A 72,089-nucleotide genomic window follows, 5' to 3' on the forward strand; every position below is an offset into this window, starting at 1 on the left:
CTACAGAACAGGAATTTTCCTGAAATTAAGGGCAGTAATTAAGGGCAGTTAAAAAAAAAAAAAAATCAGGCTGTCCTTCTACAACAGGGGTTCTCACCCTCAGCAGCCCTGACATTTTGGATCATAGAGTCTTTGATGTGTGTGGGCGGGAGATGGGAGGCAGGGTTTGTCCCATGCATTGTTTAGAAGCATTCCTGGCCTCTACCTGCTAGATGCCAGGAGTACTTGCCAAGTGATGACAACCAAAAATGTTTTCAGACCTTACCAAATATCCTCTCGAGACAAATCACCCCATTGATATTTGTTGAGAACTGTGTTCCAGCTCCTTAAAGACATCCTTTAATTGTCTTTACTACAATATGCCTAGGACCAGAGTTTTTCCTTGACTATACAACAATTACACATTTAAGAAGATGATGGACATTTTAAGAACAAAGTAAACTCTTCCTATTTTCTAGGAACTCTTGTAGCCAGCTTCTGAATTTCTATATGATTATAAAAGAGAGAGAAAAATAATTCACTGTGTTTCAGTTACCATAAGTATTTTCTTCAGAAGAGTCTAAAAGAAAGACTTCCCCCTTCCCCGGAATCAGACCTGTGCAGACCTTGTTAACACCACTCATCTACAATGCTATAAGGGACCTCAGGATTAAAGTCTACACCCAGGAAAATACTCGTTAGTGATTTTATTTTTAGTTTTAAACAGGAAAAAATGGTGCTTCCCTTATTCATGAAATCAGATATTTTTTAAGAAGGTCATATTTAAGAGAGTCATAGTAGTGGTGGCAATCAGATATGTACATATAAAGATGTGTGTGTATATATATATATAGAAATATAAATATATATATAAAGCATTTAAACAATGCTTAAGTACAATTCAAATATTAACTCAGTTATTTATTCCTCACAATAAGCCTATAAAGTACTACTATTATTCCATTTTACAAATGAGCAAACTGAAACAGAAGTGACCAGCCTGTGGTGCCAGGATTCAAACCTGGGCATTCTGGCTGTAGAATCAGTGTGCAATCAGTCTTCCACTCAGCCAGTCACTGTGCTATGCTTCTATTCAATAAAAAATATCCATTCTTGGCAGATGATGGTAAATAAGAATATTGAAGCTGCAACTGAACATAGCCTGAGTGGTGGGTTCCCTGGGCCAGTCCAGTTTGTAGGGATTCTGACTACACCAGAGAATCAGGAGCCCACTTGCCTGGAATGGCCCTCTGCTATCACCCAGCTGTTCTTTGATTGATTTATTATAGACAGATGCTCATTTCTAGCTCCTTTTTACCTTCAGCAGGACAGAAGTCTTTTCCAGATGTATGCAATTTATTTCTGAGTAGCGGGAATAGCTAAAGGACAGATAATTTCTTCCAAGGATCAAGCCTTGGGATTCTAGGTATAAGCATGAAGACAGTAACATACTTCAGTCTGTTATAGATAGATAATTTTCCTATGGTTCCCTCATTTCCTGGTGTGCTTTCTGGGCTGGATTAAATATTCTCCTGTTTTATTAAAAAATAAACTATTTCAAGCATCATGGAAAAATGCTTTGTATGTATTATCTTATTTAATCTTCATGAGAACTGCAAGAGATAAGTATTGTTATTTTCCAAGTATTTGCAGATGAGGAATTTAAAGCTCAAGAAATTAAGCTCCTTGTCTAGTCACACATCTAGAAAACGGTGGAACTCAAGACTCAATCAAATCCAGGTCTCTATCGCTCCAAAACCATTGAACAATTATGCATCTTAATTTTTCTCTAAATTTAAGAAGTTTGACTAGATTGTCTTTAAGACCTTGTGCAGCTACAGATGTTTGCACATCTATATTCTAGAATGTTTTTTTCCTAAAATTTTAAGCTCAATTTTAGGATTGTTTTAAAAAGTAATTCATTTAAACATAATTTTATAGATAAAGCCATGGTATTAGCCTATATTCCATTGGACATTAACGTCTAATATTTTCTTATAGCTATCATATTTTATCTTATTGATGTCAAAAGGAAAACTGCAATGAAGTGAACACACAATTAGGCAGAAAAGGAGAAAATATCTAAAATACTGATTAACTCAGTTTATATGAGAAATAGTACAGAGAAATGAGGCATAATAAACCTGAGAGTGGGTTTGCCAAATTTCAGTTACAACAGTATATGGATTTCTTTTATTTCCTTGTGATTGTTATTGATTAGGAGTAATGTGAGATGGTTTTAGTTCATAAAATATCTGTACTACTACTGCTTATGTTAGTAATAACAGAGATAATAGTGAGAGATTTGTGGAATTATATAGATTTAATATTCCATGCTTGAAGAATATACTTAATATTTTGTAACTTTCAGGTTATTATATAAAAGGAATTTACCATCAGCCCAAATTATCACTAATCTGAATTATTGAATGTTCACTAGAAAGACAGAGGGTTTATAGGACCAGAAAAGTGAAGGTTCAGGATATTATAATATGATGAATAGTTTAAAAAGAGAATGCTTAAGCCAAAGAGAATCTTTAGCCTGCCCAAAAGCAACTTGTTGACATAGGTATTCAAAGAAAGAGGTGAGGAGCACTGGCTTTGGCTGCAAGCAATAAGGGGGAGCATAGTTGGTGGAGGATTTAAAAATGATAATAAAACTGACAAAACGTTGGTCCTAACTTTTATTATCACTGTATGCTGGCAATTCTAAATAATGTCAATAAGAAAATACTCTTCCCTGAAGAGAAATCCCTGTTAGTCTAAATTCTAAACAGTTCTTGTTCCTGCTGAAACATATATATATATATGTATATATTTTAAGACAGTATACTTTAAAAAACATTGAATACTACTCAAAATTATTTATGAAATTTCTAGCCATATCATTGTCCTGAAAAATGTAGTCTCAAGTATACATGATCATTTTGAAAATAATTTCTCAAGTGTTCAAAATCATTGGATATTGCATCTGGTACAGTTAGTGTCCCTAATCCCTGTGACAGTAATTTTACATGAGTAATGATAGCACAGTAATCGTAAAACTAATAAACAAAAATTGAGTTACTTCAGATCTGTCATTCTATATGACAATTTGAAGCTTTTATTTGCCTTTAAACATTTTGGACATTTGAAAGCTGCTAGAAAAAATGTAAAGGAACAAAAGCCTGAACAGCATTTTGATTTCTGGAATTTAACATGACATTGGATTTTTATAAATCTCTGCCAAACTCATCCTTGTGTTTTACACATTTCCTAAGTATTTGTGTATTTGAGGCTTCAAGCAGAAGAACTTCTCAAAATTGAAATTAATGAAGTGTGTTCTTTTATCCCTGTGAGTGATAGGTTGGCATATCTATATACATTTTCTATTGAATTTATGTATGTGAAGAACATCAATTTTGACAGAGATAATGAAAGATTTGCAAATGTCAAAACCCCAAAACAGAAGCCATGTAGTTTTTATTCATTAATGAAACAGACTAATATATAGATACAAGTTTTTCTTCCTTAGTCAAAGCATAAAATCAGGTTAGGTGCAGTGGCTCACACCTGTAATCTCAGGACTTTGAAAGGCAAAGGGAGGAAAATCGCTTGAACCTAGAAGTTGGAGAACAGCCTGGGCAACATTTGTGAGATTCTGTTTCTCCAAAAAAGAAAAAAAAATTAGCTGGGCATGGTGGCACACACATGTACTCCTGACTATTTAGGAGGCTGAGGTGGGAGGATCAGTTGAGTCCAGGAGGTCAAAGCTACAGTTAGCTATGATTACACAAGTGCACTTCAACCTGAGTTACAGAGTGAGACCTCATGTCAAAAATAAATAAATAAATATAAATAAATAAAAAGCATGCATTCATATAGCTATAAAAGTACCAGTCAAATACTCCTTTTTCTTCTTGATGCTGTAGTATTTTAATGTATATGTAATTCCTCATATGAAGTTCAATAAAAGAAGCTTTTCACTGGGTATGTTTCTTCTCTGGCTATTTTTTCACATCCTGATTGCTACTAAAAATAGTTGTGTCATATAAAGTCAGGGATATTAAAAATGATCCATTCTGAGTGTTAAATATACGAGAAAAGCCACTACTGGAGAAAAAATAAGATAACATAATATATTTTGGAGATAAATTTGATTCAAAGTTTGCAACCTATATTGAATATACAGAAGATATGGGTACCCTATGAAAAGAGCATTTCCTTTCCCTGGATGAGGCTGTGATCACTTTGGTGAATCAGTATCAGGGAATCAATACACGGACAAAATATTGGACTAAATGGCCTTCTAACTCTGCTTCAACTCCTAAGGCAGTATTTTTTCTTCTCAAGGAAGAAAAAAGTATAATTGTGGGTCCAATACAAAAGGGGTATACCTCTGGTCAGGTAAATCTTGCTAACTCTTTTTCTTTTAGTTTCATAAAACAAGATACATTTCTCAGAAGGACTCTAATAAGCCTTATATATACCCAAGGGCATCTAGAAAGTAAGGTTGCAGTTTTATTGCATGATGCTTAATTCAATGCATCAACTTGCATGAGGCAACTCTATTAAAAACTATTTCTGGGTCTGTTGATGAGGGTGTTTCTGATAGTGACAGGAGACAGACAAATTCCTAAGCAGACAGGATGGGTCCCCTGTAAAACCCAACTGTATTAGTCAGTTTTCACACTGCTGATAAAGACATACCTGAGACTGGGTAATTTATAAAGGAAAGAGGTTTAATGGAATCACAGTTCTACATGGCTGGAGAGGCCTCACAATCATGGCAGAAGGCAAAAGTTATGTCTTACATGGCAGCAGGCAAGGAAGAAGAATGAGATCCAAGTGAAAGGGGAAACTGCTTATAAACCATCAGATCTCATAAGACTTATTCACTACTATGAGAACAGTACGGGGGGGAACAGCCCCCATAATTCAATTATCTCCCAACAGGTTCCTCCCACAAGACATGGGAATTATGGGAACTACAATTCAAGATGAGATTTGGGTGGGGGCACAGTCAAATTATATCATTCTGCCTCTAGCCCCTCCCAAATCTCATGTCCTCACATTTTAAAACCAATCATGCCTTCCTAACAGTCCCCCAAAGCTTAACTCATTTCAACATTAACTCAAAAGTCCATAGTCCAAATCTCATCTGAGACAAAACAAGTTCTTTCTGCCTATGAGCCTATAAAATAAAAGCAAGCTAGTTACTTCTTAGATACAACGGGGGTACAAGCATTGGATAAATACACTCATTATGAATGGGAGAAATTGGCAAAACTGAAGGGGCTAAAGTCTCCACACAAGTCCTAAATCTAGCAGGGCAGTCAAATCTTAAAGCTCCAAAATGATTTTTTTTTAACTCCATGTCTCATATCCAGGCCACACGGATGTAAGACGTGAGTTCCCATGGTCTTGGATAACTCCACCCCTGTGGCTTTGCAGGGTACAGTCTCCCTCCTGGCTGCTTTCACAGGCTGGTTTTCAGTGTCTGTGGATGTTTCAGGTGCACAGTGCAAGCTGTGGGTGGATCTGCCATTCTGGGGTCTGGAGAATGGTGTCCCTCTTCTCACATCCCCACCAGGCAGTACCTTAGTGAGGACTCTTTGTTGGGGTTTTGACCCCACATTTTCCTTCCTCATTGCCCTAGCAGAAAATGACCCCACATTTTCCTTCCTCGGGGCCCTCATTGCTGAGGGCCCTGCCGCTGCAGCAAACTTCTACCTGAACATCCAGGCATTTCCACACATCCTCTGAAATCTAGGCCGAGGTTCCCAAACATCAATTCTTGACTTCTGTGCACCCGCAGGGTCAACACCAAGTGGAAGCTGCCAAGTCTTGGGGCTTTCACCCTCTGAAGTCATGGCCCAAGTTGTGCTTTGACCCCTTTCAGCCATGGTTAGAGTGGCTGGGGTGCAGGGCACCAAGTCTCTAGGCTGCACACAGCATGGGGGTCCTGGGCCCGGCCCACAAAACCATATTTTCCTTCTAGGCCTCCAGGCCTGTGATTGGATGAGGTATCTGGCATGCCAAGGTCTCTGGCATGCCCTGGAGACATTTTCACCACTGTCTTGGTGAATAACATTTGTTATTTACGCAAATTTCTGCAGATGGCTTGAATTTCTCCCCAGAAAATTGGATTTTCTTTTCTACTGCATCACCAGGCTACAAATTTTCCAAACTTTATGCTCGGTTTCCCTTTTAAAATGGAATGCTTTTAACAGCACCCAAGTCACCCCTTGAATGCTTTGCTGCTTAGAAATTCCTTCTGCCAGATATGTTAAATCATCAACCTCAAGTTCAAAGTTCCACAGATCTCTAGGGGAGGCTCAAAATGCCACCACAGTCTCTTTGCTTAAACATAACAAGTGAACTTTACTCCAGTTTCCAACAAGTTCCTCAGTTCCGTCTGATATCACCTCAGTCAGGATTTCATTAGAATTCATTATCAGCATTTTACTCAAAGTCATTCAAAAAGTCTCTACGAAGTTCCAAACTTTCCCACATTTTCCTATCTTCTTCTGAGCCCTCCAAACTGTTCCAATCTGTTACCCAGTTCCAAAGTTGCTTTCACATTTTTGGGTATCTTGACAGCAGCACCCTATTCCCCGTACCAGTTTACTTTATTAGACCATTTTCATGCTACCAATAAAGACATACCTGGCATTGGGTAATTTATAAAGGAAAAAGGTTTAATGGACTGACAGTTCTACATAGCTGGGGAGGCCTCACAATCATGGTGGAAGGCAAAAGTCATGTCTTACATGGTGGCAGGCAAGAGAGAATGAGAGTCAAACAAAATGGAGAACCTCCTATAAAACCGTCAGATCTCATGAGACTTATTCACTACTACAAGAACAGTATGGGGGAAAGTGTTCCCATGATTCAATTTTCTCCCACTGGTTCCCTCCCACAACACTTGGGAATTATAGGAGCTACAATTTAAGATGAGATTTGGGTGAGGGCACAGCCAAACCATATAACTGACCTTAAGCCAAAGACAGCCTGAAGCCTGAAAACCAAGCTGCCAGTTCCAGGTGGAGTCCATGGTCAGAGTGAGAACGGCCTCGATGCCTTTTAGCCAATTGAATGGTATTTCTCTAGGCCCTCCCATGGACCAATCAGCATGCACTCTCTCATTCAGAGCCCATAAAAACCCTGGACTCAGTCTCACAGATGGGTATGATTTGGGCCCCCTCTCACACACAGAGTACTACCCACTTTGGGCTCCCTTTCGTGTTGAGAGCTTTTCTGTGGCTCAACAAAATTCTTCTCTCCCCTGCTTACTCTCTGGTGTCCACGCACCTCATTCTTCTCAGTCCGTTACAAGAACCCTGGACAGGCAGAATGGTGGGTGCAGAAAGAGCTATAACACCTGCTCCTGCTTGTTGAACTACGGGAGCAAAAAGACCGTTGGATACCACACGCCCCTGTCCACCAAACTTAGGGCAGTGGGGAGAGCTCTGACATGCCCCCGTCTGCTGAGCTGCACGCAGCAGGGAGAACTGTAACACGCCCCCATTCTCCTAGCTGCAGGCATGAAGAAGTGAAGCAGTTTGACGCCATTCCCTCTTGGTTAGTTGGCTGAACTTCAAGAGCTGCAACATTTCGTGAGAGCTCAGATCTCAGCATTCCCCCGGCGAGAGCTGTAACACCCCTTGGGACTCTGCAGTTGCTGGAATTTCTGAGTTTTTAGGTGCCATCACACCCGCCCTCATCTAGACTCTGGTGCCCAACGTGAAAACCTGCCGTGGCATGTCTAGTCCAGCTGTGGGCTGAGTGCAGAGTCCCTGTGCACCTGTGGGATTTGGGGCAGGGTGTGAGCCAAGTGCAGCCTGCCAGGCTGAGTGGGTGGAGTGAGCCCGGTGGGCCGAGCAAGGCTGCAGGCAAAGGTCAGGGTGGCCACAGAGATTTCCCGCTGACAAAGCAGCACCGAACGAATCCTGTAACATTTCAGATGAGATCAGCATCTGAATTAGTGGGTTCAGTAAAGCAGATTGTCCCTGGCTCCCAGTGTGGGCAGGCATCGTGCAATCCATTAGGAGTCTGAATAAAACAAAAGGAAGAGGAGGAGCTTGCACCCTTCCCCCCTTCTTTACTGCTTGAGCTGCAACATCTCATCTCCTCTTACCTGTCCTCAAACAGGGATTTACATCATCACCTACCCCGGTTCTCAGGCCTTCAAATTCACACTGAATTACGTTACTGGCTTTCCTCGATCACTGGCTTGCAGACAGCAAATCCCAGGACTTTTCAGCCTCCCATAACCACATGAACCAATTCCTCATTATACCTCTCTCTCCCCTACCCTCTCACTCTCAGTCTCTTTCTCTTCTCTTGGTTCTTTTTTTCTGAAGAACTTACATAATATACGTTGTAACCCAAAGTAATGGAGGAAACACCAAAATCTGTTTGATTGGACCTCACATCAACAGCTTCCACCACACAGTTGTTGCTTTTGCTTTGGTTTTTCTATTACATGTTGCTATTCTTATTCCATGGAGGTTTTTGCAAATATCAATTTAGTTACAACAGTTTATCACCTACTATCTCTGATTTTGATTTTAGCATTTGCTAAAACAATTATATGACACAAAGAATGTAATGTAAAGCCTGAAATTAAGGTCCAATACTATATGCTACCTTGATATGTGGTGAAATTGGCCTAACATCTTTTTCCTCACTCTGCTCCCTCAGATAAGGTCCCCTCACCAAACAACCCTGTTTATCAAGGGGATCAGGCACACCTCCTTCTTCTTCTTCTTGAGTAGTGGATTTTAGTTTCCTGACAGCCTGTGAGAAATTACTCAAACAGGCCAATCACATCCTCCTGAAGGAATCAGGGGGCACTTCACCCCCTTTATACTATAAGCTTGACTCCGCAGCTCCTGGTTGTTAGCTCTGTTCTCAAGGACAACCATCATGAGGCCCTGGGTATCAAGCAGGTTCCTCGTTCTCAGGCTGTGAGTGTAAGAGACTAATAAATTGCTATCTCATCTGCCCAGTGATGGGTGTTCTGTGTTCAACCATTCCCATAACTCTGGGGAGGGAATCCTTTCCCCACCAATGGAGCGAATAGGAAGTGATTAAACAAAAAGAAAACATGGCAGCATTAAACATAAATTTCTCTGTTTTATTGAACTGTTGTGTCACAGACAAGTCAGTCTATTCATAATTGGCCTTTTTTTTTAGAAATTGAAAATTACTCAAAATATGCCAAGATATCTTCTTAGGCTTTACAAAAACGACTCTGTTATTTTGAAAGTTGTACCTGTTTTCTCCTTAAAAACAGAAAAGATAAAGAAAATATGCATTCTTTAGTATTATAAAAAGCCACATTTGGATTACGCAATAAAAGTAAATGTGTCTATTCATTTTCTCACTTTTTCAACATTTTTATTTTTGTGTGTCAACTAAATATTAAGACTTTCTTATATATTTATATTATTTCTCTAAAATTTTATTCTATACCACTAATACATTATTCTCATTATTATATTGGAAATGGGCTCATACATAATCCACAACATATCTTCCATAAGTATTTAGGTTTTTTAAAAAATTATTTTTAAAAACAGTAAATAGTTGTTAATATAAACCTAGATATAGGTATACATATCTAAGTGTGTGTGTGTGTGTATGAGTGTGTGTGTGTTTGTGTGTTATATCTTAAATGGTTCTAATTTTTTTTAATTGTCAGTTTTTTTGGGGGGGATGCAAATAATTCCCAACTCTTATTTTTCTACAATAGCAATAAGTCTCACATAAAAAGACAACACTTTATAAACTTTGTGAGTCAATCTGTGTTCTATACTGAGTGTTACTTATTTTATTATGTGTGACATGATCAGAGGCACAATAATTTGTGGCACCTCGGTCATGTGCAATAACCATTTCACATCAAAAAGCAAACAACCAATCTGACTTTTACTATTACACGGTTCATATGAAATGTGGTTACTTAGACCTGAAGCAGCAAGCAAGCATGAAATGCAATATTATTTAACACTAGATGTAAAAATTATTTGGGGGAGAAAAAGAAAAAGAAAATTTTAATAGAAGAGACAGTGAAAATTGCTAGAAAGAAAAATCCTGGAAGAAATAAAACCTCTGACAAGTTGAATTTGTTGAAGGCTTAGGTCCTGCTGATGATTGCCTGCGATCTTGGTACATGCAATTGAGCAAATAGTAATTAATAAACTGAAGAGTATAACTCTTCTGATAATTCTGTTTTCTTCAAAGAAAGTGGGGAAGCTTTGATGTGAGAGGATCTCTTTTATTAGGAGGGAGACTTGAGAATCTATACACAAGCACTGTATTTTGATCAAGTTTCTCTAAGGGCCATAAATACCTCCTGACATGCAAGTTAAAGCAGTTTGAAATTGCATAAAATCCTTGAGGAGAGTAAGGTTTACTATTACCTAACTCTTTGAAGAAATACACAAGACAGAGAATTAGAATTAGAGGATTGATTAGAGAACTTCTGAAACTTTGTAAAGAAATGAAAGGAAGACAATGGGCAAAAGCTTTTCTTTTCTCTCTAATGTTTGTAAAGTGTATGAAATATAACCAAGATATAACTTCTTCCATTCTGGAAGGATTGGGTGAAAGGTAGAGGACCATACATATCTGAAGTGAAAGTAAGCGTATTCAAATAATTTTCTGCATGAGTTATTTTTAAAATGGCAGTTCAATAATTACAAAAGAAGTTAAGAGTTGTTTCTACTGTAAAAGTTGCCATTTCTGAAGTAAATAATTTTTGATTACTGTCATTGTTTCATGACTGATAAATAAGCTAGATGAGTATGTATTTAAGTTTGAAGCTGCCTCCAAACCCGTAATTCCTTCAATAAATAAGGCACAGATATAGGCTTATGCTAAACTTGGAATTGCATTGTTTGCTACTACACCGCATAATATATTTAATTCAACAAATATTTATTGCACAACTTCTACTCTCAAAATGCACTTATGTTTGATAAAGACTGTAGTTTACATTTGGAATGGAACACAAAAATAATTACAATTAAAAATTTGAAATGTTCTTGGCCAAATTAATTTATGTGGATTAACACAGGAGGAAAACAATAAGAGTATAATAGAGGAATTCCTTAAACTTCAGGAAGGGTAGTGCGTTTGGGCAGCGATTTGAGGATTATCTACGATAGGCACAATCTTGTTCCGGGTGAGTTAGGCATGGGTAGAGGGACGGGTGAAGGGAGGTCAAGCTAGTGAGCATGGTGGCGGTCTAGTTTGACAAGAGGACGGGATTCTTGTAAGATATGGGGAAAAGTAAGTATTGAAGAAGTACCTTAAGTGGCAGATGATGAATGCCAGGTTGGGATTTTATATTAATCTGTAAAGCAAAAGAACCCCACTGAGAGCTTGAGTAGAGAGTGATTATGTTAAGTGCTAATGCACTGAGGATTTTAGTTTTTTACTCAACTTTTCCTACTGGAGGACCTCTGTCTCATCTAGAATTGTATTTGTTGGTGTGTCTGTGTGTGATTGTGTGTGGGTGTGCAATGGTTTCAGGTTGAAACTTAAGAATATTCTAAATTAGATTATTCCACTCAGGACTTCTGATGGATATCTTAGACTTAAAAACTGATCTTTTGAAATTCTTTCCTGAAAAGATATTGATTTTTGTTACTTAAGGTGCTCAGCTCATTCATCAAGCTACTTTGAACAACTTAAAATATAAAGTATTTAATTTGTATTTACACTATATTAAATTACTTTAGAATACATATAAAAATATAAAAGACAATATTTTGCTTGTTACTCATGTTATTATTAATATTATTACTCTGTCATCTACTTTGCCATTATATTAGAATGTATTTAGGTTTTTCTAGTTTCTATATAGGCATAGTTTATCTTTTTACATTTTAATTCACACAAGACATTAATAATGTTAGAGACTGTCCGTGCCCCAAACAATAGAGGATAAAGAATTTTTCCCCAGTTTTCTCCCTGAAGGCCCTTTATTTGCTCTAGATTAAGCAATTTCAATCTCCACATGGTCTCTCTGTCCCTAAAAACAGATCTCTAGAAATGATTTTTCAGTTTTCACGTATTTGTTGCTTTGGTAACTCAACATTTGAAACCAGAAACCTCTTGTTATCTCATTTAATGAACTAGGAAATTAACAGTCAAAAAAGACTCAATGGTTAGAGAGGATTATTGATTTGTTTTGATGAGCAATGTTTAGTAGAAATAGTATGCTTTGGGTGAACTTTCAAATTTTCTAGTAGCCACATTATTAAAAAAAAACAGGTAAAAATCATTGTAATAATACATTTTGTTTAATCTAATATACCTGAAATATTTTCATTCAACCTGTATTTGATAATAAAATTATTAATGAGATACATTTTCTTGTTCATACTAAGTGTTTGCAATCAGGTCTGTATTTTAAACTGCACATCCTAACTCAAAGCAGTTCTCCAAAATCAGGTGCGGCTCATGACTACCATCTCAGACAGTGTGACTCTAGACCATTGTTACCTATTCCTAGTGGATTAAAATTCATGTAATCAGTGAAGTATCAGTGATTTTCATTATATAAATGAGGAAGTTACTAATTTAATATTCCTGACTTTAAATCTACATGATTGGATAGTTATACTGAAGGAAAACTTTGCTGTAATCCTTCTACAGATTCAAGTCCTATGAAAATCCAGACAATTGTGAACCTTTTGTTCCACAATACGTGGATACATCATTAAGTTACTGGAATGCTATTTTTTCTGGTCTCTTTGTAGAAAAAAAGACACAAATTATTCACCTACCATCTTGGAAGATTGGTGTTTGTGCTTCATCACTTTAGACAAAGAGAAGCCAGTTGTCTTAGGGACAATTCATAGGAGAGGAGCTAAGAAATGTCATACTCTGGATACTTCACGTTTTATTCGGCTTGGACTGCTACAGCAAAATACAATAGATGGAGTGACTTAACAGAAATTTTTCTCAAAGCTCTGGATGCTAGAATCCAAGATCAAGTTCCCAGACAATTTGGTTCTTCTTGAGGCCTCTCTGCCAGACTTGCAGGTGACCCCCTTCTCACTGTGTTCTCACATGGTGGACAGAGAGGGATCAAGCTCTCTGGTCTCTTCTTATAAGAGAACTATTCCCATCAGGAAGACCCACCCTCACAACTTCATCTCAACCTAATGACCTCCCAAAGGTGCAGGCTCCAAATACCATCATATTACCATATTTAATGCTTTAACGTATGAATTTTGGAGGGAAACATTCTGACTATAGCCCTCTCTACCTTCTATCAATTAGATTTCACAGAGAACTGAGTTCCTCCTAATCTTTTCTTTATCACACATTCATCACAGATCCAGGCAGAGGGCCCTTTTATTTATTTAGCTAGTTAATTCATTATTTTAAATAATCTAATGATAATTCATGAACCCACTTCTGTGCATAAAATATAAGGCCTTGACAATAACCTACATCTAACCATAGGTTCTACCTCTCCTTTTTTCAAAGTAGGCATCTCATCCTAGTCAAGTTAAACATGATTTTGAATCCTGTGTTTATTCTTTCTTCACTTTTCATATTTGTGTAGTTTTATTGAATGTATAAAAAATTCTAAAAATACATGCTTTCATTGTTTCAAGTATATAATATAGCATGCTATGTATGGTAGCTTGAAAATAATTATATTGTTACAACTCATTGTCTATCACTATAGATCATTTGTTTCAAATGCTATATATTTCACTATGTAAGTCTTTACAGTTTAATTTACTCACTCTCTACTTTATTCATATTCTTTCTAATTTAGTGCTATTGTGACTAGTGCTGCTATGAATATTCTTGTATGTCTTCTGCTGTGCATAATATACATCGTATTCCTTTTCACTCAATAACTCAACACATTTAAATCATCCTGTATCATGTATCAAGTACATGTGCTTGTTACGCTATCCCTTTTTACTTGACTTTCCTTTTTTTATAAGCAAAGATGTGATTCACACTGTCCTCCTTGACAACTAGGGTCTACCTAGAGCGTAAAAGCTCCTTCAGAATATGTAACTTACAATTGTTTGTTCCACTGATATTTAGGTTTCCACGAATTTATTGAAAACCAAAGGAGTAGTGACAAGTAGTTTTTGCCTTCTTTGGATAACTTCTTAAGCATGGATTGAAATTTTTAGTTAGGAAGAACAAGATGTTTTAATTATATGGAACAGTGTATTTGTCTGAGATTCTTAGCATCTATCCTTCTAATTTAATAATATTTTTGGTGACCTAACATTTTAATTAATCTCTCTTCCATTTATCATTTAAGTACTTCCCTAACTCTGACTTTACTCAGTATTATACTCTAGAGACTAAAAATACAACTCACCCTATCTCTAGATGTGATTTCCTCTCAAATATTTCTTCTGCTGCTAGTGCAGTCTCAGATAAATTATTGCATAGGCTCTATTTAGATGAAGATTTGTATTCATTAGGCAGAAGGAAATAATCACAATGTCACTGAATTTGGGACAAGAAGATCAGATCTGTGTTGTGGTTCTGGTAAGATAACCAAATTCCTACACACCACCCATTCCTCCAACCCCAGGCAGGGATTGGCCTAGCCAAGGAGTTTACCAATTGTCAATGGTCAGAGAGTAGCTTTCTGGGGCTTCAAATTTGCATAAGTGTTATTTCTCTGGGCGGTAAAGGTACTGAGATCCAGAAAGATACCTGCTTCAAAGTCAGTTAAGGAAAGCCAAATAAAGTTAAAAAACAATAAGGGGGCAGGGTGGGTTAAAGTGAAAGCAAACTGGGAATAAAGGAAGAGGACTAGGGAATTATAAAATGCAATTCCTTTAGGTATGAATGCAAATGTTATAACTTCCATGGTGTTTGCAATAAACAGCTCTTGCTGGACACAGTGGCTCACACCTGTAATCCCAACATTTTGGGAGGCCAAGATGGGAGGAACACTTGAGACCAAGAGTTAGAGACCAGCCCGGGCAACACAGTGAGATCTCATTCTTACTAAATCTTTTAAAAAGTTATTTTAAAATAAAAACATGTAAAAAGAATTTAAAAAACAAAAAAATATGTTTTAACAAGAACAATATATTCTGTCACCAACTGCTTATTCAGAAGCTAGAGAATAGGAAAAAATATTCTTAACTTTCCTCTTTGGACCTCCAGAGGAGAGTCATTCTGCAATGGTTTTGCAAGCTTCTTCCTTGCTTATATTCTCTATTCCATCTTCTTATTTTCCCAAAGCATTACTCACAGTCATCCCAAGAACTCAGCTGTACCTTGTGGACAGGCAACTGATTCAAACCTAAGATGACTCTTCATTTTGGTCTGTTCTACAAAGGAGAGTGTGGATAGCTTGTGGACAGTAGACTATGAGAGCTTCCAGAGCAAGACATCAAAATAAAACATGTTTTTCTGTATAAAATGTATTTTTAAAAAATCCTTTTCCAACCATGTAAGAAAGAAAAAATGGTGAATGTGACAATCTCCTTCTGCCCAGTGTCTGTTAGTTTTTCATTAAGAACCCTAAACAGTACTGATACCATTTTTAATCAAGTCATATGGTCTTGCTAAATCCTAGCATTGTCATGTATAGAAACATTTAACTGTGACTATGCATAAGCATTGAGGTAAATATCAGATTATTTAGATATATGAAAAAATATAAAAAGAATCAGCAAATATAAATGAAAGTGGTTGTTACTAAGGAAAGGGAATATTTGGAAGGAAGTGGTGAGACAAATAACTGCCAATTTCATACAAGTTCTGTAATGTTATTCATTTATTTTGTTATATACTGTTAAAAATAAAAATTAAAATATGCAATCAGTGTAAATGGGAAAATGTATATGAACCAAACATTATCAAATTGTTATTGTCATACTTCCAAAAGGAAAAATTGACCTGAAAACCCATTTGGAACAATTATATATGAAGATTTTATGGAGAATGAACAAAATGAATCTTTTTCACTGTCCTATACAAAAATGTGATTATGACTAGACTCAATGCAATTGTCTCTGAAAAGTTATATTTTAATGGAAATTTACCAATATTTACACAATGCTGTAGAAAATAATTATATATGTGAATACATAATGAAAACCTCTATTGAGTCAAATGATACAAGTAATGAAAAGGAAAAATAACTTTTATTCATTCGTATCATTTTGATGGAGGAAATATGATTTGAGATGGCCCTCAAGCTGACTTAGCAGAAAAGGTAAACTTTTTAAACAGAAAAAAAATGGCATTTGCAAAAAGCAGCAGCTTTAGAAAATAAAAAATTCAAAATGAAACCTGGGATTAGAATATTTTTCTAGTATAGATTTTGTGTAGAGGGTTACTGTATGATAAAAGTTAAAAAGTGGCTAACAGTTAAAATAATATTATGTGGTTTCTTAAAATTCAGCTATAGTGTGTTCTCTTGCCACTGCATTGTTATAACAAACAAACAAACAGCCCTACATGTACTCAGCATAGGCAATAGTGTTACCTCATTGTAAGAACTAATTGGAGAGGAGCAACCCTACAGGTTTCCCTTTGCTCTTCCACAAGAGAAGATTTAGAGTAAAGCTAGCTTATTCAGCTTTACAAGTTATACAGTAAAAATGTTACTCCATAGACTTGGTGAAGGAACTTCACGACTTATCTTTCTCGAGAGTCTAACAGACCCACTTCAAACTGCAGAATTTATATCATTCAGTATCAGTTTTGCTGATAAATACACTAAAGGAACATAATTAATTCTGGATGCAAATTCAGTGGATGCTGTTTGGGTAGAAGGCAGTAAATACGTATCAGAGGCCAAATGATAAATGTCAAGTTGTTCAGATGATTAGAAATACATCTTCAGAGCTGAATTTAAAAACTAGATGAAAAAGGCTACCTTAACACGATATTTAATTTAGAGATTATTTCCAGTGACAAATAAATTATTTATTAGTAGGAATTGATTTTTCACAAGAGAAGATTTGGTAACATTTGATCAAAGAGCATGATATTCTATATTTGCCTTTACTTGGACAGAAAAATGTAAGTTGTTTTAAAGAAAATACACAAGGATTAACTCACCCAGTTAGAAAGAAAGAAAAGTGAACTTATTTTTAATAAGAAGTTCATATTTCAAGTAAATACTTTAATACTAGGAAAGATCAAATGTATTGGACATTTAAAGAGATTATTTTATTCAGTCTATTGGAATACGGACAACATTCGTTGAGGAACATCTCAAAGAAGAAGGAGGAATCTGAGATTTTATAGGGGCAGACAAACAAAGGGATCATCAGCTTATCTTATTGGATTTGAAAATTATGTTAAAGTTGCCGTGTTATGAAATAGAATTATTATTGCAATAAAGTTTGTGAGAATAATTATTGAATTTTATTAAACACAAATTTGTACATTTTAATAATCTTAAACATTTAACAAAATCAATGCTAGCTTTTCAGTTACCAAACCTGTATAAGTTTAGAAAGAACATGCCCGTGTAGGGTAAAAATGTATGTGTTATATTTAATATTTAAAATTATTACATGAGAGAAAACATAGCTGCTTTTACTAAACCAAAAATATTAAACTTATTTTGCTTGACAAACGTGTACCTAAATTCTGTAAATGTGAATTTTTTAAATGTTTCTAAGTGAAGTTCTATGTTAATTTTTTTTGGTACATTGAAAATACTAGAAGTTAAATTTTCTTTTTTTTTTCTAGGATTTTTTAAAGGAATATTCAATATATGTAAGTACTTATTTATATCTAAACCAACTAGAATAGACCTCCTTTATGAGATTTTATAATCTACCTTGGTAATTCCATCTAGAGGCTGGAAAATATTACACGTACAATGAGAGGTAAAATTTTTTTGATTTATAGACATGTAAACATGCAGAGAGACACAGACAGAAAGTTTATAGCTGCCATTGTAAAATTTCATCCTGGGTCAAACACAAAAACAGAAATAAAAACTTACCAGTCCAAGTATATACTACCTAGATGGAATAACATTTTTTAATTGATTTGAGCCCAAATAGATAAACAGAAGTGTCTAACAAACCAGATTCTTTGTCATTATTCACTCAATAGAGATGAGAGTTCTCCAAATCCATCCATTTACAGAGAGCAGGAAATGATCAGAGTGTAAATCTAAGAGAAATTGGCATCTGAAATAAGTGGGCACACAAAAATAATCAAAATCAAGTCCTGACTAGTGCTAAAAAGAGACAAGAATCTGGGATGCAGGATCAGGAGCTGGAATCACCACTGGGTCCCTGAATTGCCAGTCAGGAATGTATAGAACACAATGGGTGTTATCTGGGTGGAGTTAACAGGGATTCAAAGGTGAGGTCCAATATCATTCTAATCATGGCACCAAAACTATAAAAGAAAACACACTGGACATTTGAAGAGGTGATTTTATTCATAGGTAATAGGAAAAACAATTATAAACGTGGAACGAGTTAAAGAAAAAAGGAGACCTAGGATTTGATAAAAGCAGGTAAGCAATGAAGTCATCAGCTAGTCTTGAGCAGGGAAGGAAATGGCTTTTACCTAAGTAACTGGGGTAGGGTAGATGTGGGTCTTATCTCAGAGTATGCAAATACTGATTTTCCTTTGCAGTCAAAATTTCTAGGAACACACAACAAAAGGTAGAGTTTTCTCTACCTTTGCTCCTTTCCAGTAACATGAGGCTCAGATAAAGTTCAATATGATTGATATCTTTTCATATTTGCAAATCAGTTCCTCTAAAACTTTATTTATTTATTTATTTATTTATTTATTTATTTATTTATTTATTTGAGACTGAGTCTCACTCTATCACCCAGGCTAGAGTGCAGTGGTGCGATCTCGGCTCACTACAACCTCTGCTTCTCCGATTCAAATGATTCTCGTCCCTCAGCCTCTCAAGTAGCTAGGATTACAGGAGCCAGTCACCACTCCTGGCTAAGTTTCATATTTTTAGTAGAGAAGAGGTCTCACTATGTTGGCCTGACTGGTCTCGAATTCCTGACCTCAGGTAATCCACCCACTTTGGCCTCCCAAAGTGCTGGGATTGCAAGCATGAGCCAGCGCGCCTGGCCCAATTTTTCTTTTTAGGAAAAAATACACTTATGGTTTAGAAAGGTAAATTGGAGAGAAATGGAGAGATTTGGGGTAGCTATAAGAATTACAGCTTTTTAGGCCGGGCGCGGTGGCTCAAGCCTGTAATCCCAGCACTTTGGGAGGCCGAGACGGGCGGATCACGAGGTCAGGAGATCGAGACCATCCTGGCTAATACGGTGAAACCCCGTCTCTACTAAAAAATACAAAAAACTAGCCGGGCGACGAGGCGGGCGCCTGTAGTCCCAGCTACTCGGGAGGCTGAGACAGGAGAATGGCGTGAACCCGGGAGGCGGAGCTTGCAGTGAGCTGAGATCCGGCCACTGCACTCCAGCCTGGGCGGCAGAGCAAGACTCCGTCTCAAAAAAAAAAAAAAAAAAAAAAAAGAATTACAGCTTTTTAGATGTTTTATTTATTTTGTGGATATTTCCATTATTATTTGGAAATTTTTATTTTTAAAAAATAAAGTTTGTATTGCTATTTTCTCTGATTATACAAGTAATACTTACTGTAGTATAGAGCTAACTACAAAAGAGTAAAAAAAAAAACAGGTACTCATGTTCTCAGTATGCAACAATAGTGAATTTAACATATTTCAGTTTTTTCTATAAAATTTGTAGAATTGTTTTTCTATTATTAACCTTTATGTCTTATTCCAAATTTTCTATCTGAAAGTAGTAAACACCATTATGCAAAAAAGTGCTAAAACATTTTGTGTCGTTTCCCAAAATTAGTAATCCCATCTAAAAAATTTTTTTTTAAATATTTGCAAATGAGTTCCTCTAAAACCTTGATTTTTCTTTTTAGTAAATCAAAGCTACTCCATCTAAAATAAATTCATTTCCCCTGCATTATCTCCCACTACTCCTTATGTATTTTTTTCTTACCATTTACCAAAATTATTGCCAATATTTGGATGTGTTTTCTTTCATGGTTATTGTTGTACTGAAGATACAATTTTTCAGGAAATGTCGGTATTTTATATTTATTCTCAAAAAGTATTTGAAAAATGAGATTACGCTACCAAAAGAATTAGACCTTAAAATAAGAATACATATTTTCTTACGGTCCGTTGTATAAATTTGAAAAGTTTGCAATATAGTAAAATATAAAAATTCGTTTGCAATACATTTTTTACCAGCTGATCTCCTGCAGGAGAACTTCCTTGACTTCTCCACCTAAAATAAGTCCTTTTCCCTGTATTATCTCTCACTTCTCCTTATTTGTTTCTTTCTTATATTTACCAAAATTACTGCCAACATTTGGGTGTTGATAAAAGGAAAACTTCCGCCAAATTAAATTGAAAGGCGTTTAATTGAGCAATGAACGATTTGTGAACGGAGCAGCCCCCAGAATCACAGCAGATTCACAGAGGCTCCCGCGCAGCCACGTGGGGGAAGAAGATTTACAGACAAAAAAGGGGAAATGATGTACGGAAATCTACAGTGAGGTGCAGAAACGCTGGATTGGTTACAGGTTGCCGTTTGCCTTATCTGAACACGGTTTGAACACTTAGCTGTCTGTGAGTGGTTGAAGTACGGTCGCTAGGGTAGGCCAAACCTCAGCTATTGTCACAGGCACATACTCCTAAGTTAGGTTTTCAATGTCGTCTGACTATTTAAGCTAGGTTAGTTCATCCACGAGGACTCAAATATAGACGTACGGAGTCCTTCTCAGGCCATATTTACTTTAACAGTGTATTGCCTTTAATGCTTATTGTTCTACTTAAGATACACTTTATTTTTAGAAAACTTTGGTATTTTATATTTATTTTTAAAACTATTCTTTTCATTTGGGTTGTCAAATTAACCAGCATATATGAATATATCTAATTTTACTATGTCCTCTTCCTTACTGTTTTAATCAGATTTCTGTGATTTTCTCCTTTTTTTTTTTTTTTTTTTTTGAGAAGATTTTGCTTTAGTACAAGATAGTTTTCCTAAATGGTTCATTGTTGCTTTGGACACAATTATTCTTTTTCTTGAAAAACATTTAAAATTCATTAGTTCGCTTTCAATTTTTCATTTTTCTTATATATAAATTTGTGTCTAACAATTTATGTAAATTCTGGGTTTGTAACCTTCAAGGTGGATATTGTTGCATAGTTTACTAACAACTCATCTTTATTTCACCTCTTTTCCTTTTCAGTCAGTCTATGTAATATAAATTTTGGATTGATTGTCTCCTTTTTTTTTTTTTTTTTTTTTTTTTTTTGGAGACGGAGTCTCGTTCTCTCGCCCAGGCTGGAGCACAGTGGCGCGATCTCGGGTCACTGCAACCTCCACCTCCCGGGTTCAAGAAAGTCCCCTGCCTCAGTCTCCTGAGTAGCTGGGACTACAGGCGCATGCCACCAAGCCTGGCTAATTTTTGTAGTTTTAGTAGAGATAGGGTTTTACCGTGTTAACCAGGATGGTCTTCACCTCCTGCCCACCTCGTGATCTGCCCACCTCGGCCTCCCAAAGTGCTGGGATTACAGGCGTGAGCCACCGCTCCCGGGCGACCCTCTCCCTTTTTCTAAACAGAAGTCCATGTTACTCAAAATGCTTAGAGGCTTCAATATTTCTTCTGTTCCCTGAAGCAGATTATTTTCAATCTGGTTTTTTGAATATTCAAAATGATATTTCCTATTTCCCTGTTTATTAGCTTTCAAGATTTATTCACTCAGTTAATTATTATTTTTCTGTTACTCATGCATGAACAAAGATATTCATTTACACTCAGTGTTTATTTGTTAAGAAATATGTTGTTTGATTGTTTTGTCCTTACTTATTCCCTCGGCTTGAGTCAAACCCTCTTCTGAGGTATACACTGGGCAGAGATAGCATGTAATCAGATTTTCAATGCTAGAATCTATTACTGCTTGATAGAAGCTGACATCTTCTTCATTCTCCAGTTCCTAGGTGCCTGAAAGACAAGAGTAGGTAAAACCTCTGGAAAAATAGAATTACACATGGTGTCTTTGAGCACCTGTACTTGCTTTAAGATTGCCATACTTTAGATGTTCTATGAACAGTCTTGTCTCCATCTCCCTATTCCTTGTGAGTTTTTTTCTGGATGTGGTAGTTTGTCTACATGTAGGGAAAGAGGCACTTTTACAATTTGAACAAGAATATTTAAGAGCACCCATAAAATAATTTAGTTACATAATTTGTAGTTTTCTGTAGCTCTTGTGTTTCTAAATTAGAGAGGCCAGTTGAGAAAGAGGCAGCTTCTCCCTGCACATTTCATATGGACTTGTGCTGTTTCTTTTAGTATAGCATGAGGTAACTGATCAGTTGAAATTTATTGAAATTATTTGTATTCATTTTTATCAACCTTACCATTAGTCTAATTTTCTTCAAGATTATCAAAATTGATTGACTGTTGGTCCTAATTTTCAACGTTTGTGTGTGTATGTGTATATATATCTGTGTGTGTTTTTCTTTTTTTATCCTGTCTTGGTAATTGTTTTGGTAAGAATTTAGAAAAGGGAGCCAGTGGATGCTAGCCAGATGCCATGTTAAACTTAAATTTCCAGGCACTAGGTTTTAAAGTCTAAAGTAACCATTGCCAAATTCCTTTCACAAATATTCTCCCTGCCATACAACTCAACCAGTGATACATTAATGGGGCTGATACTACCATCTTTTGGTTTTACTAATTTTATCTGTGAAATAGTAATTTAGTTTTGAGTTTTTCATACATGTGTGTCTAGCCTAGTGGGATTAGACATTGTAACAATATTAAATCGATTTTCTTTGTTTTTATTATATGTTAAGGCATAGTAACTGATAATATAAAAGGACACAGTTCTTAATAATTTCTTAGAGGAAATGTGATCAGACATCTCTCAAAGTTGTGTATAATGTGTTGTATGAATTCCATAAATAAGGTACAAGAAGAGATCAGAGGACATTGGAAATCTTAGAGAAGACTTCAAAAAAGCATAATATCAGAACAAGGCACTGCAAAAGTGATAGGATTATAAAATGGATTGTGAAAGGCATTTCAAGGGAAAAAACTGCTGTGAGCAAATTTTCAGAGTTTAGATAATGCAAGCCATTCTCACATCTGGATACTGAGTTGTGTAAAAGAAATAAGGGAGATGTTCAGAAAATGTGAACAACAATGTTTTGTGACTAGATAATTGTATTAGAGAAATAGTTATAGATAAGCTTGTAAATACAGAACTGGATAGATTTTGGATGATATTTAATTTGGACTTTTTTATAGACATATGCCATGTAAAGTGTTCAACTAAACCAAAGATATAAAAGTGTAATTCTAGAACAAGGGTAAAGAGCCAGCTAACTAGGGATCAAATGGAAGTAAAGGGACCATTCAAAGGATATTTCATGATCAAGGTATAATGTTAAAAAATAAAGGACCTAAATTAATAAAATAGGTGAAGTGGAAAGAAAAAAGTAAGTGCAGGAAGTATTTTTAAGCAAGAAGCAACAAGACATTGAACATAATTGGATGTGGGGAAAAATACAGGGTGCTGTAGGCTTCAAACCTAGATATGTAGAAGTGCAGTGGTGCAATTAGCAAAATAAATAAAAAATTGAGGTTATATGAAAATAGATTTACATTTTATAAATAATCAATTCCTTTATTCTTGTGCTTGGAAATAAATTAATTTAGTTAAATTAGGAAATATTCAATAGAGCTGTCCAATTGTTGATGAATGAATGCAACCATCATTTTAAATGTTTTCATTATCTATATTGGAAATAAATATATAGTAACGATGATGTGACATTTAAAGTTGTCATTTAATAAATTACTAAGTGGTGGGCTTAAATATTTGTTCATAGCTCTATAAAACAGATATATAATATTTTAAAAATAATTGTGTTCTGTTGACATTCAAAACTATTAAAAAAGTAAAATGGAATTTTATTCAAGGTAGAAAAAATAATTTCTTATTCTCAGGTTATAGAAAATACTAGCGGCTATGCTCCCTGTTAAGTATTTCAGTGACAAAAGTAAAAATAAACAGGCCACACTCTGTTAACACTATGTTTTATTATCGTAAATAGAATTACGTGCAACTTTTCCCAGTTTCTTTTTTCGTCTTTAACTTTTTCATTTGTTATTTTTTAGATTTCACACCTACCGAGTGTGAGGAACTTAGATCAAAACTAGAGTGATCAAATTAACTTTATTTTGGCAAAGATGTTATATTTACATGGTGTTTTGTTCTGAAGTGAATACAAATTGAAAAAAAATACTAAACTTTTTTATGATCTCTGATTTGTGGAAAGTAAAAATTACCTCACAATAAAATTAATTAGTCACCTGCCTAGATAATTGTGAGTTGTAAATATCATTTTCCTAATATGCTTTTTCCTAGGTATTGAGTGGAATAAAATAACATGTTGGTACTGCCATTAGCATGTGTATATTAGTTAATTAACTTTATAGTTTTTTATGGGTAAAATGAGAAAAATATAGATTCACCTTTATAAAATAAATTTAGTATAAATGTAATATATTAAATATTACTTTTCAACTTGGATAATTTTAATATATACATAATATATATATATATAATTACATTTTAAAATATATGTTTCCTCTAGGAAAATGGTAAAAAATTGCTATTACCTAAGCATCTCCTATAATATTAAGCAAGTGAATGTGTCTAACAAGCATTTTAGAAGTATTACCATGTATTACAAACTAGAAAATACAAAGAGTAGGAAGACTGTACTTGATATTGGAGGGCTTGTAGAAAAGTGCAGAGAAGTGTTTTATGAAATTAATGAACTGTGTGTTAAAAGTGCTATAGAGGTATAAGCTGGGAGATATGGCAATAGAAATGCATAACATTTCTGAAGTTTGAGAAATGTCAACATGGCATTTATATTTGACTGGTCCTGAGGTTGAGCAAATGTGGAAGAAGTAATGTCATGTGGCCCCTGAACCATCTTCATTACCCACACCGTCTCACTGTCACATAGGAAGAACCCACTTGCCAGACTCTTAGCAACTAGATGTGTCTGTGTGACTAGATCTGGTGGTGACATGTGAGCTGGAGTCATTTAGGCCACTTCCAGACCTGGTGTTTAAAAGTCTCACAATCTTCTTTTGTGTTTGTTCTTTTCTTGGACAGCTGGAAGCGAAGGCCTCACCTATGGTGGATTACACAATGTAAGCAACTTGTATTCTTAAGCCCATAGTAAGACTACTGCTGTCTAGCACAATCTCTCCACCTGACTAGAGCGGGGAAGCAAGGAAGACACGAGTGTGTGATGTGTTAAGGCACTGAGATATTGTTTACAGCCACTATCATCTATTTTTTTTTTAAATCTTCCTCTTCTCCTATTTTATTTTAAAGATATCTTTGAGGTAGAATTGGCAAGACTTTGTGACAGATGAGATATGATGGAGGAAATAAAATAAAAGAAAAACATTAGTGCAAGTTTTTTGTTTTAGGACAGCCAACATCATAAACTGAAATAAGGGGTTGAAAAACTAGGACAAATACTTCCTTGTGAGTGGCAGAAGATGGTAGAGATGGAGATTTTGTGTGTGTCTTTGATAATGGTGGGGGAAAAGATTACCAGATAGAAATGAAGCTCTTGAGCTCAGGAGAGAATTTGCCACCAAAATATGAGATTATCCATAAATACTACTTTGCAGAGCAGGCCTTATACTGGATGTTCATTGGCCTTTCTATACAGTGATCAAATTTATCAACCATCTCCCATGTAAACACATAGTCACCCTCAAGAGTGTTTATACTCTCTCTGAAATCTTGTAACACGAGACTCAAGTAAAAAATAACAAAAACAGAATACATGGAAAAATAACAGGAAAGACAGATGAATGGCTTTTGCTAAGCCAGAAAAATAAAACATTTCAGAAAAAAATTAGGATTAGCAATAGTGTTGCCACAGCAAGGCTACATAGATGATGACTCAAAACAGATGATTAGGCTAGTGTTTTAGGAAGAGACTTTCTTTTCTTCTTTTCTTTCTTTCTTTTTCTTTTTTTTGTTTAGTTTACAATGCTGCCTCCCAAATAATATTCTATAAGCAATCTGACTTTTGGCATGGGGCTGCAGCTGCAGTGTGATGAGTGGTGATGAAGTATTGAGTATCAGTAAGAGCAAAACATCTCAGAAGTATTTGCAGCGATAGAAGAGACAAATGGGTTAAAAAATAGAATTCAGTGTCAGTGGACTAATAATTAAAATATATCAACAGAGCAAGATTCTAGAGGACTTTGGAAGGAGTTCACTTAACTTCACAGGGAAAGAAAAAGCCTTACAGAAGAGTTCAATATAGATGCTTGTACAAGGGTACAGGAAAACTTGCGAGAGGAAAGTCATGTAATCGTATATAACTATCTCAGTTTTCTCTGTAAAGAAGGAGGCTCATCATTCTGGTTTCATTAACTACACTGAAGATCAAATGCAAGACCAATTTTTCTATATGGCACCTCACTCCCAATTTAAATGTATTTGCTTTTAATATTATGAGTATTAATGATAAGATGTATACACCACCTGTGCTTTCAAATCTTCAGAATTTTTCAGTGCACTAAATATAGATTACAAACTTAATCTGTCAGTATATATCAAAGAGGCTGATAAACTCTGCAATTTCCCTGCCTCAGATAGTGGCTCTGGGAAAATATTCAAGATCCGAATTAGTTATATTGGGTCTATATAAGATGTCAAAGATAAAAAAAACCTCAGATATTAGTTAAAGTTGTAAGGACAGATTTTAATCCATAATATACTACTGCAATAGGAAAGAAATTCCAGCATTAACAGAACTTAACTTGGATTTGGATGGAAGTGACTCAGTACTTCCGAACGGGATAATAGAAAGGGGGTAAGCAGCAGCCCAGTAGAGTCAGGAAAGTGAAAAATTACAAAAATTAGGAAGGGATATTGGTCCATGTGAAACCCATTTGGGTTTGTTGACTGGTTCTTATAGAAGTTAGGCTCCTACTCTCTCATGGAGACTGGGAGACAGGAGCCCTATCTTCAGGTGCTAGTGAAAACAAATAGTAAATGCTTCTGACAGCCTTGAGTTTTCTCAGGCAGACACATTAAGGGGAACTAGGGTCATCTTAGAGATGCGACCTTGAGCTGCTAGAAACCATGTTAGTGTTTTGTTCAAATCTTTATAGGTCAAGATTGAGGCTGAGAAAGGGCTCCAAGGAGTCCGGCTAGAGTTTGGTCAGGGAGAAAATCTGTCAATGGTGATTCCTAATTCCACCAGTGAAAAACAACCATTATCAATATTCGTATTTTCCCTTCAATGCCAATAACAGGACATACACACTGACTAACCAGACTACTCAGGGCCCCTATTTGTTTGAAAATGCTATAGTATCTCTCTTCTCATCTTTATAATGTTTAAATTGAATCTTCAGTACTCGATTCTACCTGTTTTTCGTCTTACATTTAAAAGATTTTTTCTTATATTAAAAATAATATAATACATTCTCTTTAGAAGCTCTTTATTCATCTTAGTACGTTTAAGAATATGGCCAATTTGCATGTATAGCCAAATAATTGGAGATGACTGCGAATGGGAAGACAAAAATACTCATGAGAGGTCCGAAGGCAGAGAAGGGTAGTAACTCGCAATTGTGTAAACAATGTGCTAGGTACTGTGCTAGCTGCTTTATCAATTGTTTAGTTTGTTTCCAATAACAAATAATATTCCAGACAAAGAAATTAACTGTCAGAGAACAAATTAATCTGTAAAAAAAAAATGCATAATTTATAAGCATCAAATGTTTGGCTTTAAATCTTTTTTTTTTTTTTTTTTTGGTAGAATCCAATTTATTGCACCATCTTCTAAATAATATTCTACAACCTGTATTGGTTTCCAGATTCCCTCTGTCTGCAGTGGAATGAAATGTATTTGTCTGATTCTGAGAGAGGCAGTGAGTTATAAGTGAAGTGCTTGGAGATTCTTCTTTATGGTCAAGTTCAGATCCTGCATCTGAAAGGGAAGGGATCTAGAGTCTGTAGACACTCTGCCCCAATTTTTCCTCAAAAACAAATGTTCATAAATACTTATCAGCATATTCCTCTATTTAGCATATTTTAACCATTGAATCTTTTATTTAATCATACAAGTCTGCTGTTATTTTCATCATCAGTATCATTAAGATTAAAAAGAAATTAACGAGAACAGAATTTAAATTTAGGACTAGCTACACATTCTATACTTAGAATAGGTTGCTGTTTCCAAACTAACAGGTTCTCAGCTTGTTAAAAGTTAAATAACTCATATGATTCTCATCTGTATAGGAAAAATTTTAACGTACTCCCTTTTATTATCCTTGGGAATAAGCCTAAGTAATTCTGACTGAATAATAACAGCAGAACTGTTTGTTTTGGAATTCTGCTTATTTCAACAAATATTTATTTTATACCTATACTTGGAAGTCAGTGTGATTAACATTTAGAAGGTAGTGGTCTGTTCTGAAACTTCATTTGAAGTTTTCTAATTTCTAGTTTTATCATTTGTTTCAGAGGTTAGATTTCAAAGCTTTGTTACAATGCTTTGCAGCTTGATATATAAACCGAGAATCAGCTTTGATCCCTGTCAAGGTTTTGATAGTAGGGAATTACACGGCAACAGCACGTATGCTGATGCACCAAGTATTAAGTACTATACAATGATTACTTGATACAGAACCTACACAATACGGACTGCCACAGATATGAATGATACATTGGCATTCACCTTTCTCTAGTGTTTGGGTTTCTTTTCCTACTTATGTATTTTCCATGTAGCTCAGCTGCCAAGTCTGACACCTAAGGGTCAATCCTTCACTACATGTAGTTTAAGTAAAATTCCACATTTACCTCCAAACTGATGCCTATACCAAGGGATTTCCAACCATTTGGAAAAAAAAAAAAAGCTATAGGGTAGACGTATCATTTGGTACTGTCTCACTTACAAATTACTCATGCAGACTTATGGAGACTTCCCTCACTTAGCTAATGACCAGTGCAGACCTCAAATGGTTGTTGCAAACTTTTCATTATGTGATCCATGTGACTAACTACAACATTTGTGAAATGGGAACACAAGTCTCCAAACTAGAATATTTTTTCCAGCATTGCTAGATTTTTCTGCAGGGATGGTTTCCTGCTGTGACTGTTGTGTATTGTTAGGAAAGTGATACCAAATGGCTCGAGTAGTCAATGCAAATTCAGAGTCACCCAACATTGACTTTGGTTCAATCCCTTGAAATAACAGAGAGATACAAATCCAGCACCAACATAATGCTAAGCAAAGCAAATTCAAAAAGATAATGTATGCTTTCCACTTTATTATTGTTATGCTTTTAGAGTGCTTGTGAAAAGACATAGGTCAGGAGGCTCAGTCTTGAGGTTCTGTCCACACTTATGCACATTCAATGACTTGTGTGGAGCAATGACCCATTTTAATTGTAATTTTTGTTTATCCAAATAATTATATATCCTGCCCCAACAAATGATAGAGAATTTTATAGGAGTTCTATTTATATGAAAAAATAATAAACAATGATTAGAAACCCTACCCAGGTATCCTTAGAGTTTTTTAGGGGTTGATGAATTCCTAGATAAAATTCCTGAGACCTGTGCAAACTACTGGATTGAATACAAAAAGAATGATTATTAAAGTGTGAAATAAAAGATTAATGGTGACTGGGCACCTCCAACTTGCCAGAGATTATGTTGTGTATTTGATAGACATTATCTGACATTGTCATAGAAACTAGAAACTCATCAATTGTTTCTAGCTGATGTATGAATAGAATGTGAGTGACTGGGAAAATTAACAATTAAAATTTGTTTTACTTAAATATAGCAGTTGGAGAGAGGCCCAGGAAAGTTCAAAGGTTGAAACTAATGACGTTTTTTACCCCCATAAAGATAAAGAGACGAGAAGAAAAGAAGCATAGAGCAGAGAAAGGAGAAAAATAAGTCACATTACCATATATATATTTTTTAATGCTTTGCCAATCAACCAAACCACCTAAGGGAGGGACAACTTACTTACTCCCAGGTGGTTCTTGGCTTTGCTGGCTGATTAGCTTGAATGGAAAAGACTGCATGTCTTGCCCAGTTTCTATTTGTTCTTGAACCACATAAAAACACTTGGTCAGTCTATATTCTGGGTTTTCTATTTTATTTTTGACTGCATGTTTTTTGTTTTTTGGTTTTTGTGTTTGTCTTATTTATTTTTAACCAATCATGTCATATGTTTTAGGAAGTTGAGTTAAAGAATATAGGTTGGACCCAGTGGCTAACGCCTGTAATCCCAGCACTTTTGGAGGCCGAGGTGAGTGGATCATGAAGTCAAGTGATAGAGACCATCCTGGCTAACACGGTGAAACCCCATCCTACTAAAAATACAAAAAAATTAGCTGGGCATGGTGGCACGCTCCTGTAGTCCCAGCTACTCGGGAGGCTGAGGCAGGAGAATCGCTTGAACCCAGGAGGTGGAGGTTGCAGTAGCTGAGATCGTGCCACTGCACCCCAGCCTGGGCAACAGAGAGAGACTGTCTCAAGGAAAAAAAAAAAAAAAATATATATATATATATATATATATATGTATGTATGTATTATATATTAATACAAGAAGTTTTCTATGAAGATTCTGTACTAGTACTCATGTTATACTTTTCCATAGAATTTTACTTGCTGACATTATTTTAGGTAACTTACGATAATTATAGTGCAGTTTTAAGTAAGCTCTCTCAGGAATTATTTACCAGTTGAGGATTCTTCCTTCTTCAGGTGATTTTGGAGAAGAAATACCTTTAGCCTAAACAAAAGTTGAAATGAAAATATTCTGTGATAATAACCATGAAATAATTATTCAAAATTTTGGTAATTTTTTACCTATAGTAGAGTTACTTTGATTTCAAAAGCAGTGTCTGGAAGAGAAAGAGGAGGAGATGAAGCAAAAGAAAAAGAAATACACCGGCCAGGCACGGTGGCTCACACTTGTAATCCCAGCATTTTGGGAGGCCGAGGCGGGTGGATCAGGACCTGGTCAGGTAATTGAGACCATCCTGGCTAATACGGTGAAACCCCGTCTCTACTGAAAATACAAAAAATTAGCAGGGCGTGGTGGTGGGCACCTGTAGTCCCAGCTACTCAGGAGGCTGAGGCAGGAGAATGGCGGGAACCCGGAAGGCAGAGCTTGCAGTGAGCCGACATCGCGCCACTGCATTCCAGCCTGGGCAACAGAGAGAGATTCCGTCTCATAAAAAATAAAATTAAATTAAAAAGAGAAATACACTGCAATATGTATGGTGATGCCCAAAGTTAATGCAATTTTTCTCTGCAGTTCTCACAATGGAAAATAGGGTGAAAATAACCAGAATATTTCACCCCTCAACTATACTTCTTTGGTATATTTTGAGATGGCTATTCAGAGGGGTTGCAACTACAAGAATAGCCCTGAAGACCTATCTTCTGTGATGGAGATTCACATCTGTAGAGGAAATCTACATTAGTGACATGAAGTAAATAGTAGATGCAAACAGGCTTTCTCTGGAGTCCCTCTTTATCCAGAGTTAGGAAATATTAACTCATAGGAAAAGGAGACTAAAATCTGACACTTTTAAAGGTCTTACAGAAACATTTTTACCATGTGCTATCATCTTTTCTTCTGAGGGTAGCTCTGAGAGATTGCCTGGAAATCATCATCTGGTAATAAAACAATCTTTGTTTACAACAAAGTTCTGTCCCTCACCTTCCTGTCATCCACCCCAGAATTCAGAGAAACTTGGGCCCAGGCAGCAACTGTTCTTTGGGCTCATTCATTTCCCCGAAAATAATTTACTCCTGCACCTCCATCTCCTCTCTCCTCAATGAAGAGGGCATTTAAACATCAACCATCGGTTTATTTTTTGACATTTTGTATTTCGTATGACTTCTGTGCACATGTGGGCACATAACAAATTTGTTATGCTTTTCTGTCATTAACCTGTCATTTGTTATAGAAGTGTAGAGTGTGGCTTGTCATAATGAGAAAGAAAGGAATTACTTCCTTTCTGGCACTGCAAATGAGAGTAACCCACAAGTGGTATTCATTGTGGAGATTCTTAAAATATATTTCTCACTGTTCAGGACCTCTGACAGCAGAATTTCATGACTGAATTCCTAAGAATGGCTTTTATCCGCAAGATAACCATTTCCCCCCCAAAAGAGAAGGATAACTCAGTGTTCAAATGTGAAACAAATTCAGAGATTTAAATTATATTTTTTGGTAAACTATTAGACCAAATCTGATTACTTTAGATAACAAATGCAGTCTAAGTTTTCTGTTTTTTTTTTTTTTTTGATGAAACATACCTTACGTAAATTAGGACAGCATATACAGTTTCAACAACAACAATATAAAAATACTGATTGGCCAAACGGGTTAAAAACTAAAATTTATTAGTAATTTTAAAGGTCCAGTAGATCATTCCTTGATCAAGTTCCCTCTCTTTTTCTCCTCAAAGTTATTATAGTCTTGACTAGCATAGGGTCAAAGAGGAGAAGCTGTTTCTCTCCCTCTAAAGGTTCACTGAATTTGAACTGACAAAAGGTAGATTAATAGGAAAAAGGCATACAAAATTGATTGAATGTGCACGTGGGCAAATCACTGGCATGTGATTACTCAATAGTCCAATGAGGTGCAGTTGCTTGTATGTACCCTTCTTCATAGGGAGAGGGGAGAAGGGAATGCAGGCAATTATTTTGACTTTATCGATGTCACAGAGCCTAGTGAGAGAAGCAGAGGAGCAAGTCATCTCATTATCTTTAACCCTTGTGAATCTGAAAGTGTCTGAGACAGATCTCAATCAACTGAGACACTTTATTTTGACAAGGTTAAGGACCCACCTTAAGGACCTCAGGAGACTCTGGTGATATGTGCCCAAGGTGATCAGGGTACAGCTTGCCATTATACATTTTAGGGAGACATGAGACATGCATGTACATCTTACACATATTGACTGATGTCTAGTCTCATGTGTCCTTAAAATGTATAAGAGCAAGATGTAAGGGATTGCAGGGAGCTTCCAAGTCATAGGTAGATAAGACACAAAAGGTTGCATTTTCTTTTGAGTCATTGATCAGCCTTTCACTAAATACACAATTTAGTTTGACTCAGTGAATCTGCATTTTTACATAAACAGTAGGGCAGAAGAAGAAATCAGATATGCATTTTTCTCAGGTGAGGGGAGGGAAGACTTTAGCATCTGCGAAGATAAGCTATCATTTTACATTGCTGGGGTGAAATTCAACAAAACTGTTTTAGGGTACATATCTTCAGACCAACAAAGAATTTTCTTGTAGGTAAATTATAAGGGAAATATGTAGCTTTTTTATCATTGTAGCTATCTTATTCAGGAATAAAATGGGAGGCAGATTTGCCTGACATAGTTCCCAGCTTGACCTTTCCCTTAGCTTAGTGATTTTGAGGCCCTGAGATTGATTTTCCTTTCACACCCTTTTGCATTTACCCTGCTACATAATCAGTTTTTCCACATGTTTCATGCTAGATTCAAATGTCAGCTTCTCTTACAGAAAGAAAAGATACCAATTGAATTTCACCTAAATCTGCCATCTAAAATGACAAATTGATTAATGTGATTAAAATGGGTTTCTGCAATATTTTATAGAATGCTTTTAATGTGAGTACTTACATCCTTTACCATTCATCATCCAAGGCATTTGTTTAAAATTTAAAATTCTCTCTCAAGTTTCTCTTGATGTCAACTGTGCCAAAATTTGTCACTTCATTGAGCTAAAATTCTCTTGCACTCTACAGCTCAGATCTGAGAAACAGCTTGCCATCTTAAACAAGAGAAGCAAAATTTTCTGTGTGATTCCTGACTAACTTGTTCTGGGAAATGCCTAATCAGTTTGTCAGTCACTTTAATCCTGCTGTATCAGTGAAGTAGGATTATTTCCCTGACCCTCTCATGGGACTCACAACAGGGATGCCTGGCTTACTCAGTCTGTAGCTCTCAACTCTTTGTGGGAGGTGGTGCATGAATGAACAAGGCTGGAACTGGAGTGTGTGAAGGCCAGAATCAGCTGGCCACTCCTTTGCCGGTAAGAGTGAACTCCACTCATTCGAACCGACTACCTTCCACCCACTATGGGAGAGAGCGCAAGGGTGAACAGATGCAGAAACTAGGGCAAGCACTTTCGGGCAGAGGCTGGAACCAACTCTGTGCTGGCCCCACAGCAGCATCTAGGGGAGCTGCCCATGATCTCTGAAGCCCCAGAGAGAGTGTAACAGTAATCTTTTAGCTCTGCCGTTGTGGAGGGCTTAAGTGTTAACAGCTCACTGGACCTACTGCCTTTTCCCAGGCGGTGGCTACCATCCCAGCCAGAGCAAAGGGTCAGTGGAATAGCCTTTTGCATCTGCACTTGTGGCACCCGAGCTCTTGTCTTGTGTCCAGGAGAAATGAGGTTGAATGAATGAATTGAAGGATGGTAAATGTAGAGGATTTTATTGCTGATGAAAGTGGCTCTCAGTGGGAAGGGGAGCTGGAAAGGGTATGGGACTGGCGGTAGTCTTAACCTGAAGTCCAGCTGTCTCTGGCCAGATTCTTCTCCAAAGTTACACCATCAGGCTGTCCCTCTAAAGTCAAGCCACTTCCCTACGATGTCCAGCTGTAGTCTCCAGTGTCCCACTGCTTCTACTCTGTGCCAGCTGAGTCTGGTGATGGGTAGTGGGGTGGACCATGGGTGGCTTTGGAAAAGGCCACATTCGAATGGAAAAACAGGGATGTACATTCTCACTTTGGGCTGTGGTATCAAGCTTGAGGGTGGGGTTTTGTTGGGGAAGCTGACCGTTTCTTCCTAGAATTTCTCTGCCTTCTGTCCCTATCATCAGGCTGAGATTTGTCCAGTCAGATCACACTCTCCAGGCCGTCAGCTGATAAACTCTTCATGCCTACTCTATTTTAATACCTCTGCATTACTGGGAGATTTGATATGGCCTAAACAAGTATTGTATTGTCCATCTTGAATTATTTTTCTCATGGAATCTAATTATCTATCCATTTGGTCATAGAGGCACTGCTCATTGCAGGGAAACCAAAATGAACTATTTTAAAGCATTTTTTATACTTTAAAACCTTTGTCAAAATAGTAATATCTTCATTATAATTACATATTCATACAAAATAAGGTATCATTATGTTATTGCATATTGTTAATATTGTTATTGTCAAATTTATCCAACTATAATCACGTCTTCCAGAGCTAGCAATGGACTATAGGCTGGTTACCTATCAACTTTTACTTGTTTAACATTTTAAACTGATGCTTTATCTTAATATTGTTCTTAATTGAACATCATTTTATTTTAACCCTATAATATTTTTAACATAGTACAGAACTTTACTTTTTAACATGTTTTTCATAAAGTTTTTTTTTATAGACTGGTACAGTTTAATCAGACTAATATGGCTGTGTTGGTTGCTGTTGCAGGTGCCAAAGATATAGAGATACTCATGTGGTTTGAAAGAGGGTTCACAGCTGAGAGGAAGAGGGAACGCAGCATCTTTCTATAGTGGCTCAGAAGCACTGCCCTGGTATCTGAAAAACAGTGCATTCATATGGCCCATATGCTCATCTAAAACAACATTTAGCAGAATCTTTCCATTTTTTTTCATGTTTAAATTGTATTTTTATCTGTGTGTGCTTGTTTTTAACCTGAGAGCAGCTCACTAACAGGGATATTATCTGGATTTTGGAAGGCCTACTTTTTACAAAAATCAATTTTAGAGATGCTCTTAAGTGCCAGGCTTTAATTTCACAAAATATATCTAAACTTTTAAAGGTTCATTTTGCAGTAATTGAAGATCTAGGAATATTTATTTTTCAGTTCTTCATTATCATTTCTTCATTATTAAGCAGAAGCGAATGGATATTAATTAATGACCATAACAACAAATAGAGGTTAATTGAACCACATTTTTTTAAAAGTTTTAAAGGGCTTATAACTTGAACACAAACACTTACAGAAGAGCAAGTTCTTAGGATGACCTTCTAAATGATTTACTTGGAGATCTGAGATGTATATTTTTAAAGTTGAATATGTTAGCCAGGAGGATACACACACACAAATGTGTTCTTTCCTTGATATGTATCCTCCAGAGCCCAGCAAGCATCAGGAGAAGGACTCCAGGGAACATTGCTGAAAGGATTGAATTGGCTTAAGAAGCAGACAACCAAACCTAGCTAGGGAGTTTTGGGCTACATCTCAGACAGTTTATTAAAAAAGCAAAGGGGATAAAAGTTCCCCAAAGATCACATGCTAGCTATGCCTTAAAACTGTGATTTTAATTCTGTGGTGTTGAAACTGTGTCAAATAGCCTATAGCAAGATACGTCCTATGTGCTGCAAAATGATGCAAAATAAATACTCACTGTGTTTTGAGAACAAACTCATTAGTAGAGGAAACACTGTACTTTACACACCCTAAGGATATTTGAGTGTTCACATAGGCACGTAAATGTTGATGTGAAGTGTCATTCATAGGTGACGGTAGCTATATATTTTTTCATTAACATAACTATTGGATTTCTATTAAATTGAGTAAGGCTTTATGAGATCTGTTGGTTTAGGAAAAAACACCTAGATAAAACTAATTATAAAAATGGCTGTAATTTTCATTTTCAATGACATTTTCACTTTCAAAAATGTTTTTACTTTATCATTTGAAAAATAAAACCCTGTTAAATAAGTAATATTATTTTTAGCCCAATTTTACAGGTAGAGGAATTAAGGGAATCGAAATTGGAATTTCCCAGGACTCTGACGTGAAGATTTGTATGCATGGCATTTATTAAGAAGTACAGGCTGGGCACGGTGGCTCACACCCGTAAATCCCAGCACTTTGGGAGGCTGAGGTGGGTGGATCACCTGAAGTCAGGAGTTTGAGACCAGCCTGGCCAACATGGTGAAACCCCATCTCTAGTAAACATAGAAAAATTAGCTGGGCATAGTGGCATGTGCCTGTAATCCCAGCTACTCGGGAGGCTGAGGCAGGATAATACCATGAACCCAGGAGAGGGAGGTTGCAGTGTGCCAAGACTGCACCACTGCACTCCAGCCTGGGAGACAGTGAGACTCTATCTAAAAAAAAAAAGATGGAAGTATACTTGGGATCCACATCTGTAGAAGGGAGGAGAGAGAAGGAAGATCAGCAGAGAAGTTGATATGCAAGCTGATGCCATGAAGCTCTCAGCAGACATCATGTAGATCTGGCATCACTCTTCAGAGGTCAGATCTCAGGGGCATTAGACTTGCATGTATCTCCCCACCATGATTAGTCATGTAAAGACGCAGGAAGTCTGTTTTTTTTTTTTCAGCTGCACTGATCCCCAAAGAGACTGATAGCTAAGGATGGTTGCATGGTAGCATTCCTAGCAACTAGGAAATAAGTTCTTTATTCTTAAAGGGTTACCTGGATGTCACAAAACAGCATGCAACACAGAGGGTATGGAGTTACAGGGACAAAAGGTGTATGTAAAAAGATGATGTAGTTTGAATGTATGCCTCTGCCAAATCTCATCTTGAATGTTGGAGGCAGGGCCTGTTGGAAGGTATTTGGATCACGAAGGTGGATCCCTTAGGAATGGCTTGGGCTAACCCCTTGGTGATAAGTGAGCTCTCACTCTGAGTTCACATGAGATCTGGTGGTTTACAGGTGTGTGCCACCCCTGCCCCTCTCTCGCGCGCGCTTGCTTCTGCTTTCATCATGGGATGTGCCTGCTCCCTCTTCACTTTGCACAGTGATTGTAAGCTTCCTGAAGTCTCTCTAGAAGCCAAGCAGATGCCAGTACAGTGTTTCCTATAAATCCTGCAGAACCATGAGTCAATTAATCCTGTTTTCTTTATAAATTATGCAATCTCAGATTTTTATAGCAATGCAAGAACAGCCGAATAAATAAGACAAACTAGATTTTATAATTCTAATTTCTATTTCTGTGTTACTACACCATGAAATCTCCATATTAGCTTTTTGTAAATTGTTCTATCATTTTTACCAATCTACATGACTTCACTTTCCATTCATAAACTTATCTAGAACTGAGCTTTTAAACAACATCTAACTGTAAGCAAAGAAGTTTGTTTGCAGGTTATAAAAATGAAGCAATATTAGCAAAATTTATATTTAGCACTTTCATTTTCTGAGCTGACAAATGTGCTCAAATATGTTTAAAAATATTATATATGCATCTATTTAAGAACAAGGGCATATACAACTGCAAATAGTGATATTTTTAATTTGAAGCATCTCTGTATACCAACAGGAGGATTGATAATTATTAAAAAAAAAAAAAAAAAAAAAAGAAAAGAGAATATCACCCTGACAAGGGACCAACCTATTATGCATCCCCAAGTTTCTTTTTCTCTGACTACATGGTAGTGATCAAATTATGAACTACACACTTATTCTTGAACCCAGAATAACAGGATAATACAAAGAGCAAGCATTTAGAGAAATATTCATTTTCTAAAAGAGTGTAAATAGTTTGGTTTAAGGTGGATTTTTCAGTGCAGGAGTTTGAGTAGGATTGGATAAGTTAAGTGGTTTAAGATCAGTGAAAACAGCAAGGTGAACGTTTTGGGGCAAGAGGTTCAGACAGTCTTAGGGCATAAACCTCAGTGAATGTTGTCTACTGAAAAGCTGATCAGATTGCAGGGAAGTTCCTAAATTGAACACTCAAGTTCTTTGGACAATAGTCTCCTGGATTATAGCAAATTCACGTAAATGTAGACAGTTGTGTTTGAGGGAAGATGATTTCTTTCTCACAGTGAAGAGAGTATCAGCCAGTTAAAATGCCAGCCCTTGGATCTTAGCTGCTCCACAACTAGCTGTGGGCTTTGGATACATCTATTAATTTCTCCATGAGTCAGTTTTCTTGTTTGTGCTTATCTTACATCAGAAGTTAGTCATGAGGATTAAATAGACAACACTAGAAACAATTGGAAGTGTTCCTAATACATAGTAAGTAGGTTATTACTATTTTCCTCACTCCCCTTACCATTCATTTGTATCATATACACAATCCCACACATATCTGGTTCTTTTTGGCAAGGGCTAAGGACTAAGGACTAAGGAAAAATAAATGATGAAGTTGATTTAGAGGTTTATAGTATTGAAGCATTTACATCATTGACTATTTATGTGACATACATGTGCGTGTGTGTACATATCAATAAAGTTATTTTTCATGGCTCCGCTAACTCTGTAGAAGTAAAGTGGCACATAACAGATTGCCAACAAGAAGAAAACACTGGAAAGTATCTAAGTTTTTGCTTAGCACACCTGTCAGAAATTATCCCAGTCTCCTGATATTTTCATGAATACTAACCCATCATTACTGACATGTTTCTGTTTTCCTATGAAAGATGTGGCAATTCACTGTCACTGTGATTATCAAAATAATCAAGGGTCAAGTTACAGTGGAACCAGAAAACAAGGTTCATAATATCCAGCTTGTTTATTCCTTTATTCTTCCAAGAAATATTTATTGAGTACCTATTAGGAATCAAGCAAGGTTTGTATGTAGGACGTGAACGGAATTTTGTAAACTTTTGTGCATCTCATCATATTACATCTTAATTTTCTATCCTGCTATTTTCTATCCTACTGTAACCCTGTCTCATACTCCTTATTTAAATTTATCTTGTCCTGCAGACATAGCCTCTTTTAAAACTTTCTAAAATATAACAGGTTATATCCATTACCTTTAATTAAAGACATTCAACAAAGGAAATTCTGTGGGAAAGTTCAAGATTGAGCAATTTTTAAGAATATTTAAATGTGGTTACTGGAGTCAAGCAGACCCTGTGTTGCAGCTTCCAGAGCTTGGCTGGTCTCTGGTCCTCAGCTTGGCGCTATGGACCTGGCTGGACACTCCCCCGAGGACAGTGGGGAGCCTGGTGCCCAGTGGCCCTAGGACTGATGCAAACCATTGAGCAGCTGGCTGGCTGGGCCTGCAGGCACACAGGTGCCAGCCAAGGCTGGGTAGAGCTTATCCAAATAATTTTTAACATCAACCCCCTGGAGAATCTGAAGGTATACATCATCAGTCCACCTCCTTGGTGGTCTTTATGATCGTTGTGGGCACCATGGCATAGCTTTCCCAACCCTGGACTGTTTCTTCAAAATCTGGGAGATTAAGTCACCAGAAATGGCAGAAGATCGGAATACTTTTCTGCTATGGTTCAATGATTTGGACTTGCATGCATCAGAAAATGAAACAGTAAAGCATCTCAAAAATGACACCAAAACTTCGGGAAGCATAATGACCATGCAGACCAGAGCGTCTACTAGGTCTTCCCAGGCCCTGGAGGATTCAGGCCCAGTTAACATCTCAGTCAAAACCATCCTAACCCTGGACCCACTCAAATTATTTGGAGGGTACTCTCATGGCATCACTCATCTGTATTCAATCATTTTAGGTCATCAGATTGGACTTTGAGACAGAGAAGCCCACGAAGGGATAAATATTACCTTTACTCTGCCTGCAACTTGAACATCAGATAGCTGTGCTCTTGATGGTCCCCATGAGCAGATGGTGTTCACAGCCTGCATGACCCTCAGGGACACCCCAGGTGTGTTCCCCTTCACTGTGCAGCCACCGCACTGTGCTTCTGACACACAGCAATGCTACACTATGGTGCAAGATCTTTGGAACTGATAGAAAGACCAACACAATACGCTCAAGATTACAGTGTTTTCTGGTGTTAGTAAAAGGCCCATTGAAAAAGGCTATCATGCTTTTAATCCCAAGCATACAGTTATTGCTCCAGATGATGACTGTTCATTAATAAATTTGCACCTTATGCATGCCAGTTACTTCCTCTTCATAATGGTGATAATAGTGTTTTGCTATACTGTTATCAAAGGCAGGCCCAACAAATTGTGTCAGAGCAATCCTAAATATTGTCCTGAGAAGACAGCTTCAGCTGAAACCTAATCCCACAGCTTCTTGTTTTCTGAGAGAGACTGAGAGAACTATAATCCTTGCCTGTTGAACCCAGCTTGGGTCTGGACACTCTGTGATACTTTATCTTGCAATGTTGTGTTATTCCAGCAAAAGACATTTCAAGTGCCTGTAACTTACTTGCATTTATTTATTTATTTATTTATTTATTTTTGAGACGGAGTCTCACTCTGTCTCCGAGGTTGGAGTGCAGTGGCGTGATCACAGATCATTGCAATTCCGTTTCCCAGGTTCAAGCCATTCTCCTGTCTCAGTCTCCTGAGTAGCTGGGATTACAGGTGTGTGCCGCCATACCTGGCTATTTTTTTTATTTTTAGTGGAGACGGGGTTTCACCATGTTGGTCACGCTTGTCTCGAACTCCTGACCTCGTGATCCGCCCTCCTCGGCCTCCCAAAAGTTCTGGGATTATAGACATGAGCCACTGCGCCTAGCCTATTTGTGCATATTTATAAAAATTGATTTGGAAGTTGGTCCAATGATTCAAATGCTTTGCACTAGGTGCAACCAGAATCTCTCACCTCGCCTCTGGACTTGAGGACCTGGTGGGATACTTCCACACAGCACTGGAGAGGATTTGTGGATTTTGCCATGTTGAGCAAGTCATGATGTTTCTACTAAGGCCACAGACACATTTCATTGCTGGTGGAATTAAGGTTTGGTTTGGGTTTTGTTTTAGCCCAATATGTACAGACCGTTTGAAACAGCTTGTGCCTTTGGGTATGATATTGCATTTCCAAAATCATCAATCCATTTTGTGGATTTTACATGTCTATGACTTAGTAATTATAGTAAAAATAATACCTTTTTTCCCATTTCGCTTGCAGAAAAAAACCTAAGTTTTTTTCTTTTTGAAGAAAAAATAGTCGCATTTTAAAACAAAAAATTTTATATCAACAATTTAAAATGTAAAAAAGGAAAGAGCAACATCATGTAAGTAGAAATAAATATAAATCCAAAAGGACACTCACATTTATGGACAAATTCATTCCAAACTCACTGTTTTTTAAAACACTTCCATGTTTAGATCAGGACTTGATGAGCCAAATCTAAATAAAGTTTTATTGGAACACAGCTACATTCATTCATTTACACATTATCTGTGGCTGCTTTTTGCCTATGGTGGCAGAATTAAAGAGTTGTACAGAGACCACATGTCCTGCAAATCCCAACATTTACTATCTGTCCCATTACAGAAAAAGTTTGCTGATACCTGCTCTAGATGATTGTGTTAAATCTGCTCAGTTATTTTCAAGCAGTGTTGCACATGTGTGGTGCCACCTACAGTGAGTCCAAGCCCAAGCTGGAAATGTGTTATAGTGTCTGCTAAAGACATTTCTAACTCTGGTTTCTCCATCAGTATTAATTACAACACAGTCCTCTGAGTTCAAAAATACTTGCACATCAGGGATAGTTATATTTTAGAGATTGTGAGCAAACATAACTCACATGCCTATTTTTGTGGGGTAAATAGCCAGAAAATATATGATAAATATGTTATATAACAAAACAAAGTACATATACATGGAGAAAATGTCCAATTTTCCTAATAGATTCATACATTATATAGTTCATATATTTATGACACTTTTCTTTTTTTTTAAGTAAATTAAGTTTGTCAAGAGGCCAGAAATGATTGAGTAGAAACAAAATAAACAATCTCTGTTCTGATCAGCTTAGTCCGACTACATATCTCACAAAAGCAAAGCCATCTTTTTCCACAAGTATCACATGTGTCTGTCTGCCTGTTTGGGAAAGGCCTATGAAACCTAAGGGGAATTATTATGTTACTGATGAAAAGCTCCAATCTGTAACACATATGTGCATTTCGATATACAGTATCTGCTTATTTTCATTAAATTGCATTAAATGCTTCAATATGTAACACAGTCATCTTCCTTAGGAAGCGTATACTTGTGGAATTCTTTGTGGTATCCCTGGGAATCCCTTTACCATGTATCCATGGCATTCTGCCTTTACTGGGCTCATTTCTTCCTACTCCCTGGAATATTTATCAAGGGAAGTTTTTCCTTTCCTACTCTAAGGCTTTGCTTTCTGTCCCCAAGCTACCGTTTTTGAACTGAAAGCAAAGGCAAGGAACAATATATTTGAGGAAAAAATCTAACACTACTAGAAATTACAGCATAGTATCTGTTTTCTTACTTAAAGGCAGAAACAGAAGTTTTCTTCTCTCATCTTTACCCCCAAACTACTACTGTACTTTAGACCTAGGTTAAAGCCCAAAGTAGCAGAACAAAGAAAGCAAATATTTTCCGAGTAGGGATATTTCATTATTCATACCTATTCACCATAATGGATATGGAATGGGAATAATTATTTTTGTACACAATTCTATTCTCTGCTACAAGGCTTACAGTCTACATATGAACTTAAAAATTGTTTATCTTAAAACTTCTTTTTCCCACATTCTTTAATTATGTTATTCCTGAAAAAATAAATGCAAATGTACCCCAACATTTAAACATTACTTTATAAATATGCTTCTGTAAACATCAGATAACATATGTACAGTGGTTTTTCTCTTCACTATTCTAGCTTAACCATTCATCTTTTAAATCACATTGACAGTAGTGGGCCAGACAGATAATATATAATTAATAAGGTTTCTTTTTAGTCAAAGTAAAATTCATGTCCCAAATGCATATCATTTCCAAATTTTCTACTTCACTAGCTGAAAGCCATCAATGTGTTCATTTTGAAGGCAAATGACCTATTTCTTTTGAAATATAAAAATCAAACAAATAAGCCTTTATTTATGTTTGTACTGGGAAAAAAACATTAATATTTAATATCCATTAAAAGTAATTGCAAGACTCACAATTATTTTTGTACCAGCCTAGTTAACAAAGGTGAGACATCAGAAAAAAATAATTCTAAGTGAAGTTCAATTGTTACATATTAATTTAAATACAAATTTATTCAGGAAGTTTGCCACCTAGAAAGAACAAAAACTTCTGAGGGTGTATGGCATACTTTGATACATAAGCATAAAAGAAAGTGACTCTAGAAATCCAATAAGTGTAGATCTTGATGAGATTGCTTGCATATGGATGAGTCATTATAACAAACAAACTCACACTTACAGTTTTCAAACTTGTGTTTATATTTGTCCAAGGATTCCTGAACCTTTGTCACTTCCTACACCAACGGGAGGAATCTCACAGAAGGTGGGAGAGATGACAGTCACAGACCTAACACTTAGGCACTCATAAGTTATGTTGTATATACCTATCCTTCTAGTTTCATCTGCCCCACTTTTGGAGTGAGAAGAACCACACCAGACAGCTGGAGAGAGAATATATTTTCAAATCCAGATGTTTATGGGTATTTTGAAGCAAATAAGCAATTCTTAAGTTTAAGTGGAAGAAGTGAAATATACATTAAAATAATATTCATTTTGACTTAAAGATTTATTTTCTCCTAATAGATCATCTATGTAAAATAAATAATTTAGAATTTAGTTTCAATAGTAATGGTAATGTTAATAATTAATGCCATAAAAATAATATATTTGCCAGGCACTATTCTAAGCAATTTATATACAATAAACTTGTTTAATCTTCAACATTTCATAAGTGTGAAGCAAATATATATATATATATAGTTTTAATAATTTGTCCAAAGTCACACCGAGAGGATAAGCAGTCTGTCTCCAGATTCAAACTCTCCGAAGTTTTCTATATATATATATATATAGAAAATATATATAGTTTTATAGTTATATGGATGTGTATCTATAAAATAGAGTAGAGTAGGAAAGGAGAAACTTTCCTTGATAAATATTCCAGGGAGTAGGAAGAAATGAGCCCAGTAAAGGCAGAATGCCATGGATACACGGTAAAGGGATTCCCAGGGATACCACAAAGAATTTCACAAGTATATACTTTCTAACGAAGATAACTGTGTTACATATTGAAGCATTTAATGCAACCTAATGAAAATAAGATAGATATATATATATATGTATATAATCTTAAAATATTAGAGTTTTAACTTCATCCCTCTAGCTTTATCATTAAGCATAGGTTCCATAACAAAAGAGATCCTCAAAAATATTTGCTTCATTGAATGAGTCCCATCTTATCTGAGATACTGTAGTCTGTAATGATTAAAAGCATGAACATTTTAGCCAATTTTCCAGGTTTTGAATCTAAAATGTGACCATGGAGAAAGGTCAGTCCTATTTGACCATGTGACCATGTCACAATGTGACCATGAAGGTTATATAATCTCTTTCTGCCTCAGTTTGCTATTCTACAATATGGAGATAATGATAGTACCTAGTTCATACAACCCTTGTGATAATTAAATAAACCAATATAGGTAAAGTGCTTAGAGTAGTGCCTGGCACATACGAAGAACTATATAAGTGCAACCTAGGATTATAAGTGTTGGATGTTGAATTTCCAGGGAATGTGAACTTATTTGGAAATAGGGTATTTGCAGATGTAATCAAATAAAGATGAAGTCATACTGGATTAGCGTGAGCCCTAAATACAATACTGATGTCTTTATAAGGAGAGAGAAATTTGTAAATGCGGAGAGATGCACAGAGGAAGACTGTGTGAAGACAGAGACAGAGATTAGGGTCATGCTGCCACAAGCTGAGGAACACCAAGGAGTCCATTGCAAGCCAGAAGCTAGGAGGAGGCAAGGAAGGATCCTTCCTTCCGAGAGAAGGTGGCCCTGCTGATACCTTGCATTTGGACTTCTAAGCCATCAAAACTGTGAGAGAATAAATGTCTATTGTTTTAAACCACATAGTTTGTGGTAATTTGTTACAGCAGCTTCACAGAACTAAACAGTGACTCTAGTCATTGCAATATAAAATAAACAAGTGTCTAAATTCAGCTCACCTAGCAACTTTGGAAATAAACCTATACAAGTGTACACAGGACTGTTGTCAAGGGAGTGAATAGCAAAGCAATGTTATGAATTCACAGCATTTATAGTAGTCATTCATTCATTCATTCAAATATGCTTATTCAACTAATTGGGAACAAAAAGAGTGAACAGAATGGCATTTTCTTTCAGGGAGCTTATGGTCCATCCAAGCTAATTCACTGGAGCTTTTCCCCTGTTTTCTTCTAGTAATTCTACAGTCTCCAGTCTTACATTTATGGTTCTCATCCAGTTTGAATTTATTCTTGTATAAGGGGTAAGATAAAGGTCCATTTTCATTTTCTCCATGTGGATATTTAGTTTTCCAACCTCCTTTATTGAGCAGGCTGTCTTTTTCCTGTTGTGTGTTCTTGACACTTTTCTAGAAAACCAATTGACCATAGATAAATGGGCTTATTTCTGGACTTTCTATTCTATGCCATTGCTCAATGTGTCTGTTTTACACCAATACCATGTTGTCTTGATTACTACAGCTTTGTAATATATTTTGAAGTCAGGTAGTGCCTCTAGCTTTGTTCTTTTTTTCTAGATTTCTTTAGCTTTTCTGGGTCTTTTGTGATTGTACAGAAATTTTAGGATTTTTTTTCCATTTCTGTGATGAATGACATTGGAATTTTGGTAGAAATTGCATTGAATCTGTAAATCTCTTTGGGCAGTATGAACATTTTTAAAATATTAATTCTTCCAATCTTGAATATGGAATAGCCCCCTATTTACTTGGTCTTCTTTAGTTTCTTTAATTAATGCTTATTTTATTTTATTTATTTATTTATTTTCATTTTTTTGAGATGGAGTTTCGCTCTTGTCACCCAGGATGGAGTGCAATGGCATGATCTCAGCTCACTAAAACCTCCACCTTCCTGATTCAAGCCATTCTCCTGCCTCAGCCTCCTGAGTAGCTGGGACTACAGGTGTATGCCCCCATGCCTGGCTGGGTTTCACCACATTGGCTAGGCTGGTCTCAAACTCCTGACCTCAGGAGATTTGCCCACCTTGGCCTCACAAATTGCTGGGATTACAGGTGTGAGTCACCACACCCAGCTTATTTTAAGTAATCTCTTCATCCAAGTTCATGGCCCAAAATTCTATCTAACCCCAACTTAAGATCACCTAGGACTTTAATACTTTCTTTTCCCTTCTACAAAATGTGGAAGGCAAAGGTAGGGAGGGCATATAAGTGACAGGAATAAACCTAGTTATATATACCTTTAACTTGTATGGGCTTGAGTCTTATTCACCTCACATTAAATACTTTGTTTTCTGCAAAATGTATCCATCTCATTTTCTGGTATTGAGATTCTCCATATAAGAGCAAGAAGCAGTCTTTGTGAAGCCAAGAACAATGTTTGTTACATCTTTCACTCAGAGCAATGGGTAAGAAGTATTGCACTTGATCTAGAGCAATAACCAATAACACCTAAAGGCACATTTCTGTACAACTGTACAATTCCTCTTGAACAGGACGCTGCTTAATATATAAACCTTGTTTGTCATGATCAAAAGATTTAGGGATTTTATAGTTGCCTACATTTTTTTGGTTAACGAAATTCTTGTAAGTGACAAAATGTCAGGCAAAATTCTAATTATTCTTACCGTAACATTGATATGGCACATACAGAGAGTTAAAAAAAAAAAATTCCAAATACTTTCCAGAGATTAGTTTTTGATGAATGTCTTCTAATAAATGAATAAGAAAATAATACTTTAGAAGTATACTGTCTTCTTGTTCTAGAAAAAATAATCACCTTTTATACCTTAGGAAATGTTTTTAAATATTTCTTTCTGATCTTCAAAGTAACCCTAATAGATGAATTTTACTAACAGGTTACATAAAAGGGTTTTCAATACTAAAGACAGCCTATTATCTGTGAGCCATAGACTAATTCTGGAAACTATGAACGTTATAGAGAAAATTAGAAAAACATTTTTTCTCCAAATTTAGAAGGAAGATCATAAGCAAATTACAAAGTAATTGGTGTAACCTGGTGCTTAATGATTAAGGTATCTGTCTTAGATTTTGGGGGCTTCTATAATAAAATACTGTAGACTGGCCAGGCACAGTGGCTTACGCCTGTAATCCTAGCAGATCATTTGAAGTCAGGAGTTTGAGACCAGCCTGGCCAACATGGTGAAACTCTGTATCTACTAAAAATGTAAAAACTAGCCAGGCATGGTGGTGGGTGCCTGTAATCCTAGCTACTCAGGAGGCTGAGGGAAAAAAGAAGATACTGTAGACTGAATGGCTAATAAACAACAGAAATGTATTTCTCACAGTCCTGGAGGCTGGGAAGTTCAAAAGTGAGATGCCAACAGATGAAATGTCTGGTGAGGATCCTCTTACTGGATTATAGACAACCATCTTTTTACTGTGTCCTCACATGGTGAAGGGAGAAGGGAGCTCTCTTAGGTCTCTTTTATAAGGACACTAATCTCATTCATCAGGTCTCTTTCCTCATGTTCTAATCACCTCTTAAAGGAGTTTCACTCTTGTTGCCCGGTCTGGAGTCCAATGGCATGATCTCAGCTCGCTGCAACCTCCGCCTCCCAGATTCAAGCGATTCTCCTGCCTCAGTCTCCCAAGTAGCTGGGATTACTTACAGGTGCCCGCCACAACACCCAGCTATAGTTTTGTATTTTAGTAGAGGTGGGGTTTTACCATGTTGCCCAGGCTGGTCTTGAACTCCTGACCTCAGGTGATCCACCTGCTTTGGCCTCGCAAAGTGCTGGGATTACAGGCGTGAGCCACCGTGCTTGGCCAGGGGTTAGGATTTCAACATATGCATTTTGAGGGACACAGATATTCATCCATTGCAGTATCTTACTGAGTTTTGAATTTGTTGTTTTAATATTTTCCTTCCTTCCCTCCCTCCCTCCCTCCCTCCCTCCCTCCCTCCCTCCCTTCCTTCCTTCCTTCTTTCCTTCCTTCCTTCCTTTTTTTCTTTCTATTTTTTTCCTCTTTTTCTCTTATGAGCAATAAAAAACAAACTCTGAAAAAATAATCAAAACAGAAAAAGTTATATGATAGCTCTTAGAAGCTCAATAGAATTAAAGATAAAATTGAAATAGGTTCAGAAATTTCTGCAAGCAGAGCAGTGCCAGGGCTGTGAATACCAGGAACCTGATGGGGAATTCCTTAGGGTGTTCCCGCTTTGCATCAGAAGTAAACACTTTCTATTCTTCACTCTTTACTTAGGATTTAAGTTACCAAGGAGGGCTAAAGACAGTGCATGCTAGGACACCTTGAATGAGCAACACAGCAAGACTCTATACCATTCACACAGGAAAATCAGGATGCTGTTACTAAAGAAAAAGCACAGGCAATGAAGAGGAACAAAGAGTAGATGTCCTCTATAGTGTCTTAATGAACTCTGAATTTCATAGTGTAAAATGCAGTATCTGGGTTATTATATAACTATTTTAAATTATTTTGATCATACTTTTCTATCAATATTAGGTTAAACTGGGAGCAATAGAAATACAAAACAGCAGTAGTTTAGATTTATATTTGAATTATATTTTCTCATGTGTAAAAAGTCCAACAGTAAGCAATCCAAGATTGGTATGGTAGCTCTGTGCAAAATGTCCTTGGAAACCAGGCTCCTTCTACCTTATTATTACAACATAAGTGGACTAGTTTTATTCATTTCTAAAGTTAGCTTGTGGTTCAAGGTAGCTGAACAAACTCTAACCCTAGACATCATATCATAAAGTAGCGGAAGGCACTAGCAGTCTATAGCATGCTTATGTAATTATCTGCATTAGAGGCCAGAAAAGCCTATCTTTATAGGAATGGTCTTACTCTCTGTTGAAGACTAGAGTCTGTTAAGATACAGGAAGGGGAGAGAGAGAGAGATCTGAAGTCAATTTAGAGTCCCTGCTGTAACTGCATTTCTATTTTTCACAATTTCACATGAATGTATTCTAATGTGTATATCATGTAACCAACAGAACATGCATTTTCTTTAGTTTTCACACCACAACTGAGAAACAGAGCTAATAGCACATGGGTGTGTGTGTGTGTGTGTGTTTGGAGAGAGAGAGATTTATTTTAAGAAATTGGCTCATGTGACTACAGAGATCACCAAGCACTAAGTGCGAAATCTGAAGGATTGGCTGGCAGGATGGAAGCATAACATAAGCCAGTTTTGTAGTTCATCTGTGAAGGCTATCTGCTGCAGAATGTCCTCTTGCCCAGGAGATGCCCAGTCTTTTGTTCTACCAAGTCCTTCAGTTGATTGGATGAGGCCCACCCACATTATGGAGAGCAATCTGCTTTACTCCAAGTCCACCAACTTAAATATTAATCTCATCTGAAAACACCATCACAGAAACATCCATATCTGAACTCAGTGGCCCCGACAAGTGGACACATACAATTAACCATCACAATAACAAATACAGTTCTCTTTGTCATAACTTTACTGTATGTACAATTTATCCAGTAGTAAAAGTGTGTGTGTGTGTGTGTGTGTGTGTTCTTATGTGTTTGTATCCTTAAGGTCCATTGCATTGGTATTAGTCCATTCTCATACTGCCGTAAGAAAACACTTGAGACTGGGTAATTTACAAAGGAAAGAGGTTTAATGGACTCACAGGTCATCATGACTGGGGAGACCTCAGGAAACTTACAATCATGGCACAAGGGGAAGAAAACATGTCCTTGCTCACATGGTGGCAGGAGAGAGAAGTGGTGAGCAAAGAGGGGAAAAGCCCCTTATAAAATCATTAGATCTTGTGAGAACTCACTGGCTATCATGAGAACAGCATGAAGGAACCGCCCCCATGATCTAATCACCTGCCACGAAGTCCCACTCCCAACACATGGGGATTGCAATTCAGATTATAATTCAAAATGAGATGTGGGTGGGGAAACAGTCAAACCATATCACACACACATATATATACACACGCATATATGCATGTGCGTGTGTATATATAAAAATGTATGTGTATGTGTATAGATATATATAAATGTGTATGTATATAAATATATATATACACATATACAAATGTATGTATGTATTCTTAAGAATACTAGTCAATAAAATTCTAACTTATATGAGATCAATAAGCCATCACCAAATGCAGGAAGAGAGAGAAAGTAAAGAGGCTATTTGGAATGTTCCTGCCCTGCATATACCTTAAGAGCTCATAATGAAAACTATTAAAAGGGAAAAAGGAAAGAAGATAAGTAATAAATGCTGTTAGCAAACTCTTGAATTATATTTATAGTACACAGCAAAAATACATACAGCTGTGAAGCTTAATGTTTTTACCTTGGTAAAATAGCTTGTAAAACAGTAGAGAATGAAATTTTAATATAAACTTCTCAAATTGAATTTTTAAAGCAGTATTATTACTCAGCCCCAAGTGGAAATCTGTTAGTTCAGTCAACAAAAGTCTATTAACTATTATATGTCAGACATTATGCTAGTCTAAAATTATACAGCTAAAATATATTTGTTTAAATAATATCTACTCATTATAAGCCTTGAGTAAGTACTCAGGAATCAACATGTAATGTTTGGAAGTGAAACTGAAGTTTATGAATTTGAAGTTGTTCAAGAAGATCACTATGTAGTGTTGGTACCAATATTTTAGGCTGGTTCCCATATCACATGCCACATATGGCAATTATCAGTCTATATCAACCTCAGGAACCACCTAAAGAATTGAACTAATAGGAATTCAGCATATATTTCTGGAAGATAAAGCCATTTTTAGGTCTTGAAAATCATTGTATTACTTGTGCTATTCTGGTTAAATTCTTTTAAAGATTTAGTCTCCTATCCACATATCAAGAATGTGTTTTCTGCTGCTCACTCCCAGAGAAGAGGCAACTAACAAGACTTATCACTTTTACTTAATTTTCATGGAAAATTAAATATTAGTTTGTAAATTGATCTACCAGATGAGATGACTGCATGCAATATGGACTTGAGAATGAGTTAATGTTCTCTTTTTTGGCCATGGCAAAACGAAAGTATTTCATCCATGTGGAGGAATAAAGAGAAACATTTTTCATGTTATGTAGCAGAGGTTACTGTACCCTTCCATTATGTTTGAGCCAGTGTATGTTTTGGGGATATATTTTATGGTACTTATTCTATCCTAAAAAACACACCCACTGATATTCTCAGTCAGTCATTACATCAAGCAAAATAGATGATATGAAGACAACTAGAATAAGAAACAAAAAAGACAGAGACATTGATCTGAGTATTTTATATTTCTATTGTGAGTTGCATTTCTTTGAATTTTGCCTTTAAATCTAAACACTCTTACATTAAAATTTTAATTCCTGAAAGATGAGAAAGACAATTTGCTTAGGTTTGTGCAGCATGTGTATTTGTTTGTGTATGCACACTATTAGGTAATTCCAAAATCAGTATTAGAAGTTTATTTGTGCCATCCAGAAAAAAACAATCTGCTAGCAAAGCAATGTTGTGTTTTTAATGAAAAGTGGAATATTACTCTAATTTTTTTCTCAGATATAAGTTCAGATTTTGTAATAATGATAAACCATTTGAACATAGACCAGGCAGACTAAACTTTAGAAATGAATGTTACAAAAAAATTATAAAAAGAAATACATAGAATATCACATAAATCTAGTGAAAAGATGCTATTTTCTGATTTGTTTAATATAAATAAATATTTCACATCAGATTTCAGAAGACATAGTAACAGTATAGCATCTATATTATTAATATGATTTGCCAAATACCACATTTCCTTACATAATTCTCTCCTCTTCTTAATCCTTACTGATTTACTCTTCCAAAAAGAATAACAAGAGAGCAGTCACCAATTCCCTTCATACATATTAAATCATTTATTAAGTTCTGATACTTATATAAAGCATTAGAAAAAAATAGGAATATAAGACAACAAAGGGAACTTGTATTCATTCAACAGGCTTTATAGGATCAGACAAGACGATCCCTCTAAATGTAAACAGATGGTTCACAGCTTCCCTGGTGGCTACCTTTTCCCAGGCAATCTTCCCCTGTCCGTGTCTTCTCTAAAAGCTATTTTCTGTCTGGAATTAACAGATCTGGGAGATAAGGGCAGGTGACACATCCTTCCATATGATGTAGGAGATGTACAGACAACTATGAACTGCAACCACAGTAAATGTTACCAAGCACATGCTTAGTGGCTTTTTAGTAAAAATATGGATGATAACATGCAATGGTCACAAACAATTAGAATTTTTATCTTTTATCAAAGTTATAACTAAATTCATCTTTTACTCCTTATATTTTAGATTGTTTGTATTCGGTCCTTACAGGATCTTTCCATCTGAAACTGGTCATATTAACCAGTCTGAAATTAGCTAGATTTCTAGGTATTAAAGGCTTAATGATTTATACTTTTAAATGAAGACCATAATAAGTCAGAGTGTACATTTTAAATGAATCCTAGACTGAAAGGTTGTTACTGAGTTTGTTAGCCTGCCATAACAAAATACAACAGAATGAGTGGCTTAAATAACAGAAATTTATTTTCTCACAATTCTGGATGTAGGATGTCCAAGATCAAGGTGTAGGCAGCTTTGGCTTCTTCTAAGGCCTCTCTGTCATTGGCTTGCCAGTGGCTACCTTCTTCTGTCTTCACAAGGTCTTCCCTCTGTGTTGTCTGTGTCCTAATCTCCTCTTCTTATAACGATACCAGCCATATTGGATTAGGGCCCTCCCTAATGGCCTCATTGTAACTTAATTGCCTCTGTAAAAGTCCTGTCTCCAAGTGTAGTCAAATTCTGAGGTATGAGAAGTCAGAAGTTCAACACATATATGTATATGTGTGTGTGTGTGTATGTGTGTGTGTGTGTGTGTATTTTAGGGGACACAATACAGCAGTACATAACTAAGATGTAACTTAAATATTCAAAAATCTTTGGATAGTTAAAGTTAGCAGCTAAAATGTAAAACTAAATATGCAGATCAAATATAAAAGGCAAAATAAAACTTTCTAAAATATCCAGTTTAGTCAGGTTTCAAGATTTCTAGCTGACTAGTTTAACTAGACTAATAATTTTTTTCTGAAAATTTTCCAAAACTAATAAAAAATCCAATATTTAAAAATGATTTCTTATATTTTGAAATTTTTTTAAAAATGGAATTTCTGAAACCTACCAAATGTGTGGCACTTGTGTGCATATACAATGGACTTTTAAAATATCATGTTGTATTATTTAAGTATTTTTTTCTTTTCCCATATTCAGAGAAGTATTCATTCTTTGTGTAATCCACAACTAGTCACAATTACTTGAGCTATTTTCATGTCAATGATTATTCTCTTCAATATACAACTCAAAGAAAAGGAAACACGTTCTCTAAAAGTTAAAATTTACTCTTAAGAATTAGGAACATTTTTGAGAGCAGAATAAAAGGAGTAGTGAAATTTTCCTCCCAAATGTCTCTACTATTTATAGGGGGAGGTTTGGGGCAGTAAAATTATAAAGTTTAATTTTTTAAATGATTTCTTTGACCTATATTAAATTGGAAAAAAACACCTGAGGATAAAAATTTAGGCTGCTTTCTGCCATGTGATTTCTTTTTTAGGATAAGTTTGGTAAGAAGAAAGAATGAAGGATTAACACAGCATATCTGAGTGAATGAGTTTGGTGGTGGTGGATGTGGCTGAGAGTTTGGTTAAGAGTTTGTTGAGGAATATCTGTTGGTGGATTAGAGGATGGAAGCAGGATGAACAGAGGAAATGAGAAAAGTTGGGAATGGGACATTAAACAAAATATCTACTTAAATGTATTAATTCAGACTAGCTCTTTAACTCATACTGACACAGAAGCATAAACCCTTTTACTGAATCTATATCTTGTGTTTTAGGTTTTCAAAAACCTATCATCCCATTGATATTGTATAAATGAATCATTACGAATAAAGTCCAATGCATTGAAATGCTCACGATTAGGCTCAGTCATTAAAAACATAAATTGAAGGGGGGTACTTTTAAATACATAAAGTGAAGAGTAGGATTCTGATACTACTCTTCCATCATTCAAAATAAATATATTAGCCAATCCTACACCATCAGTTTGCTGTCAAAATTCTAAATAGCCCTCATAAACCAGCTCTTACAAGCATATTTCCAAATGCTTTAGTAATTTTTGATGCTTTTAATTTGGCTTTCTCAAAAGTATTTTTAATTTAAACAAATTTTAAGATGTGAAGCAGAGCCTTATTTGAATGAAGTTTTTCCTAAATACAGTGAGAGGCTTATTCCTAATTCTCCCTGATGCTATCTTTTTTACCCTTAAACAATAGTAATCCGGAGGGAGGGAATATAGTACAGCAATTAAGATTCTATTAAAATAGGTATTTGACTCAGACAGCTCTTTCCCATTAGTTACTTTTGCAATTTGTAAGCAAGTTACTTATTCCGTGTTATCTGAAAGGATGCTTAGTGGGTTGAATGATATAGTGCATATAAAGCATTAGCATCTTGCCTGACACCAGAAGGTTATCTTCCTTTTAGATTATATTACTGTTTTCTTACTGCACAGAGTTTATTCTACATCCACTATTTTAAAGTACATTTTAATAGTAAATGTTATCTAATAGCTCGCATAGCAAAGGGACCCAGTTTATCAAAGACTTCCATCTAATGTGTACTTCATGTTAATTTAGGCTTGCCCTATGGATGGATGATGAGAGGCTCTGGAAACTACATGGAGATTATCAGGTAGACTCTGGGAAGGTAATTTCTGATAGCGCCCAAAAAGCCTAACACTGCTATCTCTCTGCTATTAGGTAGTGAGAGCCAATCTCCAGAACAATCAGCAGTAGGGATGAAGACTTCTCCCCTGTGTAATCTTAAGCCCTTTGTGCATGAAGGGTGAACTCTAAAAGGCCAAGGAAACCTCTATGATGGTATTGATGCAGGAATGCTGGGAAGGGAAGAGTGCGGTTCAATTAATTAATTAATTTATGTATTTATTTAGTTTATATTTTGAGAAGGAGTCTCACTCTGTCTCCCAGGCTGGAGTGCAGTGGTGCCATCTCAGCTCACTGCAACCTCCAACCTCCGCCTCCCAGATTCAAGCAATTGTCTCAACCTCCCTAGTAGCTGGGACAAGGGGTGCAAGCAACCACGCCTAGCTAATTTTTATATTTTTAGAAGAGACAAAGTTTCACCATATTGGTCAGTCTGGTCTCAAACTCCTGACTTGAGGTGATCCACCTGCCTCAGCTTCCCAAAGTGCTAGGATTACAGGCATGAGCCAGCCACCGCACCTGGCTGCGTGTTGCCTTTAAATAATAGGGAAGTGGGGGAGGGAAGTGCTGGGTAGAGGAGGGCATGGTCCCTGGCTAGGGCTCCACTCCCATGAACCTAGGTGAGGACGGGTATTTCCTGCCCAAATGTTGCATTTTCCAAGACAACCCTGGTCCACCATGCCCCTATCCTGGGCCTATAGAAACCTGAGACCCTAGCGGGCAGAGACACAGGCGGACAGGTGTCCAGAAGAGGACCTCGGGCAGAAAGCAGAAGAGCACACGTGCAGGCACTTGCCCGCCGGCGGGAGCAGGCAGAGTTTGGCAGGGGCAGTGGGAGGATAGCCGTGGCCGCGGAGTGGCCCATCTCCTCCTGGGGAAGACCATCTCCCTTCCGGGTTTCCCATCAGCTGAGAGCTATTGCACTCAATGAAACTTTACACTCATTCTCCAAGCCCACGTGTGATTCAACTCTTCTGGTACACCAAGGCAAGAAACCCGGCGATACAGAAAGCCCTGTGTCCTTGTGATAAGAAAGGGGGTCTAATTGAGCTAGTTAACACAAGCCGCCTATAGACTACAGACTGCAAACTAAGAGAGAACCCTGTAACACACGTCCACCGGGGCTTCAGGAGCTGTAAACATTCACCCCTAGACACTGCCGTGGGGTAGGAGCCCCACAGCCTGCCGGTCTGTATGCTCCCCTGGAGGTCTGAACAGCGGAGCACTGAAAGTGAGCCACACCCCCATTGCACACTCTGCAAGGGGGACAAGGGGACCTTTCCGGTCTCAGTATCAGACTTACAGCAGTTGCAGAAGGTGTTTGCAACCATGTATATGTTTCAGCGTAGCAAACACTTACCAGACATTAGTTTAGTTTATTTGCATTCATTGTTGGGCTACAGCAATTAATACATAGTTTTTGCCTTTCAAGATTTTAACACTTGCTCAAAAATAAGACAGTAATATTGAAAAAGCAATGGGAGGGTGCTAGAAGTATACATACACACACACACACACACACACACACACACACACACACACACACACACACACACACATATTTTTAACTATTTTTAAAAGAGATAAAGTAGTTTTAACTCTAGTTTTTGTAAGTGATTTTTAAAAATTTCTTACGTATTTAATTTCTAAAAATCTATTCAAGACTATAATTAGTAATTATGCTAATGTATTAAAGAATATTTTTGGTTTGTCTATTTATATAAGGCCGTGACAGCATCCTTGCTTCTGAGTTTTCAGTACCAATAGAGAAAATTAATTTTTTGATTGGGAGGTAAGTCATCTTGTTCTCCAGTGGACGTTAATTACTTGAAGGCACAAATTCTGAAATAAAGCAAAAGTTCTTACGTTGAGCTTAGAGACTTTCAGAATTTATTAGCTAACTAGTGCATTTATGTAAACATAGGGAAGAAGATCATAACTTATCATATCTTCAAAATAACGACCAAAAATTAATACATGTCATTTACTAAGAGGCATAATATAAAACAAAATGTCAAGCCCTTGAATTCTATTTTAGTGATAAAAACATCACAATGACTCATAGTTTTGTTAACCTTTTCTCCTTCAAGTCATTTTTACATTACCCTCAAATAAGTCCAATTTTTCCTATTCTTTGCTTCTGGAATTCACTCTTCTTAACCAAAAAAGTTGCATTTTCCATAATGTCTGCCTATTTTCCAGAATTTAAAAGTAATTTTTCATTTCAACACTCTTCTTCAAATTAATTTCCCATCACATTCTGCTTCATAATATGCTAGTCATAATCACTAAACCATTTTAACAATACTGTTTTATTCTAAGATCAAGTTATAATCTTTATTCATTTTGCCAACAAGAAGACCTAAGGAAAAATCTTTAGATGGATTGTTATTGTACTCATTTTTAAATTTTACTTTATAATAAAATAATACGTTAAATTAGAAAATGACTTTTTTTTTCTGTTTTTACATTGTATGAGTTAGCCTATTCAAATTTTGATTTCTTTCTTTGCCATAGGCCGTTGTCATATTAGAGCCTCTTTGTGGAACATAAAACACAACGTTTTTCTTTAATGTGCCTTATCTTCTTTTCATTCTAACTCATTTGGAATATGACACTCTTGACATCTCTGTATGTTGTAATATAATTTTATCCCATACCACAAATAGCCATTCATATTTGTGAACTCTACCACCTTTTAACTGAATTGCTTTTTAAAATGACTGTTAAGAGTGAAGCTTGTTTGCAATATCAAACATTTGAAAATACTGTCTATATTTTATTGTTTATTTTATTTCTTTCTTGTGATTTCTTTGCGAAATCTCCATACATATCTAAATATATATATCAAATATATTTATCATATAGATTTATATCAATATGAACATTTATGTAAGTATAATATCGAGGAGACAGCAACAGTATGAGCCCCATTTTAGTCTCGTGTGTCTTCCTTCAATAGTACTTTGTGGTTTACAAAAAAGTAATTGCTAGAGCATTTGGGAATTTGAGGAATTTGAAATATTTGCATGAACCTAAGAAAGTAATTTGCCAAGAATAATTGTGAAAAAGTACAAGTTGGTTTATTTTGTTACAAATAAGACATATAAATTTGGCAATCACTTTATTCTCAGTCATAAATATGTCTCATATATATATGTATACACACACACACACACACACACACACATATATATATATACACACACACATTTTTTTTTTTTTTTGAGGCGGAGTTTCACACTTACTGCCCAGGGCAGAGTGTAGTGGCCGATCTCTGTTCACTGCAACCTCCGCCTTCCAGTCTCCTGAGTAGCTGGGACTACAGGCTCCCGCCGCCACGCCCAGCTAATTTTTATATTTTTAGTAGAGAGGGGGTTTCAGCATGTTAGTGTGAGTCACCACATCGGGAAAATAATTTTTCAGTTTTCACATACCTATCTGAAAACTTTAAAAAATATATAAACTTGCAGCAATTAACCTCAATATTCCAGAATTAACTGTATTCATATTCTAATACTTGTACAAGTAACATTGGGGGAAAGTACACAGATTATAGAGAAATACTGAGTGTAGCAAAGTTAATCATCCATGATATAATGCTCCCTGTTGGTATGATTTTCTATCATATCTTCATTTTACAAAAGTAAAGTTCATACTTCAATTTTGTTTTCTAATTATTCCCTTAGTTTCTTCCATTTCATTTGTTGTTCTTGCTCTTTTCCTTTTCCTGTTTTATTGTTCCTCAAAATTTTGCATGGCTTTTTCTCAATAAAGCTATTGAATGTTGATGAAGACTAAGTATATCAAAATTCAGTTTATTTTAATAATAATCTGTTTAAACTTCATTCACACAGGAGGATATCAATCATGTGATAAATTTTCTACTAGCCAATCTTCCCACATTTCTTAAAATTACCAAGTGAAATATTCCTTGACACATCTTTTAATCATTATTGCATGTTATTCTCTAGACTGCAGAAAGGAATTCATAGTAATGTGTAAAAGTCATAATCAAAGGTAAAGTAATTTATTATAGAAGCCATAATAAAACATTATGTGTAGTAACTTCAATGAAGATACATACAGTATGCTTATTTTCCCATTTTTAAATTTTACCCTCTGCAATTATTTTGAAGTGCATAAGTTTCTATGTTAGAACATTTTATAATTTTCCTTCAGGTCAGCATTTCTATCATCAGGATAAGAAACCATGAATGAGTCAGAGACAAGAGGAAATGAAGACAATTGTAGCACAGTTTATATGTCAGAGCTGTAGTGCCAAATGCTTTACAAGCCTTTTACGTGTGTTCTGGAACTTTGCTAATGCAGCTACAATATCTCCAGGGCCTTTAACATCCTTTCCTTCATGTCTCAAGTGGCCCATAAATGATGGTTAGAAGAAAATAGAATTAAAAAAAGAAAATGGCCAGAGGAGTTTTCTGGTCATTTTTCCAGTTTGATCATTTAAAACAAATTCCTTTTCCTTTTCATTGGTTCTGCTTATTTTAGAGAAACAGTTTAAATTTTACAGAAACCCACAGGCTAAACAAATATCTAAGAAAGTTACACTTCTCTTCTGCTGTTGACAGTGATTTTAAAGGACCCGTAGGTATAGACAACGATATTCTTGCATTGGGTATTTTGTGAGCAAATGGAACATAATCTTCCCTCTCTCTCTCTCATCAGCAATGAAAATAAGGGTAAGAATGGACTAAACTTCAATTAGAGATTGTTTAATTGACCTGTTGAGTCTATCCTAATTTTCTTCTCACAGATTTTAGCTACAAAATTTATAGTGTCTGAAAATGTTGTGTTTTACAATGTGTGTGAAAACTGTATGAGCCATATCCCTCCAGAGCTGCTATAATCATGCAGACTGAACATTAAGTTTACCCTCCTCAGAGATTTTTTTTTCAGTGCATGTCCTACTTAATCTTAAATACCAAACTGGTTCCCATGTTGTATCTTTGTTTTGGGTGTGTGTATGTTTTGCCTTGTTCTTCAATTTATGTTTTAGGGTAAAAATAAATGTGATTAAGCAAAGAATATAGACATCAACATTCAAAAGCACTGTTAAAAGATAAAACTACAGACAAATTAAATGTAACACAGTTTATTTGAGCAAAGAACAATTCATGAATGGGCAGCATTCAGAACCAGAAGAGGCCCAGAAAGCTCTGCTCCAAAGTGAGCAGGGAGTTTTATAGACCAACAAAGGAAACAATTACCTGATTGGCTACAGCTAGGCATTTTGGTGAGGTGTGATGAAGCATTTGCCTATTTGGATATATCTGATGAATGATCAGACCAAGAGCTGGTTGGTTGTTTGTGATTGGCTGAGGCTCATATTTTTTTAAGTCAGTTACAAGAAATGTTTCCAAATTAAGTTACCGTTTTCTTAGAAAAGAACTCCTGGTACAGATAACAACCCCAGGCTAATGGCCTCCTGATTATTTTGCTTGAACAGTATTCTGAGACCTTTAACTCAATAATAAAAAGCAATATATAGATTCTTTGTGAAAATTAGAATGCAAATCTCATGACCTGGAAAACTATACACTGTACACTTGGCCTAGTTTCACTGATGAATCTTGCTCCACCAGATTAGACTTAAAAGCAATTCAGTGAAGTATACTGCTTACATCTAGTTAGTAAAAACTAAGTTATTATTTGATTTTAAGAAGATAAAATTATCTTTATTGTGTGCAGCATATACAACTCTAATTAATAGCTGCTCACATTCTTCCATTCCAAATACATTATGCCATAAGGAATATTTCAATACGGTGTGTTTTACCAACTCAAGCCCTCTCCAACAATGTGCTAATGCAAACAATTGAATAATGAAATATTCTGCATCAGCTAGGTATTCCTACACAAAAAGTCATCCCAAAATTTAATAGACTAAAAATAAGTGTGTTTTTGCTCACGCGTCTACAAGTCAATTGAATAGTTGTTCCAGTCTAGAGTTCCCTCATCACCTGTGATTATCTGTGAATCACCTTGGCAGCTCTGCTTCTAGAAGCTTGCTTGACGTTGGAGGTGGTGTTTTAGTTCTCCCCCGTGCGAAGTTTGGGTTTGTTCATCTCTTAACTGACCAGGATTTAAGAGAAGCTAGTTATTTTAGAAGTACAACTCACTTTAAAACTTTATGGGCTTGCTCTGAATCAGACTGAAGTCCATTCTAACAACCAAATTCACTATTATTTGGGAAACATGTGTCTCTTTCTTACTCACAGATTCTTTGTCCATATCAAGCTGTTATAGGTCAAGAACCTGAAGTTTCTTAGAAACCCTTTAATGTAGCTGAAAGCAAAACCAGGGCCCATTTGATTAGATCTTGTCCTCAGAACTTGTTTATGTTAGAACTCTAATTGTTTGAGAGGATGGAAGATGAGAAATAATTTTATTTATTTATATTCCTTTAAATTATCCTTGAAAACTAGCAAGTTCTTTGTGTAGCTCAAAGTTTTCCAGTTAAGCCTGCAGGACAAATTCAGCTTACTGCCTATTTATGTATCGGCTGTGAACTATTACTGTTTTCTATATTTTTAATGATTTAAAAAATCAAAAGAAGGATAATATTTTGTAATACATGCACATCATTTTATATTCAAATGTTAATGTCCATAAATATTTTTCTGAAATACAGCTACACTTATTTATTTACATGTTGGCCCTGTCTGTTTCTGCACTTAGGACAGCAAATTTCAGTAGTTGAGACAGAGACAGTAAAGTCACAAAGCAAAAAGTATTTACTATATGGTCTGCATATAGCAGCTGTATTTATTATATCAAGCATTTACTACATGCAGCTAAAAGAAGTAAACTTCTACGCTCAACTTTTTGTCTGAAAATCATTTTGTCGAAGCCCAAAAGTTTATTAGAAACATATCTATTGGTATAGTCCTTCCTGTTGTTGTTATTTTGTAACATGAGACTGTATTTTCCCAGACTCTAACTGCAAGCTCTCACCATTTCTCCAGCTTCTACTAAATATTTGCTCACCATGTTTCCCATTATCTGCCTGCTGCTTCACTCTCAAACCAGACTCTCGTATTTTAGGTCAGTGGCACTCTATTTCTATGCATCAATTCCTATATTAGTTACCTCTTTCAGTATAAAAAATAAACACAAAACTATGTGGCCTGAACAAAAAACATTTATTATTGCTCCGAAGTCTGCGGATCACCTAGATAATACCACTTCTCCTGCCTGTACTTGTTCATGTGCCTGAAATTAACTTGTAGATTGGCTGAAGGGTAGGTGGGATGGTCTAGAATGACCTCTTTCACATATCTCTTTGTTGGCTGGCTATTGACTGGGATGGCAGGAATGGCTGTGTCATGGGCCTCTCATCCTCAAGCAGGTGACCCTGTGCTTATTTACGTGTTGGTGGTAGCATTCCAAAAAAAAAAAAAAAAAAAAAAAAAAAAAATGAGTTGGAAGCATGCAAGGGTCTTGATAGACCAGGAACTATAACTCCATAGCTTCTTCCATAGTATGTTAATGAAAGCAACCCAGACCAGACTTAATGAGTGAATAAATAAATCCCTTCTCTTGATGAGATAATCATAACATGTATAATATCATTTTAAGAAGCTTTTGGTATACAGAGTATACAGGTGTACAAAGCATACAACTAGAGACTTACTTGCTAATAGTCTTCAAATCTGAATATATTATGGACAAAAGAATTTTAAAAATCTTTTTCAGTCCTAACAATTTAATAATGATAAATTGATGATGAAATACCCAAAGTGGGTTATTAGCACTGGTGAAGATTATACTTCAGACAGAGAATTAGGAAAAGGAGATGCCAAATAACCAAAGAAATATAAATCCAAGTAAATCAAAGGTCATCCTTTTAAAGTATAATTTTGGGAGGAAAGTGTTAAATCTATTCCTAAGTGATCCACCTAAAAGATCTTCCTCTATATTTTGGGATCCTCCTCTCTGCTCTTAGTTCTGCTTTGGGATGCTCTTTATTTTATTACTAGTTACTCCTTGAATGCCTTTTTTATTTTGCACCTGCCCTTTTTAGGACTTTATTCTCTTTTGTATGGAGTCAATGGAATAAGAAATACTAGGTCATACAATTTTACTATGTTGTTTTGTATTTTTTGTTTTATTTTGTTTTTTTTTTTTTTTTGGTTGATTTTTAACTTTTATTTTAGGTTTGGGGATGCATGTGCAGGTTTCTTATATAGGTAAACTCATGTCATAGGGGTTTGTTTTACAGATTAATTCATCACCCAGGTACTAAGCCTAGTACCCAATAGTTATTTTTTCTGCTCCTATCCCTTCTCCCACCCTCCACCCTCAAGTACTCCTCATTGTCTGTTATTCCTTTCTTTGTATTCATAGGTTCTCATCATTTAGTGTCCACTTATGAGTGAGACTATACAGTGTTTCGTTTTCTGTTCTGAGTTAGTTTGCTAAGGATAATAGCCTCCAGCTCCATCCATGTTCCCACAAAAGACATGACCTCATTCGTTTTAATGGCGGTTTAGTATTCCATGGTATGTATGTACCATATTTTCTTTATCCAGTATGTTATTTATGGTCATTTAGGTTGATTCCATGTCTTTTCTATTATGAATAGTGCTGCAGTGAGCAATTGCATGCATGTGTCTTTATGAAAGAATTATTTATATTCCTCTGCATAGACACCCAGTAATGGGATTGCTGGGTTAAATGGTAGCTCTTTGAAGAATCATCATACTGCTTTCCACAATGGTTAAATTAATGTACACTCTCACCAACAGTGTATAAGTGTTCCCTGTTATCCACAACCTCACCAACAACTGTTCTTTTTTTGACATTTTAAGAATAGCCATTATGGCTGGTGTGAGATGATATCTCATTGTGGTTTTGATTTGCATTTCTATAATTACCAGTGATGTCGAACTTTTTTCTTATGCTTTTTGGCCACATGTATGTCTTCTTTTGAAAAGTGTCTGTTCTTGTCCTTTGCCCACTTTTATTTTATTTTATTTATTTATTTATTTATTTATTTTTGAGGCAAAGTTTCACTCTTGAGCAGGCTAGAGTGCAGTGGTATGATCTTCGCTCACTGCAACCTCCGTCTCCCAGGTCCAAGTGATTCTCATGCCTCAGCCTCCCAAGTAGCTGGGACTACAGGTGCACACCACCATGCTCACTAATCTTTGTATTCTTGTAGAGATGGGGTTTCATCATGTTGGCCTAGCTGGTCTCGAACTCCTGACCTCAAGCAATCTGCCCACCTCAGCCTCAAGATTACTGGGATGACAGGCATGAGCCACCATGCCCAGTCCTTTGCCCACTTTTTTAATGGGGTTGTTTGTTTTTCTCTTGCAAATTTAAGTTCCTTATAGATGCTGGATATTAGATCTTTGCCGGATGCATAGTTTGCAGATACTTACTCCCACTCTGTAGGTTGTGTGTTTACTCTGTTGATAGTTTCTTTTGCTATGCAGGAGCTCTTACATTTAATTAGATCCCATTTGTCAATTTTTGTTTTTATTGTGATTGCTTTAGTGTCTTTGTCATGAAATCTTTGCCTGTTTCTATGTCCAGGATGGTATTGCTAGGTTGTCTTCCAGGATTTGCATTTTACATTTAAGTCTTTAATCTATCTTGAGTTGATTTTTGTATACGGTGTAAGGAAGGAGTCCAGTTTCAATTTTCTGCATATGGCTAGCCAGTTATCCCAGTACCATTTATTGAATAGAGAATCCTTTCTCTATTGCTTGTTTTTGTCAGGTTTGTCAAATATCTGATGGTCATAGGTGTGAGGCCTTATTTCTGGGCTCTCTATTCTGTTCCATTAGTCTATGTGCCTGTTTTTGTACCAGTACCATGCTGTTTTAGTTACTGTAGCCCTGTGGTGTAGTTTGAAGCCTATACTACAAGGGTAACATGCCTCCAGCTTTGTTCTTTTTGCTTAGGATTGCCTTGGCTATTCGGGCTCTTCCATATTCAAGTACTAATATAAGGAAATTAGTCTTTACAGATTCAAACAAGTAACTATTCATAATTGGGTATGAAAGTTTGGACAAAAGAACCAGCAAATTGAGTACACACTGTGTGGAACAGAAGCATGATCTCAAATCTCTTCTTAGGTATTTGCAATGTTTTTGTACTCATAAGATATAACAGGAGGAGGAATATGACTTTATTTTAATCCTGTGGGATTATCATATGTAAGAACAAGAGGCAAAAAAAAAAAAAAAAAAAAACCATGCGTTTTATAATCCTCGTGAAGCTCGGTCCAAGCTCTTGATGACAGTGTTTGAATACCATTGGTTAGAAAAATAAATCAGCATCAGGGCCTTAGGATCAAATAGTAGGTGGGTTCAGTTAGTGTTTCTTGGAAGGTTACAGAGTTTCTTATGTTAGCTTTTGTTTTTTTAAAGCATGAACTAGAGTTACCAAGCTGGAAGAATTTGTTTTCTTTGCTGGAGACTCTTAAGGGAGCTTTGTCTTAATTTTTTTAGGGTGACTGGCTGTCAAGGCATCTATGACTAGGGGACAATTCTTTCTAAAAATAAGATGCAAGAGGGACAAACTTTTAAAAAATCTATTTTGTACAAGTGTCACCAAATGGAAAGTATCCAAAAAATCAGACATTTTACAAAAGGTTGTTTTCATAAACAGCCTTATTTACAATCTTGCTTCTTTGCAATTAGGGTTTGCCCCTTTAGAAACGTAATTTGCTTTTAGAGCAGCTTCACCTCCTATATGTAGGTGTAAAATATGTTATTGTCCTTTATTCAATTGCTAAGTCCCGTTCATTTCCAAGGTTGTCCAAAATGTTACTTCCTCAGAAAAGTTCTTCCTACTCCCTGTTAATTGAGTTCATTGTCTCTGGGGTTTTTCTTCATAATCTTTGTGTCAGAGACTTCTAGTTTCTTTCCCAATATCTACATTCCCCTCCTACATTCTAATGACAGCTCAATTTTGTTGAGGATGGGAATGTCCTGATGAGAGTGTTGGAACACCAGTTGGCTAGAAAAATAAACCAAAATCAAGGACTTAGGTTAAAATAGTAGGTGGGTTCAGTGGGCAATTTTAACTCGGTTTTCTTGGAGGGTTTTAAACTAATGCATTTTCTTAGTCCCCCTTGTAGCTGAGTGACCATATGATTTCTGTTCAATCAGATGAAAACAGACATTGATATGTGGGCTTCCAGAAAAATTCATTTATAAAAAGGTATTCTAAGGAAGCAATCCACTTTTTCCTTTTTTTTTACTCCATCCCACAGCCTGGAATAGGAATGTAATGGCAAAAGCGGAAATAGCATCTTGCAACATTGAGGAAAAGGCCAAGAAGATCACAGTGACTTGGCCCTTGAAACTTTTCACCAATGTGAGGAATCATTTATTTCCAGAGGCCTCACTATATGAGAAAAAATAATTTTGTTTTGTTAAGTCCTTTTTTTGACAGAGTCTTGCTCTGTTGCCAGGCTGAAGTGCAGTGGCATGATCTCGGCTCACTGCAACCTCTCCCTACTGGGTTCAAGTGATTTCTCCTGCCTCAGCCTCCTGAGTAGCAGGGACTACAGGCGCCCACCACCACACCTGGCTAATTTCTGTGTTTTTAGTAGAGTTGGGTTTCACCATGTTGGTCAGGATGATCTCAATCTCTTTAACTCGTGATCCACCTGCCTTGGCCTCCCAAAGTGCTGGGATTACAGGTATGAGCCACTGCACCTGGCCTGTTAAGTTCTTTAGATGTGTGTTTAGATATGGGTTTATCTTTAAGAACTGTTTTGTTTTGTCAATGCACATATATTCACTTTTTAACATTCTGAAATCTGGACTAATCTTTACTAGTCTTTACAAATGAAATGCATTACTAGTCTTTACAAATGAAATGGAAACAATGAGAAAATTTGCAATTCCTCTTTGTGAGATTCCTCAAACATCAGAAGTGGGTGTGTGGATTATCTTCCCATTATAACCCTAGATACCTTCTTTCTATTCAAATTCAGTCACATATGTATTCAATTTACCCTATCCTACTCTACACAAGCCCACTACCTATCCTCACATACAAGCCTTAATCTACAAGGTCATATAACTCTTGAAAATATTTCTGTGAGTAATGCGCTTATGACTCCGAGGTACAATTGGTTTAGTCCAATGAAATTTTAACAATTTTAAGTTGATTTATTATCTTCAGTTATTTATAAGATTTTTCAAATACTTCAAATATATAATTTTTTATTTTGGGTACAGTACCACATTTATTTCTCCTAATCTTTTTCATGAATCTTTAAATAGCCAAGAACCAATTACTTGGTGGCCCTGTATATTGTGAGGTTTAAAGTTACTTAGAAGAAAGAGATTACCAAATTGGCCCAGTTCTAGCTTAAAAAGTTGAAGAGATTAATAACTACATTAAACTTAGGAGTTTTAAATAAATGTAAAGATAGATAAAGAAAACTATTATGGAAATATTACTATTCTTTTTCTTTTGAAGCCAGTGTTATTCAAGTATATACTAACTTTCTAGTAGTATAACATGACTACATAAAAGTGTACATTTCATCAGGGTATATATCTTGGTGAATTTTTGCAAACTGGGCACACCTCTGTAACCAGCATTGGGATCAACAAAGGGAAGACTGACAGCATTGGGAACACTTCCTGCTCATGCTGCCATTCAAAGGTTAGTACTTTTGGAGGAAAAATAAAACATCTAATGTGGGGGAAAATATGGGAGTACATAACACCCTTTTGACTGATTTTCTTCATCTATAAATGAGTGGAAAAATAAGTATACTGGAAAACTGCTGTATTAAAATGTGATAAGCTCTACAGAAATGTTTTAAAATATAGCAGCCTGCACAAATAAACAGTATTATTTTAATTTTCTATCACTACAAAGTACCCATTGCAGAGTTCATCTTAGAAAAATGATCAGGCTTGGCTCAAACTGTGAAGAAAAGGGAGTGTTGCTAGGGAATGCCAGCAGGCTGTGTTCCAAAAGACCTCTTAGAGTCTCATTACCTTGGTAGATTTGCCTGGCTCCAAATCTGGCCCTCAGTCTTTCCAGACTCTGAAAGCTAGTTGTCTACTTCTAAGGGGCCTAGTGATATTAAATAAACTCAAGGGATTGATTTTAAAAATCAAAGTCCTGATGTATTAATTTACAATAAGGGGACTAAGCACTTGAATCTTCTGGCCAGAACATTCTCTCTCTGCTGATACTTCTTTGGGGAAGCCATACTTTATTCATTAGCTAACTCTGTGAACATGCTTTTAGATTAAGAAAAATTAGGTGTCAGGAAACCCCTCATATACTTTGTGATCTTGGTTTATTACTTTTTCTTTTGTACAAATGCAACCCTTTCCCTTGACTATCCTCTTCCGACCAACTCGGCTGCTAGCCCAATGGGAAAGCATTCTTCAGCCTCCACTTTCCAAGACATGAATCACATGAACTTTTACACCCTCAGAAAGCCTATGTATACATTGTTATTGTCACAAACGTCAGTGAGGATAAGACCCATACAGCATTTCAGGTCTCCAATTTAAAAACTGGTTTATAAAGTCTATCTGGGCTCACCTGCAATGCAACCCAGTGCACTGATCCTGACCCAGTGCCTCCTTCTATATCTGACTTGAGCCCCCAAAGTCTATTGTATTTTCTTTGCCTTCTCTTCCATGTTTCTTTGGCAGAGTTAAGCAAGCAACTGAGTTGGAAGTTTGTAATTCCGAATTAAATACTGACCATCATGCCCACAATTTGATATAGGATCCAGAGACCTCGTGGACAAAACAAACCAAAGCAGTTTTGCTTTGACAAAACAAAGAAATTTTTAAAGAGAGTATAGTCTAAACCCATTTCTAAACATACATCTAAAAGCAGCACACTTGTCAATGACCCTTTGTGTGTTTGTGTTCAACACACGAACTTTGTAGTATAATACTGTGGGCACTTTGCATGCCCCGCGCTCTGATGATTGATGACCACTACTTTCTATAACCTCTGTCTTATCCTATTCTATTATTTTCTGGTTGAGTCATTCTCACCCCACCACTAAATCCTAACCAAATCATTTCTTTAATAATGTTAATATTTTCAATCAATTAAATTCTTGTGTATTTGTGGAAAAATTCAAACCCTTTATTGTAACAATTAAAATGCTATTTTAATGTCTGAATTGAGACAGTGTATGTTGATTCCACATTTATGGGGTTATAGCTCATAATTGAGCATAAAAACTAACAATAATTCTCCCCTATTTTGGATGAACCTCATAGTCTCTATGACCTTCATTGATATCATTTGTGAAATGGGACTACATGATGATTTATTGAAATAATAAATGTAAAGCACATAGGACAGTATCTGGCATTATTTATGAAGTACTCCAAAACTCAAACTTTGGTGAAATTCAAAGGCTTAACATTGAAAATCAATTGTTATTTTTGTGATTTTTTTTTCTCTTTATGAAATTTTGAGGCATTAAAATTTGTATTTTGGGCCACGTGTGATGGTTCCTATAATCCCAGCACTTTGGGAAGCCAAGGAGGGCTGATCACTTGAGGTCAGCAGTTTAAAACCAGTCTGGTCAACATGGTGAAACCTATCTCTACTAAACATACAAAAATTAGCTGGACATGGTGGCAGACACCTGTAATCCTAGATACTTGGGAGGCTGAGGCAGGAGAATTGCTTGAACCCAGAAGACGGAGGTTGCAGCTAGCCAAGATTGTGTCATTGCACACCAGCTTGGGCAACAGAGCAAGATTCCATCTCAAAATAAATAAATTAGTAATAAAATTGGCATTTTACATTAAATTCATCCTAACGATATGTGAGAAATCTTTAAATGGGATTTGTTCTTGAAAGTCTCAAGATGGAAAAAGTATAAAATGACAATATACTAAAAATATATTTTAAAAGTTATTTTTCCAACTATAAAATTATTACACCAAATTATTCTCAAAGATTAGAATTATGATAAAATATATTCAGTATTATTACACTGTGGGATTTATCTTAAAGCAAAAAAAGAATCAAAATATTTTACCTCATTTTCTATGAACACATAATCAATAGTAAAATCAATTATTAAAATGCTTCTCCATTTTAAATTTCTTGTTTTTTTTTAAAAAAAGTTCACAACATTACAATCATCACCAAATACGACAATTTTTTTTTGTAAAAACATACAGTTATACTTAAAATAACGGATTGGATTTGTATTAAGCCATTCTCACACTGCTATAAAGAACTACCTGAGACTGGGTAATTTATGAAACAAAGAGGTTGAGTTGACTCACAGTACCGCAGGCTGTATAGGAAGCATGGATTGGGGAGGCCTTAGGAAACTACAATTCTGGCAGAAGGTGAAGAGGAAGCAAGCATGTCTTACCATGGCAGAGCAGGAGAGAGAGAGAGAGACAGAGAGAGAGAGAGAGAGAGCAAAGAGGGAAGTGCCACACACTTTAAACAACCAGATCTTGTGAAAACTCACTCACTATCTCACTATCTCACAGCAAAGGGAGAGTCCGACCCCAAGATCCAATCACCTCCCACCAGGCCTCTCCCCCAACCTGTGGGAATTAGAACTCGAGATGAAATTTGGGTGGTAACACAGAGACAAACCATATCAGGATTTCAACATATAAAACACATAATGAGATTTTCACTTTGTTACACCAAGAAATGTTTCAACTTTTGAAAATACATATTATTAAAAATAAGTCCAAATAGCATCATAAAATATTAATATCAATAGAAATTAGAGATGATAATGATCACAATTATCATTGATTATGAACTAAAAGACATGAAAAAGGACACTGAAGTAGGCACTCAACTATTTAGTCCTTGAGAGGCCAGTGTAAAAACCAGTGAAAATGACAGACTTTTGTCAGTTTCTGTCAATTTCATCCTAGAAGCCAAACTTTAAAGAATCTCTACTTAAGAAGTACTCAATAATTCTCCTCTAGATATTAGTCTTCTGTATGTTCTTCTGTGTGTATGAGATCTAATTTGATAATTACACTTAAAAACTAAGTGATACACATTTCAAAGAAAAATACTTCTGCTGTTTGTTTGAATTCAGGATTCAGAAGAATCAAAATTTCTCACACCAGTGGCAAAAAAATAAAATTTGAAATCTAGAAAAGTGTTTTAAATGTTGTTCCTTATTTAAAAATGAGTGTTTCAGAAAGGACTATCTGCAAATAGCATATTACTACTAATTTTAGTTAATACATATTAAATGTTTAAATCTGAGAAATTCATTTCAGTGACTTAATATTTAACCATCCAAGCATTTGCTTTCATTCATGGTTCTTTTATTTAGAAACGGAATTTCACTCTTAGGATAATTTGATAAATGTCATGTCAGCAGTTTTTGAATA

At 36.1% G+C, this 72,089-nt stretch overlaps 1 pseudogene; it reads left to right on the forward strand.

Annotated features, from left to right (window-relative positions):
* Positions 1 to 40,013: 40,013 nt before the first annotated feature.
* Positions 40,014 to 41,031, forward strand: LOC104656718 (annotated as a pseudogene).
* Positions 41,032 to 72,089: the final 31,058 nt, after the last annotated feature.

This window comes from Rhinopithecus roxellana, chromosome 2, assembly GCF_007565055.1.
Source record: "Rhinopithecus roxellana isolate Shanxi Qingling chromosome 2, ASM756505v1, whole genome shotgun sequence".
NCBI lineage: Eukaryota > Metazoa > Chordata > Mammalia > Primates > Cercopithecidae > Rhinopithecus > Rhinopithecus roxellana.